The sequence below is a fragment of the Megalobrama amblycephala genome, linkage group LG12 (genome assembly GCF_018812025.1).
Source record: "Megalobrama amblycephala isolate DHTTF-2021 linkage group LG12, ASM1881202v1, whole genome shotgun sequence".
Classification (NCBI taxonomy): domain Eukaryota; kingdom Metazoa; phylum Chordata; class Actinopteri; order Cypriniformes; family Xenocyprididae; genus Megalobrama; species Megalobrama amblycephala.
In genome coordinates, this window is record NC_063055.1 from 14,913,451 (window position 1) to 14,985,539 (window position 72,089).

The 72,089-nt window shown below is 42.4% G+C and overlaps 3 protein-coding genes across 10 annotated transcripts in view; 1 reads left to right on the top strand and 2 right to left on the bottom strand.

Annotated features, from left to right (window-relative positions):
• LOC125279408 overlaps positions 1-6,520 on the bottom strand; it is a 17,890-nt gene extending 11,370 nt beyond the window's left edge. Inside the window, exons 1-7 of one of the 6 annotated variants that reach the window (XM_048209067.1) lie at positions 5,840-6,520; positions 5,504-5,589; positions 5,183-5,275; positions 4,862-4,932; positions 3,750-3,842; positions 872-1,013; positions 1-331 (exon numbers count right to left, since the gene is read on the bottom strand). The exon at positions 1-331 is cut by the window's left edge and continues 363 nt beyond it. In XM_048209067.1, the coding sequence (XP_048065024.1) occupies positions 1-282 (282 nt within the window). In that variant the 5' untranslated portion in view covers positions 283-331; positions 872-1,013; positions 3,750-3,842; ... (2 more) ...; positions 5,504-5,589; positions 5,840-6,520. Of the gene's footprint in view, positions 332-871; positions 1,014-3,749; positions 3,843-4,861; positions 4,933-5,182; positions 5,276-5,503 lie in introns of all 6 variants that reach the window. The other 5 variants (XM_048209068.1, XM_048209070.1, XM_048209072.1 and 2 more) reach the window with 5 other exon arrangements.
• Positions 6,521-8,585: 2,065 nt separating this feature from the next.
• On the bottom strand, positions 8,586-44,908 carry LOC125279410 (HLA class II histocompatibility antigen, DP alpha 1 chain-like). Of its 2 annotated transcripts, XM_048209077.1 has the most exons (5): positions 44,810-44,908; positions 20,732-20,818; positions 18,240-18,482; positions 10,154-10,438; positions 8,586-10,023 (listed from the first exon to the last, which is right to left on the bottom strand). In XM_048209077.1, exons 2-5 carry the CDS (start codon positions 20,766-20,768, stop codon positions 9,902-9,904), a joined length of 687 nt encoding a protein of 228 aa, XP_048065034.1. In that variant the 5' UTR covers positions 20,769-20,818; positions 44,810-44,908; the 3' UTR covers positions 8,586-9,901. The 2 variants fall into 2 exon arrangements, with proteins under 2 accessions (XP_048065034.1, XP_048065033.1); XM_048209076.1 differs by lacking the exon at positions 20,732-20,818 and having other exon boundaries at positions 44,810-44,897.
• A 3,142-nt stretch (positions 44,909-48,050) lies between these two features.
• Positions 48,051-52,097, top strand: LOC125279409 (rano class II histocompatibility antigen, A beta chain-like). Of its 2 annotated transcripts, none has more exons than XM_048209075.1 (5): positions 48,051-48,180; positions 48,470-48,739; positions 49,119-49,400; positions 49,482-49,595; positions 52,076-52,097. In XM_048209075.1, exons 1-5 carry the CDS (start codon positions 48,111-48,113, stop codon positions 52,078-52,080), a joined length of 741 nt encoding a protein of 246 aa, XP_048065032.1. In that variant the 5' UTR covers positions 48,051-48,110; the 3' UTR covers positions 52,081-52,097. The 2 variants fall into 2 exon arrangements, with proteins under 2 accessions (XP_048065032.1, XP_048065031.1); XM_048209074.1 differs by lacking the exon at positions 52,076-52,097 and adding an exon at positions 49,742-50,331.
• Positions 52,098-72,089: the final 19,992 nt, after the last annotated feature.

Genomic DNA, 72,089 nt, shown 5'->3' on the forward strand with positions numbered 1-72,089 from the left:
CCACCCATCAAATCCTTTGCCCGTACCTGGCTCTGTAAGGCAGGGATGCTTCAACACAAGTGCAGAAGCAACAGTTTCAATTTCCTCTGGGTGTGGGTATGCTTTAAGAGCAAATATTGCCTCTGCAATTTTCTCCAAGATGTGTGACTTCATTTCTCTTGGTACACTTAAAGTCTTGTTTGTTTGTTCATAAACCTCATTTGCTTTGCGAAGCCTCAACTCAACATCATAAGAGAAAGTAGGAATTGGAAAAGGTGACGGCCACTGCAATGTACTTCTCATATGGCTCTGAACGATGGTTGAGGGGCTCTGGGAGGAAGACGTTGACAAACTGGCAGTATCCAGAGAGGAAACAGATTGGGTATCAGACAGCTGAAGCACAGATAAATCTTTTTCCCAAACAATTTTTAACACAGCCCTCTCAGCAGGCAGCTCAGAAATGTCTGTTAAATTGCACAGTTCATTTCCAAATTCAGGGTCCTCATCTTGTATCAGAAATCTTCCTGAATCTCCAAATTAAATCGCCATCACCTGCTTTCAAATGGAGCGGCATTTAATAGACAGAACCGTAGATCACTGACAAGCCACGCAATATCACGTTCATATCGCAGATGAATCGCCTTCGATAATGAACGCGATATTGCGTGGCTTTTCAGTGATCTACGGCTCTATTAAATGCCGCTCCATTTGAAAGCAGGTGATGGCGATTTAGCGGTAATCAGGGAACCGGCTTTACTGACGAAATGCGCGTGACAATCTCATGCGATATATCGTGCAGCCCTAATTATAACTTTGCAAGTTATGCAAAAAAATGACCACATCCAAGTAACTTTTGAATTGTTTACAAGAATGGTTTACAAAACTTGCTTACCTTTTAATGTAGAAGAAAGACTTTGAGAGATACCAGGAGCTTTCCTGCTACTTGATATGCTTGCAATGGATTGAGATCATTCAAAGATTCAGGATCCAGAATCACTACATCTGGATGTATGTTTTCCACAAGCTCGAAGGACCTGTAATGTTCCAAATACCAAGATGAAAGTTTGTCAGAAATAAATGACACACTGTTGTCAACAACCATAATGCTGACAATCCTATAAAATTCTGGCAAACCACTGCACTGCCCAGCCGAAATGATCATGTCCTTAACATATCGAACTCCTTGTAGGCATATATCAGAGCTTAAAGAAACGGTTTTCTGTTGAGGATACTTTTTTGTGACTGCTGCCCTCAGTGTTGCATCAAATGAACATGTCTCAACCACTTTAAGTTTCTCAACATATAACTGTGGCTTGAAGAGAGAGTGTCCATCTAGAAAATAAGCAAACATTTGCTGATGCTTTGTTGCAAGTGATAGAAGCACATTGTTGAAATTGTGTATATCGTGCACAACTTTTAAAAAAAAGCTGTGCTTTGCCTCGAATCTAATCGTCCACAATTCCACTAACGGCCCAAAGCAGTGGATCAGGTGTGGATAATGATCGACAAAGTGATGTTTTGGTCGTATGCTGAAATCAGGAAAAGTCTCTGTAAGTAATTTACGATGTTCTGCTATTTTACTCTCCAAATAGCACAATGTCTCATCTGAGAACTTTGTAGATACAACCAATTCTACAATGTCTTTGAGGTCCATCAAAATCTCCCATGCAGGGTCATTTTCTGGGATATGGCTGCCAATCATGAGAGGGAGTAATCGCAACAGTGTCCAATTTTCGTGTCCGTTGCCACCGATTGTTCCTTTTGCAAAGCTTGATTTGGGAATTTTCTGTGGTTTATTCACACGATCTGCATACTTGTAAGGAAATGACTTGATACAACCGTTTAGTTCGTCAAATGATATAAATCCTTTTGAAATCAAGTCCTTCAGACAGAGAGATAATTCAAGAGGGAAGATCCCTTCAAAAAAGTCATGTAAAACATCTGCAGGAAATCCTGTAATTGGGTGAAAGTATGATAAGTGCTTGCTCAGAGCACACTCCTTTTTCACACCATTCAAACTACGTAGCTGGATATCATTCTGAAGTTCCTTCAGCAGAGAGTCGTGTTGTTCTGGAGTTCTTAACTGGAAATCTTCAGGCTCAGTGCTGGCAATTTGTTTGTGACTTATTAGGCAGAATCGGCAAAAGTTGTCAACAATGAAGCTTTCTTGAAAGCCTGCAAGGCCGTGCGCTCCAAGGTTATCGGCACAGACACAAAAAACAGTTCCTTTCACATACTGCTGTAGAGCTGGAACAAATATCCCCACCTGTTCCAGTGTCTTTATATCCTTAACCAATGGATCAAGTAACCTCTCATAACCAAACAATCGCACATCATTAGTCTTTCCAAGAACTGCTAGATTAATTAAATTTAGACTTGAACGACATTTTGAAGCCAAATTCAGAATGACCCAATATACAGCTGTAACTTTATGAATCTTTCTTGAGGTGCCGAGAGGGTTGCAGACTTCAAAGTCATCTATGTATAAACCTAATGCTATGCCACTTTCTTTTTCACCTAAAAGTTTGTTCTCACAACCTGATTGTTATCTGTTAAAATGTTATGCTTGGCAAGTATCTCCCTAACTGTATCAAGAGCACAACACTTAGAAAAATCTAAAATATCATGTAACTGTTCCACTATTTTCTGTATTGCACTTTTAGAAATATGCAACTGTTTGCATAGAAAGAAAAAGTTGTGCAACTTTACGCTCAAGTACATCAACATCAACACTTTCTGAGTCCTCTTCTCTCCTTTCTACAGGCTCTTGTGATGAGGTTGCAGGTGCAATATCATCGTTTAACTCTGTCTCGTTGTCATCCAAGTGTTCTCCAGAGTCCCTGTTTACTAATCTAAAATCTTTTGTGGTGTGATTTTTATGTTTTCTTGTTCTGTGACTGCTAAAGCTAGAACGATTGTTGGTTTTAAATGTGCATCTCTGGAAGGGGCAAAGGACAGTTTCCTTATTTTGTAGATGTCTTCCAAGGTAAGCATAGAATTGGGTTTCAGTACAAATCTCATTAAAATCACACAAGTCACACAAAAATGTCAAATTTTCTCTATGTTTCTTGCTTCTGTTGTGTATTCTTGTAAGATGTGATTTAAGTGAACTTCGGGTTTTAAAGGTGCAAAAACAGTTGTCATAAAAACAATTCCAATTTACTCCTCCTCCATGTTGCAGTCTTGTGTGTTTTAGAAGGACATCTTGAGAAGAGTGGGCAAATTTTACATTGCATGTGTTGAGCTCTAAAACCTGAAACCCAAAAACATGGCCACTAAATAAGCTGTATGTGTGTTTGTGGCTATTGCTGACCAATGTATGTTATGCTATGGTGTACAGGCAATGTATGATGTACACCAACAATCTAAAACTTATTTCCAAGAAAGAATACAAAAATTATAAATAGTATCGCACCCGTTGTAAAAGAAGAGTTTAGCGACACGACAAAAGGCAATAAACCATCAAGAACAAGACATTTGTAGCTTTGTGCCACATATACTGATTATTTCCGTGATCTAATAAACAACACAATTATATTTTGAGTTAAGTATATATGACAAATCTACACATTATTTCTGATAACTATGATAAATATAGCCAGGATTGCAAAACATGAAGTTAGATGTGCAAGATATAAAACCGAGATTGCGACATTATTCTTTTTGATGAAGACGTTCGTGCAAACTTGATTTAAAATAAGCATGCCCAGTGACACTACATTACTTATGACTTTAGTTTCAATACCAGACCAAACAATAAAGATACTTACTTTAAAAGATGAAGTTTGTCGTGGTCTCGTGCTGCACATCTGACTGATGATCAAAATGGTGCTATCATTCCTCGTGAGCTCCAGCTGCGTTTTCTGTGATGCAATAAACACAATTATATTTTGAGTTAAAGGGATAGTTCACCCAAAAATGAAAATTGTAATTTGTTTATCTGCTTACCCCCAGCGCATACAAGATGTAGGTGACTTTGTATCTTCAGTAGAACACAAATGATGATTTTTAACTCCAACCGTTGCCGTCTGTCAGTCAAATAATGCTAGTGAATGGGAACTTCTACTATAAGAGTAAATAAAACTTGCATAGACAAGTCCAAATTAAACCCTGTGTCTCGTGACGACACATTGATGTCTTGAGACACGAAACACTCGGTTTGTGTGAGAAACCGAACAGTATTTATTATTTTTTTTTTCACCTCTTATTCACTACTATGTCCAACTGCGTTCAGCACTCGGTTCGTAAGGTCTGATCGCGCTCTGACAGCGGCAGTGATGTCTCGCGCATATACTTCAATGAGTGCTAGACATCACTGCTGCTGTCAGAGCGCGATCAGACATCACTAAAGAAGTGCTGAATGCAGTTGGACATAGTGGTGTACTAGAGGTAAAAAAATGATATAAATACTGTTCGGTTTCTCGCACAAACCGATTGTTTCGTGTCTTAGGACATCAATGTGTCGTCACGAGCCACAGGGTTTAATTTGTATTTGTCAAAGCAAGTTTAATTTACTCTTATAGAAGATGTTCCCATCTACTCCCATTATTTGACTGACAGACGGCAGCGGTTGCTGTTAAAAATCATCATTTGTGTTCTACTGAAGAAACAAAGTCACCTACATCTTGGATGCCCTGGGGGTAAGCAGATAAACATCAAATTTTCATTTTTGGGTGAACTATCCCTTTAAGTCTATATGACAAATCTACACATTATTTCTGATAACTGATAAAAAAAAAAAAAACAGAATTGCAAAACATTAAGTTAGATTTGCTAGATTGAATGTTAGATTACATGTCGCAAACAATGCTTGATGATCAAACTGATGTTTTACAAACATTAACAATCAAATGAATATAATAAAATGAATAAAGATACTTACTTTAAAAGATGAAGTTTGTAGTGATCTCGTACTGTGGCGCTATCATTCCACGTGAGCTCCAACTGCGTTTTCTGTGATGTAATACGATTATATTATAAGTCAAGTCTTTGAAAAATTGCACATTATTTCCAACAACTAATAAATATAGCTAGGATTGCAAAACATGAAGTTAGATATGCAAGATATAAAACCGAGATTGCGACACATTTTCTTCTTGATGAGTTCGTGCAAACTTGACTTAAAATAAGCATGCCCAGTGACACTACATTACTTAATTATGACTTTAGTTTCAATACCAGACCAAACAATAAAGATACTTACTTTAAAAGATGAAGTTTGTCGTGGTATCGTGCTGCGTGTTTGACAGACGATCAAAATGGTGCTATCATTCCTCGTGAGCTCCAACGGCGTTTTCTGTGATGCAATAAGCACAATTATATTTTGAGTTACGTTAAGTCTATAGCCTATGACAAATCGCACATTATTTCTTATAAGTGATAAAAATAGCCAGGATTGCAATACATGAAGTTAGATTTGCTAGACTGCATGTTAGATTACATGTCGCAAACAATGCTTAATGATCAAACTGATGTTTTACAAACATTTTAAAAATCTAATGAATATAATAAAATTGATACTTACTTTAAAAGATGAATTTTAAAAAGATAAAGTTTGTAGTGATCTCGTACTGTGGCGCTATCATTCCACGTGAGCTCCAACAGCGTTTTCTGTGATGTAATAAGATTATATTTTAAGTCAAGTCTTTGAAAAATCGCACATTATTTCCAATAACTGATAAATATAGCCAGGACTGCAAAACATGAAGTTAGATGTGCAAGATATAAAACCGAGATTGCGACACATTTTCTCCTTGATGAGTTTGTGCAAACTTGACTTAAAATAAGCATGCCCAGTGACACTACATTACTTAATTATGACTTTAGTTTCAATACCAGACCAAACAATAAAGATACTTACATTAAAAGATGAAGTTTGTCATGGTATCGTGCTGCGTGTTTGACTGACGATCAAAATGGCGCTATCATTCCACGTGAGCTCCAACGTCTGCATGTTACAGCGCGCATGCTCCAACCACCAAACCAACAAGTGTGCTTGTAAACTTGCATATGTATGTCCAATCAACAATTCAAATTAAGTTGATCAGACAATTTTTGAACCAACTTATTTCCACTTGTTAAGTCAACTTTTTTAGTTTTATTGTCCAGTTAACTAATAGATGATAGTTTTTGCAACAACTTTTTGCAAGTTGGTTTTTTTACAGTGTGCCTATAATGTCCATTTATAGTCTTTACACATCAGCTTGGCACCTTACATGGTTAAAAACCAGTTAATTTCAAGACGCTGGCGTCACGTCAGGTCGTCACGTGGGTCAACACGCTGAGTTAGTACTTCAAAGTACAAGACGTTCAGATAGACGTTAGGTTTGACGTTCGATTGATTGGTCGGTCGTTCGGAAGCTTGATTTTGGCACAGAGTCCACGCCATAGTAGAGAGCTCATGCAGTTAGATCAGCACCAAGCGGCAACCTCCCCCAGTCTCTCGTGAAGCCAATACGGAAGTGACTTAAACTGCGATTCATCGACTTTGATTTGACTTCCCATTTGATTTTCCATGTTGTTATTTGCACACCCAACACTACTGGTGTTGGAGCATCTATATCTGAAAAAAAAAAACCACAGTAGATTGACAGTAAACCTTTAGAACTTTCTGATGATAAAACTTATCTTCATTAATATTTTAGATCATATCTAAGATATATAGATAGCTCCTTTGCCTGCTAACATGGTCACGTCAAGCTAGGCGGGCGTGGTTTCAGCAACCAGTCACATCAGCTCAAACCACCTCCCGCCTCTTTGCCCATTTTCAGTTATCCAGGAGTGACGTGCGTGACGCGCAGCTAAGATGGCAGCGGCCTCATTTTCGCTTCAAAACTGCTGTTCAGAACTCTGTTGGGTGACATCACGGACGCTACGTCCATATTTTTTTACAGTCTATGATCAGCACGTTACACTTCAAATGTGACAGGACAGGACAGCAGTCCTGAATGGATATCTTCCCAAATCGTCCCTCTCTTTCATTTTCGTTTCATTTTTATATGTTGATGAAAATTAGAGTAGATTTTAGTCATAATTTTAGTCATTCAAAACACATTTTTATTTAGTCATCGTCTCGTTTTCGTCCGTGAAAAAAGTCGTTGACGAAAATGATGACAAAAATTATTCATCAACGAAATTAACACTGTTCCGGGCATGCTCAACTGGGCTGATGAGCTATCACGAGCTGCGTGTCCGGGAGAATGGAGACTCCATCCCCAGGTGGTCCAGCTGATTGTGTGCTGATAATAATGATAGATATTAGGAAAAATCTGGCTTTACGATATTCCAAGAGATGACAATCAATGAACATGTTCAGTATAAGAAAATTTTAAGTAAAAATAATTTTAAGTAAAAAAAAAATTAAGGCAAAAAAAAAGTTCCCATTGCACTTTGTAAACAAGTGATAGGCTATTACTTTATTGCAGTTATGTTATCAACTGACTTTGCATGTGTGGACCATTTTGCAAAAATAAACAAACAAACAAACAAACAAACAAACAAACAAACAAATAAACAAACAAACCTCACAAGGTTGCATGATAGAATGCATTTAGAATTCATTTATACCTCATTTTCAAATAAATGTTTAATTTAATTTGTATATATTTTTTGCATGAAATATTTAAATCCACCCAGAAAGAAACTAGTAAGATAGTATACATTAATAATCTCAGAATTTTTCAAAAGAATAATTTGAATTGCAAATGTAATACATTTTTAAGTTTTCTTTTAGATCTTTTGTTATGAGCAGAGTTATTTATTCATTTATCCCATCCTGTTGTCCTGTGTTTGTCTTGTGTATTTTCTCTCTCTGTGTATGTGCCTGCATGTTTGTATTACAGATGGGCGTGGCTTGTGATAACCTGTTGGAGGCTGCAATTGGTTCTCCTCCTCACCTGATCTGGATATAAAGACCACCCCAAACACACTGAAGGGGCCATCATTGTGCCATCGTGTCGTTGATCGTAGCCTCATCTCATCATTACTTCCTATCGTTTGTTAGTCTAGAGTGTTGTGCCAGAGAGATTGATTGTGAGTGATTATTTGGAGTTTGTATTTGTGAGCGTGACTGACTGTAGTATTCTGTTTGTTGTTATTTCTTGTTTATTTGACCCACGCCTGTTTGACTATCGATTACTGGATTCTGATTCTGCTTTGTTTGCTACGGACTTCTGTAAATATTACCTGTAAATACTTTTGTATATATCTTTGCCCATTCGAGGGATGTAGGGGGTTTGACACCATTTTATTTTGTTCACATTTTCATATTGTTTTTGGTTAGGGAGATAGTTTAAACTGTATTTTGTTTTTTTTTAATCTTCAATTAGGAATTGTAGAGGTTTAACAAAAGGATTCTTTTGTTTATTGTTTTGGCCTTGTCTGCCCCTGACGCTAAACCCTCTGCAAGAAATAAAATCTTTTCTTTTTGGAATCTCTCTGGTAGTGAGACTCATTTCTTCCTCTTCCTGTTGCGGCCGACCCCTAGACGGTCGTAACATCTTTCTTTAAGAAAGGCTTAACATGCATGTTTAGTATTACATAGAAAGCAAAGTTGGTCATGCTTCTTGAAGTATTAAAGAGACAATAAAATGCTAGGACACATTTAATCCAGATTTATGCCTCTATGTATTTATATCTTTAACATCAAGAATGTTACCTGTTTGGTAAAATGACACACTAGTGAAATATAGCATTGTTTTCAGACTGCTCAGTTAATTACACAATGAATAGATTGTAAACACTTTACAATAAGGTCTCATTTGTAAACATGCTGTAAATGCTATAACTTACAATTAAAAATATTCTTACAGCATTTATTAACTTTTCTTAACGTTCATGTCCACGTTAGCTCACAGTCAATTAACTAATGTTAACAGATACAACTTTTGATCTTTAAATGGTATTAGTAAATGCTGAGATTGACATTAACTAAGAATAATAAATGCTGTAGAAGTATTGTTCATTGTTAGTCCATGTTAACAAATGTAGTTGGCATCTCAGGTTATGTATGTAACCTCTGTTCCCTGTTCTAATCAAATTACGGCAATCATATTGGCTGGTGACAGCCTATGACATCATACTGGTGCGACCTGAAAGTATATAAGGGTCGGCTAGAGAACATGTCATCCACTTATCGTCTGAAGGGACTATTCAGCAGGTAGCCTCAAGGCATGGCAGGGAGATGCAGTGTCTCGTTCCCTGTTCTAAGGGAACAGCGGTTACATACATAACCTGAGACATTCACTTTCTAAAGGATATAAATGACAACACATCCTCTCCCAGCAGCTCGTGCTCATGAGCCGCCGAAGGGCGGGAGAGGCTCACACCCCTCTCAAGCTCATTGACGAGCACCATCTGGGAACTCCATGATCTGAGTCTCTACTCTGCTTCAGCACGAGCGGAACCCGAGCCACCGGGACCAGATGTTTGTCCCTCTTCCCTCAAGAAGAGAGCCAAATGAGAGCGGAGCTTCCTCAGAGGGAAATGCTCACAATTGGCACAGACACATCCCTCGAGAACTGCCCGTGCGTGCTCTTCACCCAGACAATAAAAGTCGTGTGTGGCATCTGATGTCAAATATCTAGGACACGGATCTACACACTTCTTGAAACATCTAGTTTTCTCTGTGCATTTCATTATGATTGCGCTTCAAACAAACAGTCCCTGAAGATGATAAGAGGATGGCATGTTCTCTAGGCACTCCTTATATACTTTTGGGTCGCACTAGTATGATGTCATAGGCTGTTGCCGGCAAATACAATTGCCGTGATTTGATAAGCATTTCAGACACCGGTTCACATGGAGGCGTTCGCCAATAGCGTCAACGCAGTGCGAGTTCCCTTTCGAAAGGGAATTAATGTTAACTAATGAAACCTTATTGTAAACTGTTACCATTGGATCTTTTCAAAGTGTGCTTCCATAGTCAGTTGCAGCTGTTTCCTTTAATGAGGAACAATGTTCCAGCAGCGACTCCCAACAGTCCAAGAGTCAGACCAATTCCACAGAACACAGCTGGACCAACACCTGGCAGGGCAACTTCAACATCTGGACAACACATGCATAGGATATTGGAGGGCGCATGAATATGATAAAAGCTTTATTATTATTATTATTATTATTATTGGACTGTACTGAAATATAATGTCTGTTGATTCTATTTGAAAATCACACTCACCCCATGTTTTGGTCTGAGGTTGACCCTGGAGGGCTCTGTGGTTCACCGTGCAGCTGTAAATATCTCCTTCAGCAGGTGTAAACTTAAGAGTGGAGAATATGTTAAATGTACCATCTGTCCTTGGACGGTACTGACTTAAACTCATACCCCCGGTCACATTAACATTATTCTTCATCCATAATACTCTGACAGATGGAGGGTAGAAGCCAGTCACATGACAGACAAGGGTGTTCAGAATACCCAGCTGTACATTATCCTTTGGAAAGATGGAAGTCTGAGGTGCATCTAGAAACGGATAGAACTTTATTAATTCAGAAAAATCTAGAAACTTTATTAATTTATTCTTCAGTTAATTCAAATAAAAGTAGATATCTTTACACACATTAGGCTAAATTGTTAAAGTGTTATAAAGGAATTCATTCATTAGTCCCTTTCACACATACAGTATAGTCTTTTTACCATTAAAAGATCATGTGTGAATAGGACCTTTTCAAAAATACCAGTAAATTGTAAATTACTTGTATGATGCTGTGCGAACAAAACAATGAAGATTACCGATATAAGCATGTACAAGTCAGAATGTGTTGATGTAAAAGTTTGCTTTGGGTAAAAACATAAAGTTCTTATGGGGGTGATGTGAATACTGTGCACTGTTTACAGTAAGTGCCACTGCTTTTTAATAGATTTTCTTTAAAAATTTACATTACGTTGTAATGGACCATTACACTTTAACTGCAATTCTGATTTTTCTATCATGACTATCACCTTCAAATGAACGAATAAGCAGAGTATATAACAAATTTTTAAACCAATTCATTATGATCTTAATTATTTATCTGACCAAAAAAATCATAAGATGATGAAAAAAGGGGTGTGGTCTGCTAAAGGAGACATGCGTAGAGGTGAGGAAGTAGAGACAAGTCAATGAAGTGAGAGCCTGGCGGAAATGGCGGACCTGAGTTGCTGAGCGTTTGCATGGAATATTGCATGGAAGATCGCGTTGGGATCTTTCGATGTATCATACTCTGCACAAGGAAGAGTTGAGACTATTGAAACGTAATATACCGAAGTTCAACGGCGCGCTGAACAGGTTTGGGGATTTTATTTCCACTCCTTTTAAACTTGAATGCTGGCATAATTATTCTTGAACAAAATCCCTCTTTGAATTCCAAAAAAATTAGAGATCAAACAGCACTATTTCTACGCTTTTAAAGCCTTATTCAGTTTCTCATTCCTTTACAAAGATCATAGGCCCTAGCCTATAGAAACCAAAAGAAACCAACCTTATAAAAAACTGATACTTTTTTTTTTTTTTTTTTTTGAGAAACTTTGTTTTTAGTATTTTTATTTATTTTCATTATGGAAACTGTGATTTAAAGTATTTTTGCACATGTGTATTATGAATGCCCTAAAAGAGTTCTTTTGTTATCTGTATGCATGAACGAATCTAATAAATGAAATAATAACTCTTATTTTTGGAAATTTTTGAGAGATGCCTCTTCAAGATGACCCAGAGGGATTCCTCCAACTTATTGAGCGTACGGTAGAGGCTTGCAAGTGGCCCAAGGAGCACTGTGTTAGATTTTGCTGTATTTGGCCGTGCAGTTGTTTGGGTGGCTCACCAATGTGTTAGATTTCTCTAATACATAAAATAAGTAAGCTTGACCAGAGTTCTTGTGGGGAGAAGAATTTATTGAAGGTAGTAGTGTAGCACAGTTCTTCAGCAGCGATGTCAGCATGTCGGGCTTCAAAACATCTTAACCCAAAGTTCTATCTGTGGGACAGAACTTTATACATGACATCAAAAGGGCTACAAACAATAGAACACTGTTAGGACCTCCCACAGGAGATCGATCTACCCTGCGATCTACTCTGAGCAGTGCTGTTTGTTTGTCATTTACACCCATCAGTTTCTGTGGGCCATACGCCTATAGGCCATTTGGTTCACACCTTTACACATACAGACAGTTGATTGCATCTGAAGCACAGTCACAATGTAAATGCATCTAACTAAAGATAATGAAAATACACAATCTTTCAACTGGGCATGTTATATGACTGCAGAAGACCCAGAGGCAAAAGGAGCAAGTTAACAGAATTTATTCAGAGTCCCAAACAAAATAGAACATAAACAGTCTGCCAGGCGTCATCACACAGCACGCTGCAGCTGGAGAACAAAAGAGATAGCAACAGTTCATTCCCTGAAGGAAGCCCCAGTTCACAAAGGCTCGGTGGTCGATCTGGAGAGTCTCAGGAGGTAGATGGAGAACTCAGAGGCTGGTGGATGGACGGTACCAGGGCTGCAGACAGAAGTCTCAGACAGATGGACCACGAGAACATGTACAGGAACAGGTGCTGGAACTGGGACTCAGACTGATAACACACACACAAGTAAAGTTATAACGGTAGCCGTGAGATACTGCAAGAACGCCACACTAACAGTAAGTTAATTACCTGACACAGACACGAACAGACAGCAGGGAGAAATAACCAGAACAATCAACACAGACACAGAACAGATGCGGACGCGAAAGAGCAAACGCAGGCAGAAATGATGAACAGCTGAAACGAATCAGCAAAGATGAACAGAAAAGGGAAAAAGACAGAAAACAAAGAAACAAAGAAACAATCAAACCTGGCTCATGACAATACCCCTCCCCCGAGGAGTGCCCCCTGGCACTCCCGAGGAAGAGGACTGGCGAGAGCAAAGGAAATCATCAATAAGTGAGCGGTCCAGGACGTCCCGGGCTGGAATCCAGCTACTCTCCTTGGGACCGTAACCCTCCCAATCAACTAGGCGGCCCGTACAGCAGTTTCCTAACCCTGTAGACAGGGAAACCCTCGACCAGAACCGGACAATGGGTGGGTCGGGCGGGTTGTGCGAACAACGGGCTTAAGACAAGAAACGTGGAAGACCAGGTGGACGCACCACAAGTTGGGAAGCAATTTGATTTTGACGATCGCAGGACTAATGACTTTGATAATGGAAAAGGGACCGATAAAGCGTGGAGCCAACTTGCGAGACTGGACAACTGAGTGGACAACCACAATTGACCGCAAATGTATCTGGGAGCTTTTCAGCTCTGTTGAGACATAAATCAGATCTCACTGTCCTCCAGGTGCGTTGGCAACGTGTAATAAATGCCTGGACCAAAGGAACAGAGGCTTCAGTCTCCTGGGAGGGAAACAGAGGAGGCTGATAGCCGAGAGATGACTGAAACTGTGATAACCCGGTGGCTGAAAAGGGGAGAGAATTATGGGCGTACTCGACCCATGGTAACTGCTCGCTCCAGGGGTTCGAACTGACGAGAAAGTGCGCCAGGCTTCGTGTTCTTTGAGCCAGGCCGGTATGAAATACGATTGCCAATATCATAATTACGTTCGGCCGGTGAAAGATGATGAGAAAAGTAAGCACAAGGATGGACCTTTTCATCAACGGGGGAATGCTGAGAAAGTACCGCGTCAACAGCTACATCAGAGGCATCAACTCCGACTATGAATTGTCTCCTGGGGTCCGGCGTTATGAGAATAGGTGCTGTGGTGAATAGGTGCTGTGGTTTTTTAATGGACAGACTGCGACCAGATGACCCGAACGCCCACAGTACATACAGAGATGATGCAGGATACGGCGCTGGCATTCAGCGGGGGAGATGCGGATGCTCGATGTCTGAATAGGTTCAGGGAATTGGGCAGCTTCAAAAGACACTGCAGTAGAAGCAAGTGGAGGAGAGGATGGTGGCAGTTGCGCACCTCAGGCACAACGCCGAAGATCAGCTTGTTTCTCCAGTCGGATTGCTAATTCCACAAGCTGGTCGAAAACAGCGGGGACTTCACGCGCATAAACTTCATCCTTTATCTCGGGACACAATCCCTCCAGGAAACGTGCCGTCAGAGCCAGTTCGTTCCATTCACGTTACAGAGAGAGTGCAAAACACGATGGAGTAATCTGAGACAGAACGCCTACCCTAACGCAGCATAGCAAGCTGACGGGAAGCCTCACACCCACTAACGGATCGATCAAACACTTTAGTCATTTCTTCTTTAAAAGAGGAAAAAAACGGGCAGCATTCCGCCTCCGCCTCCCAGACCGCCGTTGCCCAGTCCCGCACTCTTCCCGTCAATAATAAAATCACAAAAGCAATCCTGGAATGGTCAAGGGTCAAGAAGGCTTTACATTCAGTTGGCTCACCCGAATATCATGGCGGGTTGTTGACTCTTGGTTCGGTGATAGGACTGGGAGATGGAGAATCAGACAGCTCGTGGCGGAGGAATTGGAAGCGGTGATTTAAATCCATCACCTGGCCCGCAAGGTTTTCCACAGCATGTCACGCAGCCGAAAGCTGCTCCTCATGCCTGCCGAGCATAGCACCCTGCATTTTCACAGCAGAACGGATAGGTCCCTCTTTCGCCGGGTCCATGAACAAACAAAATAGAACATAAACAGGCTGCCAGGCGTCGTCACACAGCACGCTGCAGCTGGAGAACAGAAGAGATAGCAACAGTTCATTCCCTGAAGGAAGCCCCAGTTCACAAAGGCTTGGTGGTTGATCTGGAGAGTCTCAGGAGGTAGATGGAGAACTCCGAGGCTGGTGGATGGACAGTACCAGGCCTGCAGACAGAAGTCTCAGACAGACGGATCACGAGAATAATACTTACCACAAGTAACACACACACAAGTAGAGTTATAACGGTAGTAGAGAGATACTGCAAGAACGCCACACTAACAGTGAGATAATTACCTGACACAGGCACGAACAGACAGCAGGGAGAAATAACCAGAACAATCAACACAGACACGGAACAGGTGCAGACGCGACCAGGTGTGTGAGCTGGCAACAATATGTATCTCTGTGGGACTGCTTGTGGAGTACAAGGTCATGAAGGAAAGCCCAGCCCACACTCCAGTTGCTGAGAGTGAGCTGTAGCTGGCCTTTGTATATTACTTTGAGGAAATGGAAGATGATATTTCCCTGATTCTCCCATCTCCACTGGTTCCGCCCAGCTCGAAGTCTCCTGTGTCATCATAATGCATGAGTCAACTCTGACAAGAAAGACTGAGCAAGACAATGACTCGTAGCATGAGCCTCATGTGTCTGACCAGGTGTGCAAGCCGGCTGCATCATCCGTCATAATGGGAGTTCGTTAGGAGTTAGAGGGTGCAGACTGGAGTCCCACTGACATTCCCTCCACTGAGAGTATGTTTCTGGAAACCACCATGAACAGTTATCACTGATCCCGCTCAGCCTCCCTCTCCCTCCTCCAATTCCAAAGTCAGCCAGTCCGTTGGCCCCACCTTCGCTGGTTCCCATCAGTTCTTCAGTTGCTCCATTGTTTACCTCACTTTGCTGTGTGGATACACTTTGGATCTTCCTGTCACCAGCTCGACCTTGGCAAGAGAATCCCCTAGCTCTGCCTCCAGCCTCCAAGCCCATCACTCCACCTTGGCTTGGCGATCTGTCAGCTCCACCTTGGTTCCTCCCTCCTCGGCTGTGCCTGGGACCATTGTCCTGGTGTCTCCATCAGGCTCTAACCGCTGAAATTCAAATACTTTTTTTACCAATGGAGGAAAAATTATCTGGTTATGGATTTGTATAAATCGCACAACATTCTCTCACACAGACTTGCTTAAGCACCATTTTCCAAATTATTGTAATTACATCAGCAGATTTGACACGCTCAAGGGAAAGAGCAACAATGGAACTGATTTCAGTAATATTTTTTGGTGTTACATGAGCAGGGAGATCGCTCCCTCAAGAACATTTGGAGGAATTCCTCCACCTCTCTTACCAGTCGCATTTCCTGGATGACTTCCTTTGCTCATTCCTCCTTGTGGGAATCAAAAACCTCTACAAAGACAACTCAGTTGTCTGGGGAGGGACCTTGAGATAGCTTTGCCACATTTGCGGAGTGGGTGCAAGTATCATTTGGATCGCAATTCACTGTTGGACCCAACGATGACAACACCAGCCCCACTTCCAACCCAGTGCACAGCCAAAAACAATCAGGCAGTGAGGAGCTGCACCATGTGCTCGCTGCAGACAGAGAGCCAGCCGGCTCATCCACCATTGGCACCGCTGCCTCCATTTATCCCCATTGAGATGCTGAGACCCTCACCACCATGGCTCCCCCCTCCATCAACACAGCCATGGGACGCCATCCTGGCTGTGGTCTGAATCGCCAGCTGGCCACTCCTGATTAAGGCCATTCCTTGGATGACACCACCATCTGCACCACCCTGGATTTTCTTTTGTTCTACCCCTTTCCCATATTCCCGTCCTCCACCTGAGCCTCCTCTTCCACCATTTCCCTGCCTGTGTTAGTCACTATGGTTACTAATTTGATTTGCCATCACGTTCAGCTTTGTCAACTCGTTTGCCTGTGTATTTAAGTTCCTGTGTTTTCAGTTCAAGTTGTCTGGCCTCGTCTGTGTTTCACTGAAGCTACCCTGTGTTTGAACTGCCTGTATGTTAAATTTAAGACATTTGGAATCTTCATCCTCATCTTCCTGCGTTTATATACAGCGATCATGACACAAAGGTTTAATGGTTTGATTTTCTTATGTGTTTACTTGTTACTAATAAGATGTCCTTTTCTTGCATGGGAATAGGACCTGGAAAGTATGGTCTGTGTTCATGTGTTGTAAATGTTATCACAATGATCTGGGTTCCCCCCTGATTGAGTTGGAAAATACTACATTCCATTGAGTTTCAAGGGGAGTACATATCTGGCTCTGGTGGACTCAGGCTGTAACCAAACCTTGATCCATCAAAGCCTGATTCATCCAGGGGTGTTGGATACAAGCCACAAGGTTAAGCTTTAGTGTGTGTATAGGGATGTTGCTAATAGCTACCCACTTGCAGCAATCACCATTCAATTCAGGGGAAAAAAGCACAGTGGCACTAATGCTGTCTTCACATGCTATCAGAAAATTTCCTAGTTCCCACTTCTGAAGTTGTGATTACGACCTTGTCACATTTAAGTACTTTGTTGTCAGGAAGAACAGGAATCATGGAGGACACCAGGTTCATTCTTGCCTATTTATTGGGAACTTTTTTTTTTAAACCATACTGGCTTAAAAACTAGTAAAGAATACCAGTCACAGCAGCAATCTGCCATGTTTAAAGTTTATGGTTTTCCCAACTCTGGAACTTGGGTCTCAAAATTTTTCCAGAGCTTCCTAGTGGTAAATATGATTTGAGAGAGTGTTCATGCCCTTTTTTTAAACTAGGAAACTCGTATTTATGATAATTCTGAGAATGTGAAGGCAGCATTAAACCTCACCTCAACTGAAAGCTACTGAGTGACACCAGGTTGGGAAGGCAGAGTCAGGGTCACCTGGGCTTGCCCCACAGGCAGATGATGTGGGGTAGGTACAAACTTTCCATAACTTCCCCTTAGGAGCAGTTCCAGGACACAACTTGAAGCATAAATTTGAACAAGTGCAATCCACTGATTTTGTGTAGTCTTTTGATTATTTTGTTTGGAAAATGCCTTTACCCTAGTCATGCATTTCACTGCACAGGTGCTTCTTCATCATTGGCAAATTACAAGACATGTCGCTAGTAAATGATAGGAAGCATTTAAGGTTAGTTTTCAATAAACTATAGGTAATATTTCACTTTTACAAGCCTTTATTTATACTTTGTGCTCGTATCGTATTATAGTTTTAAGATTCCAAAGATTCACTGCATACATGGATTGTCCAAATGAATCGCAAACTAATTTAGACTTTTAGACCGATTAATTGAATATAACAGACTAAAATGAGTAAATCATTCACCAGTTGGAGATTGTTAGTTCAGATTCCAATTTGCCAATAGAAAATACGAAACACCTGACATGATCACTAAAATATATATAAATAAAAAAATTGAGTGCTGAGTAAAAAAATAAAAAATAAAAAATAAAAAAAAAAGTCATGGGGCAACATTTTCCCCTGTCCTCAATGGCTGCATATCAGAACTGGTCTTGCACATGGTTAGCATATTGCTTACGGGAACTCTTTATAAACCCCTAATAAATGGAACATTATAGTGAAATGGTAATGTAAAATGGTAGAAGTTAATAGCACATTAAAATGTCTTACCCAGTTGTGGTGGTGGGATCTTGAGGCCTTTGGCATATTGTAAGTTAATTTTGCATTTTGCCATATTAGAAACACCGAGGTCATACAATCCAGGAAATGTCATAGGTCCTGTAAAGTCAGGGGATGTCACTACTCCATTCTTCTGATCAAAGTCGATGTGCCACAACTCCTCCTCATCATATCCAATCAAAAACTCTTCTTCTGTATCAGAGCATGCTTCAAATTGGTAAGCTTCATGTTCAACTGAAATAGATTGAGCATCATAAAACATAAATAAATCAACAAACTTTATTTTTGAGGTTAACAATTTAGTTACGTTGAATAGCTGAGAAAATTTCATGTAAATATAATTTTACAATATATTGCGATATGAAATACATCTGCACAACATTCAATGGGTAGGACTTTTTAAAGTTATTGAAAAGTTTTTGTGACAAAGAAACATGGATAAAGGAGAAAATGTATCCATTATACTTACATTGGTTAGCCTAGTATTAGTTTTTAGTCTGGTATCGAGAATTTCACTGGTAGACCTATCTAAAATTTTTATTTCCTAACAACCCTATGTTTCCAGCTACACTGTGACATATATCATGAGGTAAAATTACTAATATTGTGATTTAATATTTTGCTCTTATAGCCCACCCATACATATCATGTAAAAATTAGAGAAAGTAAGACATTTTTAAGCTATGGTACCTTTTATACTTAGCCATAAACCAAATACAGTTCCTAGACCTATTCTGATACACTAGTTTTCTAAACAATGCACTAAACAATGCACGAGTAACTCTAATGTAACTCAAATGTAATTATGTAATTCTTCAGGGAGTGTAAAAAGTAGTTAAGGACACAAAAATTAAATTCCTTTTAAATGTTATTTTTGTCCTAAAAATATATTTGATACAATAAGTCATTTTGATCATTTATATAATTTTTTGTAATAATATTAAACATTTTGCACATGTCCATGAAAGTACTGTCCACCCTGTCATTATGGGTATGTACTGTCATAAACCAGGTGATGTACTCAGTGGCATCCTAATCCCCATTTTGTCTTTCTTCGGTGGAGGTTTAAACATCTGCTGCAAGTACAGTAAATATCTACAAATAAATATCTACAAATAAATATATTTTTTGATGAAGCTCTCCTACATGTGAGCAGGGGTGCCCCCAAGGGGGGCTGCATTTAGAGAGCACGCTTTCACTGTGTGACTTTAATATAGTTAATAAATATCACATGTGCCGTTTTTCTCCAGATATCAGCATGATAACAAATGTTATATACATTTTATTCATGTTTACATTTTAGACACCATTGCCTGTTTTTGCACAATTTCGCCAACAAATATACTTCAAATCAAATCCAGAGCACTAACTGCGTCCTTGAGCAACAAACGGCGCTGAATCAATGAAAATGAGAAAAGATAGGCTAAAAGTGACGACGAGGGAGCTTCAGTTGAACAACAGTGCACTGCGGTCAGATGAGATGTTGTCAGACTATGTAAGTAAAATTCAGAAAAATGAACATGATTGTCCCATCAGCCGTTATACTGTGCTCTTGGCGCGCACTCAAGAATTGCATGCGCAAATGCGCCGGCACGCTCTGCATAATTACTTTATTATAGCTTAAATGAAGCGTAAAAGAAACAATGACCGTCATTGTTCTGTTGTAAGTAAAGTCATGAAATTACCAACATGCGATTAAAGCTGCCTCAAAACTGTGCATGCATGTATTTGTTGACATGGTTTTAAAGCTATTGTTATCCAAGTTGTTGGCCTTAAGACGTCTTAAAAAATGCACATGTGCTACAATTAGTACAAAATGCAGCTGCTAGAGTTCTTACCAGGTCAAGAAAATATGATCATATAACACCAATTTTATCATCTCTACACTGGTTACCCATTAAGTTCCGTATCGATTATAAAGTATTGCTAATGACCTATAAGGCTCTAAATAAGTGGTCTCAAACTCAATTCCTGGAGGGCCACAGCTCTGCACAGTTTAGCTCCAACCAGCTCCAACTCACACCTGCTTGGAAGTTTCTAGTAATCCTGAAGACCTTGATTAGCTGGATCAGGTGTGTTTGATTAGGGTTGGAGGAAAACTGTGCAGAGCTGTGGCCCTCCAGGAATTGAGTTTGAGACCACTGCTCTAAATGGTTTAGCTCCTGTGTACTTAACTGATCTTCTATCACCCTACAATCCTTCACGCTCCTTAAGATCACAAAACTCTGGACTTCTGGTTGTACCTAGGATAGTTAAGTCCACTAAAGGAGGGAGAGCGTTTTCACATTTGGCTCCTAAACTCTGGAATAGCCTTTTTGATAATGTTCGGGGCTCAGACTCACTCACCCAGTTTAAATCTAGATTAAAGACGCATCTCTTTAGCCAAGCACTCACATAATGCATTTCATGTCAGATCAATTGCACGTATCTTTACTTAATGTTATGAACAGCAGCTACGCTAATTATTCTCCATTTTGTTTTACCTCGGGACACCCGTCCCAAGGCGACTAGAGAGGACATCAGCTTCAGTTTGGATCCAGCCTCTTAAGAAGACCTCAGATGACCAACACCTGTGAAGAGACAGCGCCAACTCCAGTGAGGACTTCAGAAGTTTTCTATATATCCTAATTATTGTTAATATGTAATTCATTTTTCCAGGAGCTCATTGCTTCTACCTTAAAGTTAAATGCTAACAGTGTTTATAATTAATTGCCCAAATTATTACATTATTTGCTAACTGCATTCTTCTTTAAATTGTAATTTTGACATGCATTCTCTTTAAAGCTGCTTTGAAACGATATGTATTGTGAAAAGCGCTACACAAATAAATGTGAATTGAATTTAATTGAATATGTACACCTGAGAAATATATGTATATATATATATATATATATATATATATATATATATATATATATATATATATATATATATATGAGCAATATCACACTCGTAGCCGTGCGATATGGCTGTATATCAGCACGGCTGTGATTCGTCCGTAGGCACGAGGCCGCAGGCCGAGTGCCGTAGGTAATCACAGCGTGCTGATATATAGCCATATCGCACGGCTACGAGTGTGATATTGCGTTTATACAACAGTTCGACGGCACGAGTGTGTAAATAAATAAGAAGAACAAAGGAGTGTCTTTAAAACCCTCTTTTGTGCAGCACAACTTCCTTCCACCACGGATTCAAATCTCAAGTTGACAGTTGGACCAAGCCTCCATTACTAATTCTAAAACGTCACTTTAGAACTAGTAACGAAGGAATGTTCAGTCGCTTCATTGAAACTCATTGAATTTTGTACAGTATTAGAGAGAGAGAGAGAGAGAGAGAGAGAGAGAGAGAGAGTAGGCTATTACCTGTCTGATATATTGCATAACATTCATTCAAGTCGACGTCCATACTATTATATCCAGTATAAAAATCCGTTTGAATGTCCGTTGAGGAAAGCGATCTTGTATTTGTCATTTGTCCATTTGACCACAGCGCTAAAACAACTTCCTTTGCAAAAGTTCCTTTCAATTTAAAAGTCTCTTGTGCCTCACTGACTCATTCACCTGTAAAGTGTTGCCACCATCTAATGGCGTATTAATGTAACTTTCATTCAATCCATATCACGCACTAATGGACATATTTATATAAAATAATATTTATTGAACAACAAATAAACACAATTGTTCAGTCAAACATAAAGCACTACTGTGCCCGTGACGGTTGTCAAGTGTGCCGTGGATAATTACCAAAATGCCAAAAAAATAAATAAATAAATAAATGCTACACCTTGTAGCCTATCTCTATATTTCCTCATTTTTGTTTTTATATTTAAAAAAAAACAAAAAACAAAACAATGATAGGTCACCCTTTACGATAGTATGTGGGTTTTTACAAATATTTAACGAATGAAAAGGATTTTAAAGAGCTTGTGCCAAAACTTTGTAACTCCATTGGATCCTCAAACTGTCAGTCAAACCTCATAAATCCGCCTCACCTCGTGAATGAAGTGCGCACACAGTTTGGACATCTCGTCTATGCAATGCAAAGGTAAATAAAGATCTGATGTTTGAAAAAAAAAAAATTGTAAAGTGTTTTCTTTACTCAAAACAACACTATGTCTATAAAGGGTATGTATTTAAAGGGAGCAAGAAGAGGAAGCGGAGAAGAGTCTTCGTCTGATATGTCTCATTGCAGCCAATATGCTATATGCTAAGTTATATAAATGACAAGGTAATTATTATCAAATTAAACATAGCACAATTCGACTTGCTCTGGAACAAATAATAGATTAATAAGACCAAAGATTGCCCGTTCTATGTACTCAAATTGAATTATGTCTCGTGTTTAACCACTATAAGAGCCAGCGGTAAGTCCCTGAAGCACTGGCCGAGATTAAGCTGTTCTCGGCGCGTGCACAAGCACTGAACGGCCGCTGACGCTCTGGAACTCGCATCTCCGAAACCGTCAAACAAATTGTAAAATAGGCGCTATTATTAAATATAAGTCACATAATTCATGTCTAAACAACTACATTCTCGCCTAAAAAAACTATTAAAACTACAGTTCGTGGTACAACAAGTAGTATTTGTAAAAATTACGGTTGATTTGATCGGCCGCTATGACATATATATGATATATATATATATATATATATATATATATATATATATATATATAAACAACAAAGGCCTCGTCTGGCCACCCCTATTAAAATTTTCTGGGGGCGCCACTGCATGTGAGCTGCATCTGGATCAAATTTTGTGGCATAAATTAACCAAAAGTTACAGCATATGGAACCAAGGTAGCCTTTTTGTTTAGCCCTTGACACCTCCTAATACAAATAAAATAAAATCGTTCCTCTATGAGCAATATCTCGTGATCGACGCAAGGGATTATGTTGATTTTTGTCACGGTTCATGAATTCATTTACTCGCCCTTGTGTGTTTGTTGTGTGTGTGTGTATGTGTGTGAGTGAATGATTGTGTGGGCGTCACCCATTAATGGTCTGATTGCGATCTGTTGCCAGCCGTGTCTTGTTAGTGTTTGTTATAAAATGTGCGTGTCTTCATGTCGTCTTTGTCAGTTCGTTGCAGGCTGTCCCGGTGTCGTGTTCTCTGTTTTGTCTCTTCCTGGTTCTCGGATTCTGGACTATCGTCGTGTGCCCTGTTCCCTTTCGAAAGGGAATTTCTACTCTGCGCTGACTGCGCTATGGGGAACGTCCTCCGTGACCCGTGCTCGAAATGGAGGTGGAGCTCGCTGAAGAATTTGAGAGGGGTGTCAATCTCTCTCAAGCTGAAGCGACTGACGAGGACGCGCTTCTGGCGGATGACAACGATGTTTTATCCTTAACATCCTCAGACCCAGGAGCGAGTGCTCTCTTGGCCCAAGGCCCCGGAGAGCAGGAGATGGCCGAGGTGGGAGAAGCGGGCGAGCCCGCGGCTCCCGCTAGGCCTCCCTGCGCTGCGTTTTCGGAGTTGCTGGAGGTTATGGAACGCGCCTCGAGCAGACTGCAGCTGCCCTGGGAGCGCGTGAGGAGGGAACCCGCTCGCAGCAGGTTAGACGATCGTTTTCTCTCTACTCATAACCCGGCAACTCCAGCGAGCCTTCCATTCCTTCCCGATCTTCATGCTGAGATCGAGAAGGCATGGAAGAACCCGTACTCGGCCCGAATCCATCAGCATCAGTATCAGCGAGCTGCCTTCGCTGATGTTGAGGGATTGGGCCAGCATGGGTATGTGTCGATGCCTCCTGTGGAAGAGACGTTTGCGAATCTCGCTACAGGGAGTGCACCGACACTGAAAGCTCCAGCCCTGCCATCCAAAGCGTTGAAGGTGACATCACGTTTGAATGGCAGGGCTTACGCTGCTGCAGGTCAGGCTGGTGCGGCGTTGCACACTATGTCAGTGCTTCTGGTGTATCAGGCTGATCTACTTATGGATTTTGATCAGGGTCAAGGTCTTTCCGCTGAGGCGGTCGCGGAGTTGCTTCGGACCACGGATCTCACTCTGAGGGCCACCAAACAAACTGCCACCTCGATCAGTCGATCTATGGCGGGCATGGTGGCCACTGAGCGGCATCTGTGGCTCAACTGTGCGGACATCGGGGAGAAAGAGAAACATTTTCTCCTCGATGCCCCGGTTTCGCCCACTGAACTTTTTGGCACCTCCGTGCAGGCAGTGGTTGAGAAGTTCAGGGAGGCGAAGACGCGCTCCGCGGTGTATAGATCTTGCATCCCGCTCAGATCCAGCTCTGGGCCCAGACAGCCGGGAGGTCCCGGGCCGTCTCGAGCCGAGGATCAGAGGCAGGCCCAGAGGGAAAGTGTCGCCGCTCATGCGCCTCCTCCTCCTCGGAGTAAGTCGCAGAGACGGCGAGACGCTAGAAGGAAGAAGCAAGATCTGAGGGGGGTGATCGAGGAGCGGCGCCAGCAGCGCCGGTAATTGATCCCCGCTCTCGCGAGGGTTTTTTCTCGGCCTCGCTCTTCCTTCGCCTCCCGGTAGCGTTTTGTGACATCTATATGCTGCGGGCTTTACAGTCGGGCTGATGTGGTGGGCCTATGATGAATATATTTCTGACGGCCCGCCGTCTGGCTTGATAGTGAAAGTGCTTTTGGGCTTTGGAACTTTGGATTTTCCCCTCCGTGTGACGAATTGGGGAGGAATCTGCGTTCTACGAGGACGCAGGAGGTAAGCCAGGTCCATTTTTCTTTTTCTATATAGACCTTGCTTTGCCTGTATAGCTTCCCGTGCATATAGTTGTCATCCGTTCATGTTTTATGGGGTTATTTGGGCAAATAACTGTATGTTAGGCTGACTGTTACAGGCAGGCCATTTATGGCCGCTTTGTTGTTTAGCGTTGATGTAGTTTCTCGGCTGATACTGTGTATAGCTAGAACTAGCTTTCGCTATTGTCAGTTATGTGTTGGCCGTTTTTTCAGCCACCTAATGCTGTCGCTCGCGCTGCTTTCTCCGTGTGTTTGGGAATTTGTAGCCCGAGTGTAGCGTGGTCTACATACAGTCCTTAGCTAGCGGCTAGGCTAGAACTAGGTTAGGTGTATGTTTGTTTACATGCCCCTGTCATGACTATTCCCCTGTGGTTGTATAGTTCCTAGTTCTGGCCTCATTCTGAGGAAGTTGCTGGCCGTTTTTTGCCCATATTTCCCCTTCATATGTTTATGCAGGCGTGTTATGTGAGCGTGTTTGTGCTGCCACAGGTTACACCTGTTCTCTATGTTAGCAGGCTTTTCCAGCCTCTATATATGAATATGGTGTTATTGTTGTACTCCCCGGTTAGGGTTTGTGTTTCACTGAGTGCATCACCTGTTGGATCGCACACTCAGGATGAGTGTTGGGAATTTTGTTTACCCGACTTCTCCCGGTCGTTTGCACCACAGCATCTGGGGTTCGTTGCTGTTTGATTGTTGGCTATTTGTTTTTAGCCTCTCTGTATGCAGCTTGTTTGGATACAGCGCTGTTGGGCTACGATGCTGGTTACGCTCACGTTGTTTAGCATGATTAACATTGCCTGCTGGAATGTGTATGCCTAGGCTCAGGTTGTGTAGCTAGTTCCCTTAAAATTGTCATTTTAAGTTATACTGGCCCTTCCTTGTAGCTAGGGCCCTGTCATGACCATGGGCTGGTGCCACATGGTTCTTTAAGTAGCAGGCCTTTCCAGGCTTCTCTTATAGCTTCCTGTTGGCCCAGCTACGCTGGTCGTGTACGGGCATCATTCCATGATGAAGTCATACGTTACTGTTGTTGCCAGATGTTTATGGAAGCCATTGGCCCCCGTTGAGGCCTCCTTTCATGTCTTATCTAGCATGTTGGCACAGCTTGTATGGGTTTCTGTATGTCTCATACCCCTTGGGTGTTGTATAAACGCACTAGCTATTGCCGCGCGCTGTTAACACTCTGAGGTCTGAAAACGCGCCGGCGCGTTTTGCAGGTTTTTTTTCACATTGCAGCAAAACAGACTTAAAATACTCTGTCATTTTTTGTCATAGAGACATAAGTAATATATCAATTGAAACTATAGAATATCTTCTTTTATTTGTATACACTCAGAGTAAAAACACAATGTTGTGCTTTTTGTAAAATAAAGAAAACTAACATGATGCGTGATTTCTCCTCTCCCTCTGAACGAAGTCCAATCTGATAGTTCTCAGAAAATGAACTGTAACTTAGTGAATACTAATCACAGAAAAATTAAACTTATGTCTAAAAAAACGTTAAGATGTCAGGTTTTAAATCATGTAAGTCAAATCGAAAACAAACCTTCTGTGTTTATGTAATCTGTATGAAAAGAGAGCCATGTCAGAAGTCCGTGATTCAGCTCATTATCCGCTAATGCGGCCACGCCCACGGAGCCAGCGCTATTCAGACGCAAATTCAGAGGCAATACATGCATTCATCGTCTCAATCGTGTATTTATTGTCTTGAAAAGTGTTTATCTGGATGTAAAAGTCATGGTTAGGGAGCTCTAGAAGACATGCAGTTAGTTCCTGTTTTCTTTTCTTCTATAGATGAATTTTAGATGAGTTTTTGTTTCTTTAGCGCCCTCCGGCTGCAGTATGAATTGGAAACTCAATTCATGGAATAGCCTCTTCTTCTTTTAGATGAATTTGTGGACTAAAAATGCACAGAGCGCCCTCCAACTTCAAGGATGAATTGAAAACACCAGCGCTCATAGTAATGACAATGAATATTAAATAAATATAACTCCTCTGTATAGAAAATTGACATAAGCATATGAGAATCCAATATTTCTCCAAATGTGCATGCTTTTAAACTAAAAGCCTATATTCAGACTCTTTGCATCACAGAAATACATTATATTTTAAAGTATAATATAAAACCATTACTTTATATTGTAATAATATTTTTCTGTATGTTTCATATATCATGATGAGCTTGAGACATCACAGAAGGTTTTTTTCACAGCCTACCTGACTGAAATGCCTCATCAATATGCAAGTCATTTCAGCTCATTACTATCCAATTCTTTTGTCTTCTCAGGTGAGAATGGCCCAATATTCAGTGGTGATTCACGCCTCCTCGCATACTGTGTTTCTTGGCAAAAAGTGTCTTACAAAAACTAAATCTCTCTATTGTTTTATATGAAGGAGTAGGCAGCATAATTTTTACATAATTTTGAAGCAAAAACTCTAGTTTACAACCTCCAATACCCAGAAGTCTTGTAAACACAGATTTATTATACTTTTTTTGGCCTTATTTCAGTGACTTAAGTTTTTTGTTTTTTCAATAACCACGCATAAATGTTATTCCTTCAAAAACACAAACATGTACATACATGTTCCTCACATATTATTGTAGCCTAGTTTGTGCTGAATACAGTGTAATGACACTTTTTCCATAAATATGTTTATGAACAACTGAAAAAAGCACAAATGTCAGGGCATGTCAAAACTTCTCCAGGCCCCAAATCAGCCTCAGACTCCAGAGGGTTAAGGTTACAGGCCATCTCAGGTCTTCCTTTGTTAGCATGTCGGAGTTTAGCTTGGTACTCCTCTCGCTGAGAGTAAAAGATGTTGTTACTGAGTATTTTGTGTGTTTATTCCCTTTAGCTCTAGTCGAGCTAAAATATTTTCTCTGTCTATTTAACAGGTTCTATTTTTGCTCCTAGAACTTTAGTGGCCGCTGCCTGATGTCGCGTGTGACGGGTAGGCCGTAAAGGCCTCCTGTGGAGCATGCTGACCTTTGACAGCAAATAACACTGCCACGAGCTGATGCCACGTGCCTGCTGGGATTATAGGCCCACATGGCCTTTCCTTAGCGCATGATGGCGTATGTTGTACTCCTCTTGCTTAAAGAGTAGAAAGGTACTTCACCGAGTGCACTGCTCGTTGGTTTGTGTTGGACGGGCTGTCTCGTGGGCACTTGCAGCTGTTATGTTCTGGCGTTTGCTCCTCCTTGATATGCAATAGGGTGTGGCCCTACAGGCCATCCTGGGCTACCGCCGTCTGCATTCAGTTCTAGTTCTCTGGTGAACTCTGGTTATGTTGTAGGCCCTTTCCCGGCCTCCATGACTATGTGCCCGCTTTACGGTCTGTCTGTTAGGTTGAGCTTTGTTTTGCTTATCTCCCTAAGCTGGTATGGTTGTAGACTTCTATGAAGTCTCCCGTTAGACTGGCCCCCCAGGCTGGTTTGTGCTCCCCTTGGTCAGGGGTCTTTAGCGCACAGCCTCCTCAGCACCTTGTTAACGGCTGAGTAGATCCTTGGTTGAGTGGTTGTACTCCCCTCATACGAGGGTCCATAGCGTTTAGCTGAGTTCCGCTCTCCAGGATGCCCATCTCTGCGTGTGGGTTTGAGTTGCTTACTGCCTTTTCGCAGTCGCTCTTTCCTGCTCTCCTCTCTGGAGTTTGCGCTTGGAGATTCTGTATATAAGACAAGGTTGGCTAGGCCAGATTTAGCTTCGCTGGATCTGGCTAGGCCTCCTTGGTGGCAGCGGGATGGATTTTTCCCCCCGAGTGACTGGCCGAGGTTCCTTTGGTTCCTTGGCCACATTCCCTTAAAGGGACCACCCCCTCTCGGGCTGTTGGTTCCAGATGCTCGAGCAGCCTTGGTAGGCTTTTTTCGGAAGGCCTCTTTTAGGCTCAGCTTGGGTTGTTGGCTGTAGGGAATGCTGTCACTGACAGCCTTGGAGTTCTGCCCCCGGTTTTTCCCTGGAACTGCCGGATGTGTGTCCAGACATTTGGACTGGCATTCTCCTCTAGCATGGCGGCGTGGGTATATCGTTCCCCATAGCGCAGTCAGCGCAGAGTAGAAGTTCCCTTTCGAAAGGGAACGTCTCAGGTTACGTATGTAACCATGGTTCCCTGAGAACAGGGAACGAGACTCTGCGCTTTCATGCCATGCTGCGGGATGCCTGCTACAGTCGCTCAAAGACAAGAAGATGTCGGCTGTTTCCCCAGGCGCTCCCTTTATATGTCACGGTTCGCCGTTTGACGTGATAGGCTGTCGCCGGCCAATAGGATTGGAGTGTGGTGATTTTTGGCATTTCGAGCACGGGTTACGGAGGACGTTCCCCATAGCGCAGTCAGCGCAGAGTCTCATTCCCTGTTATCAGGGAACCATGGTTACATACGTAACCTGAGAGGTTTTCTGGGTTGGATTATCCTTGGTCTCTGATACCCGCTGCAGCCCTGTGCCACCCTGCTCGTCACCACTCTGCACGCCACCATCTCTGCATGTCACAGTCTCTGCCTCGACTGTCCATTTGGCGTGAGGTTATTGTACAGCGAATTCTGTCAGTAAATATTGTTAAACTTGCACTTGGATCCTCTGTCTGTGTTCATTTCTGAGCAGCAACACTTTCCAGAGCTCTTCAATCGATCAATCAAATTATTTCCAAAAGCAAGTTAAGTCTCATTTATTTACTTTAAAATAAATGGAGTTTCAACAGAAGTAGACAGACATTTATGGCGTTATTATACTGTCAAATGTCGAGAGCACATTATTGTGACGCGAGAGCACATCAATGTAATGCGTGAGCGCAAATTTCCTTTGCTCTCACACAAAACTGGATGCGCGCTCTCAAACATACAGTGCTTTTGTAAGCTTCTGCGCACTTCACACTACAACGAACTATAATTAAGTGCAAGTGCCTAGGAACTTTCCCAAGAAGGAGTAATAACACACACAAAAATAAAATATCCGAAGCGCTAAATCACTTCACTTTAAAACACGTATATGTATATAGCCGGCATTTATTTAACAATAAACCAAAATCCAAAAATTACTTTTTTTCTTCCGTTACAATGTATTTAGTTGAAACCACAGTATCCCTTGCAACTCAGAAATCAATGTCCTTTTAGTATAGAAGCAAATGTCCTTTTAGTATAGAACCAAATGTCCTTTTAGTATAGAACCAAATGTCCTTTTAAAAGTAGAATCAGATGTCCTTTTAAAAGTAGAATCAGAGCTCTGATGAAAATAATAAACCCCAAAAATATTAAATAAAATGTTCTACCCGGGTAGTGTGTTTTTTTTCAAGTGTAATGAGATCTCAAGCGCTTATCTGTGAGATGAAATGAAAACACGTCGAATGGAAATGGAAGTTCCTGCTGATAGAGACTTCTTGCACACTATACTCCTTCGCTGCACCTATGGGATTCACCGCCGTCTGTCCGATGGCGGTGAATCCAATGGCGAATCATATCAAATCATGCATACAAAAAACCAACCTGCATAACAGGGCAACATTCAATTACTCTATCAAAATCATTTCCAATTTCTTCCAGATCTGGAAACAACATTACTAAAAAACATATTCATAATTGTACAGCTGTTTACAATTTGAAAAGGTTACATATTTCTCTCTGTCATTACACGTTAACTCAGACTAGTTTATTACATCGTAACCTAGATTACATGGCTCGTAATAGCATCTCAGATTCATGTGACTCAAATTACTCTCCAGTTGGTTTTTACTCGAATAAAACACATCAAAATATTGAAATATCAAGATCATAGTATTACCACAAAATAGTATTTTGCAAAAGCAATACTTAACTGCGTCACGCTAGCAGAGTGAACACTCTGCAAACTCACCGGAGAAAACAGAAAACAATCCACAAATCCTCGCCAGCAGTAAAACGCCTCTTCCCTCGTGACACCGTTCAAAAGATGATTTCTGTGTAGAAACTAGAGCTCTAAAACTTTATGTTTTTAAAATTAACTCAGTGTGTTTTTTTTGTTTAGAACTCTGTTCACTCCCATTCGGTCGCGTTCTTTTTCCCTTCTCCCTACTGAGAACTATATTGGTTTCACCTCTCTGCAGTGCCACTACTGCCATCTGCTGGGCAATAATGATATGCAGTTAAAAGACATAACTGAAAATAACCTAATTATTAGATAAAACCTACTCTGCTTTTAGGTTCATTTTAAGTAGGTTACACTTTCTTATGAACTGCCTCTCCTCTCGCACAGATTTTGCGTGTGCATACTCAAACTGTGTCCTGCGCGTTTGCGAATCTCTCCGTGCTCTTGCAGAAATTAATTTACTTCTGGATTAAACGCTGTCAAAAGTTATCAACCAATCAGAAGAGGTGACTGATCCATGAAAATGCTACATGTACTCTTATTGGCTGAGAGTGAACTGCACCTGGAATTCTTTTGACAAAGATGGATATTTAATTTCTTTACAATTTAATAATATTAATCAAATGTAACCTAGTCTAACTGCATCACATTACTGTCACGGATCCCTTGTCTTCCTGAACTCCAATTCCCAAGATCCTCCTGTTCTCCACACCTGCACACCTGCACTCACTTCCCTCGTCATGTTAAGTGTTCCTCTCGTCCAGTCCTTCCAAAAACACGGGCAGCCTGGCCAGTCTGCCAAGCTCCGTCCTCCTCCTCATACCCCTCCAGCGAACTTCCTGCCTGTTCCACACTGGACCCACACTCCTCCGCTGGGTCCAGAAGGCGGAGGAAAAGAAAGCCCAAAAACTCTCCAGTCTCCGCTGAGCCCTCTCCAGTCTCCGCTGAGCCCGCTCCCGTCCCTACGGGAATTCTAATTGTATTTGAGGGAATGGCCGAGCCCTCTGCTCCAGCCGCCGCCGCCGAGCCCTCAGCTCCAGCCGCCGCCACTCCAACCACAAACTTTGAACTGTTTTTCTCCTCTCCTCCAAAGACTGTGTTCCTTCCCTGCCTCCCTCTCCCGCCTCCTCCCACTAATGTCCACACTGCACCTCCTCCTCAAGCCACCTCACCCAGGACTCCACCTCGGCCCGTTGGTCCAGATGCTCCCCCTTGGCTCCAACCTCCCTCATCTCCACCGTGGCCCATCAGTCCACCAGTTCCGCCAGGCTCCATCCTCCCCCCGGTTCCGCATTAGTCGTTCGTCGGCCTTCCCTCACATCAGGACTGCACTCCTCGGTTTTCACCTCGTCCCTTCGTCCCTCACGCTCCGTTGGCTTCCTCACTCCCTCCTGCGTCCCTTTGGTCGGCTGTCGCTCTGGCTCCTCTGCGGCCTTCTGGAGCCCCGCCTGCGCCTCGGTCGGCCGAGCCTGCGGCATCGCCCTGTCCCGCCGGATCCTCACCGCCACCTGGGCTCGTCGGCAATTCGGCTTCGGCTCCTGACCCGCCATGGCCGCCTTCGGCTCCTGACCCGCCATGGCTTTTGAGCCCACCCTGGAGACCTTCGGCTCCTGACCCGCCATGGCTTTTGAGCCCGCCCTGGAGACCTCCACTCCAGTCTGCTCATCCCCCTGCTCCGGCTTGAGGTCTCCAGGGCTCCCACCCCCCTCCCGGTTGTTCCATCTACGGCGCGAGGACGCGCCTACCGGGAGGGGGAGGTACTGTCACGGATCCCTTGTCTTCCTGAACTCCAATTCCCAAGATCCTCCTGTTCTCCACACCTGCACTCACTTCCCTCGTCATCTCCCCATCATCACGGATCACCTGCACCTGGACTCTATTGTTAGCACTCCCTTTATATGGCACTCACTCCCATCACTCCTTGTCTGTTCTTAATGTTGTAATGTGCGTTTATGCTTCGGCTCTGTGTTGTTTCATTAAAATACCCATCATTGTGGATTTCCGTATCTGCCTCATCTCTATTGCATACAGCACCGTGACAATTACAGGTCAAACTCCAATTTAATCTAAACAAATAAACAAAAAAAGTTTCTTAAAGTTATTGTGGTCGTACGTTTTGTGTAGGCTACTTGTTGAAATTTATATAAAAAAGAGGTAACATTTTAAAATAAGGTTTTTATTTGTTAACATTATTAATGTATTATCTAACATGAACTAACAATATTACTGTAATTATTTATTTTTGTTAACGTTAGTTAAAATGCAGCTGTTTGTTGTTTTTTTACTTCACAGTGCATTAACTAATGTTAACAAATACAACTTTTGATTTTAATAATGTATTAGTAAATTATAAATCATCATTACCTAAATATTTAAAATGTGGAGATCAAATATACCACCTATAGTGAATTTCTTTTGAGGTCTGGTAAAACATGACATACAACAATACTTTAGCTATAAGCTATTAGGTATGCACGGTTAATCAAAAGAACGCAATCTTATTCCTAAATGACGATTCGGCTATGTCTATTAAACCTTTGAAATGATGTTCATACTGGAATATTTAAACCTGCATTTGCATTGCTGCTGAAAGCAGTGGTCATGTAAGCTATATGTTTTAAACAGCTTCACAAAGTGTTTTCAACAACACACTATTGCTTCTTCTGTGTTGCAAACATTAAATAATAATGCAAGTATCGCAATAACAATTTATAGTCTGAATATACACTGATTTCAGCAATTAAAATGAGTAAATAACCTTTGAAACTAGTGTTATCTCTGTATTTAAAAAAAAAAAATTTAGATACTACTTATAGTACATTTGAACCCATAGTCTACTACAAGTGGTAATTAAATATATTTTTTAAACACAGAGATAGTATATTAAAAGCACATTTTAGTTCATATTTCATGCTGTCTCAAAATAGCACAGTTGAGTACACTTAAATGTTCTTAAGATGATCTTAAGAAGTACTAAAGATGAATTTTTAGTATATTAAGTACAAAATTAGTGCATGAAAATAGAGCACTTTAAGTATATTATCGAAATGTACTTTTTTTCACCTAGGCCCCCTCCCCTCTCCCCCCGCTGGCCTGCACACATATGCTCTTAAAACCCGGCCGATGCACTCTTACGTCATATGCGATGCAACTTTTTGAACGAAAGAAAACAGGAAGAAATGCACAGATACTGCCTAATATATTTATCATTTATGCGGTGCATCGATGCACTTGCACGTATCAGAGGATTATTACAGCAGCTGACGTTAATTGAGGAATTTAAAGCTTTACTCGCACTACAATTTCTGTTCATCAATAAGGTGAGAATCAGACCTGTTATAAACCCAAATACGCTCGAATAAAAGGGTTAGTTCACCCAAAAATGAAAATTCTGTCGTTAATTACTCACCCTCGTGCCGTTTTATACCCGTAAGACCTTCACTGATCGGAACACAAAAATCTGATGGCTCGAGGCCTGCATAGCTAGCAGTGACATTTCCTCTCTCAAGAGGAAATCAAATCAGTTTATGTGAGTACAGTGGTTCAATATTAATATTATAAAGCGACAAGAATATTTTTGGTGCGCCAAAAAAATAAATAAATAACAACTTATTTATTGATGGCCGATTTCAAAACACTGCTTCATGAAGCTTCGGAGCATAATGAATCAGTGTGTCGAATCATGATTCGGATCGCGTGTCAAACCGCCAAACTGCTGAAATCACGTGACTTTTGCGCTCCAAACCGCTGTTTCGATACGCTGATTCATAATGCTCCGAAGCTTCCTGAAGCAGTGTTTTGAAATCGGCCATCATTAATTCGTTATTTTGGTTTTTTTTGGTGCACCAAAAATATTCTTGTCGCTTTATAATATTAAAGGTGCCATAGAATTGAAAATTGAATTTACCTTGGCATAATTGAATAACAAGAGTTCAGTACATGGAAATGACATACAGTGAGTCTCAAACACCATTGTTTCCTCCTACTTATGTAAATCTCATTTGTTTAAAAGACCTCCGAAGAACAGGCGAATCTCAACATAAAGCAACAGTCGGGATCATTAATATGTACGCCCCCAATATTTGCGTATGCCAGCCCATGTTCAAGGCATTACACAAGGGCAGGACATCTGGATGTGCACAGCAGAATCATCAGACTAAGCAAGCAAGCAAGGACAATAGCGAAAAATGGCAGATGGAGCAACATTAACTGACATGATCCATGATAACATGATATTTTTAGTGATATTTGTAAGTTGTCTTTCTAAATGTTTCGTTAGCATGTTGCTAATGTACTGTTAAATGTGGTTAAAGTTACCATTGTTTCTTACTGTATTCATGGAGACAAGAGCCATTGTTACTTTCATTATTAAACACTTGCATTTTCATTCTTTATAAATCTCTCCAACAGTGTGTAATGTTAGCTTTAGCCACGGAGCACTATCAAACTCACTCAGAATCAAATGTAAACATCCAAATAAATACTAAACTCACATGATACCGATGCATGCATGCAGCATGCATGATCAACATTTTGTAAAGATCCATTTGAGAGCTCGGGGGCAGGGAGCGCAAGGATTTAAAGGGGCAGCAGCCTGAATCAGCGCATTTATAATGATGCCACAAAATAGGCAGTTAAAAAATTTATTTAAAAAAATCTATGGGGTATTTTGAGCTGAAACTTCACAGACACGATATCTGGCGATATCCCAATTCGTTGGTCACTACTGACGTACGTCTCCGTTCCCTCCTTCAGGGAATGAGGGTTACATACATAACCGAGACGTTTCTAAGCTTTAAAATTATACCTATTTTGTGTTATTCCACGTTAGAAAACAAGCATGGATGGTTCAGGTGAAGCAGTTGATTCTGTTGCCTTCCGGAATTCTAGTTCCCTCGAGCGTGTCTGCTGACAGTGCATGTGATCATGCAGATGCACCGAAACACAGCTGGGTGTAGGGAAACCAAAAGTTTCTAAAAGGCCGATAAAGGCCAAAAGTGTTGGCACTACATTTAAATGTCTTGCTACATTGCAACATAATAAAATGATTCTCATACTGCAGTTATATTTCTGTGAATTGAATTAATCTTATTCACTTGTTCATAGTTTATGTATTATGTTTGAATTTATTTCGTTGAATTTTATGTATACAAATTAGCCTAATCTGTCCGTGTTGACTTCCAAACTCAATGCCTCATATTATTATTATCTTTTTATTATTATCATTATTATTATTACTGCAAAATAAAGATATAAAATGTTTATGATATACAGCTTTGTATACAGTATACAAAACAGTATGTTCAATGTCACCAAAATACACAAGCAAAAAATAATTCCTCAAATTATTGTCACAAGGGAAACATATTCGGGTGACACCTGTTATGTTCCCTATATGAAAAATAATTAAATAAATAAATATGAATAAAACCATATATTGCTATTATTACCTTCTTTAATATTTTTCACATGCAAGATGCAAGGGTGAAATATAACATTCTTATCATAATGATCATATAATTTCAGAAAGCACTAATGTAATCAATCAGTCAATTAAGTTAATAAATGGTGTTATAAATTGGGGAGATAATGACATAATGTTGTCACCTGAATTTCTATTCTTGCTGCCACATTCCAACAATGGATCCAAAAATATCCTAGGGATATTTGCTCATACAGTATGTGCTCATAAAGTGTATATGCACTATAAATAACTAAGGGTAGGTTTAGGGATGGGGTAGGTGTTGTGGTTAATAAAAAATGAGTTTTGCTAAATGGAAATAGGACAAATGGTGTAAAAAGTCCACACATTGCATTTAAATGAACACACATTTTTATTGGTAATGACAGTCATACATAATTTCATGACGACAGATGTAACACGACACTCATTATTTTTACGCCAACTAGAGGGCACGGCACATGACTTTAAAACGTAAATATAGGTCGTAATAAGGTGCTTAAAAATCAACCTATAGGGTCTGGGTTTTTTGGAGGACAGTCTGGAATTTAAATGTATTTGTTGTGGTATTTTAATCTTAAGGTGGACAAGCCTCTGGAACTACTGGGCTTGAATTTAGTGGGGAAAGTCACCAAGGACCAACCACGGAAATTATTATATTTGTGTCCTTGTTGACTATTACACAAAATGGTCCGAGGCCTATGCAATTCCCAATAAATCTGTAGCAGTTGTCTCGCGTTGCATCATTCATTTTTTCTACCGTTTGGGGCACCAAAGAGAATACTTACTGACCAAGGCACTGAGTTTGTGATTTATTTATTTTTGTATGGGCGGACATGCAGTAGTTTAACCTAATTTATGTCCTCATTTGCCCAAACTAATTTAAATGCTATTACAACAGCTGTGAATGATGAATGCAGACTATTTTGAAAAACACACAGAACATGAACAAAAATCCCAAATAAAAATAATAAAATACACCCAAACTATAAATAAAAACATAGAGCCTACAGCGAAAAATAAAATAAAAGCATTCAAGACATTTACACGAAGTATTATTAAAAAAATATGCTATACTAGCATAACATTTTGCTAACATATATTTCAGACGATCAAAGAAAGATACCATATAATCACAGAGGTAAAAATATTAACAAAAGCACTTAAAGTAGACTGTAGTTAATGTTACTTAACCAATCTGATGCAGCTGTTGAACCTTATTGCTATAAAACTGATGAGAAACACAGAGAAATGTCGACGCTGTCCTCTCCAGCAGCTTGAATGTTTTCCCGGTTGCCATGGCAAGCTTAATATCAAAGCACAGGCCTAAAGTGTAAGCAGACGTTTAGTTGTTTAGTTCTCTCCTCCATCGTTACCATTAAACAGGGCTTTCATGTGAGCGGCTGCGGGCGCTGTAGCTCCTCTGCGTTAGCGCGATCTCTACTGGATTGCAAAAGCAAAAATGCATCATAGACAAATGTCCTAATATTATTGTATACAGACACAGCCGGCGACTCTGGTGAGATAGAATGTGCAAGATAATGTCTATATAGCAATAATAAATGTATGTGTATTTTCTTCATAATTTCTCCAGTACCGATAGCAGAACCGTTAACATCAAAGCTTACTGATACACCGGTCTTTCAAAATTTAGCCCCGGGGTCAATTTAATACCGGGTTTCGGTACCCATCCCTACTAATAAACTCCCCCTTTCCGCCCCTTTACGTTTCCGCCCCCACAAACCTCCCACTCCTCTAACACACCATGTGTCGTTGAGTTGCCGCGGGACCCTCTACGGAGGTTCCCCACGTCACTTTCGGTGCTCCGGATGAGGATTAGATGTTGATCGCTGCATCTGAGAGTGGGCTTTTGGACTGAGGATGAGGAAGCCGAATTTCCGCCCTTTGGGGTGGTCGTTCAGGCTGAATCGGATTCAGAGTTGACAGCCATGCTTGCCCGGGCCACCACCGGCAATGGGCTCTAGTGGAACCCTCCACCCTGTTCCGAGCACTCGCGGTTGGATGATTGGTTTCTAGGTGTGGGCCGTGGTTCTCAGCCACGTGCCGCCCCAGTGCCATTCTTCCCAGAGGTGTAAGAGGAGTTTCAGAAGACCTGGACGGCAACTTTTACTGCCAGAAACCATTCTTCTGCCTCCTCCACTCTCACTACCCTTGATGGTGAGGCTGCCAAGGGTTATGTGGACATTCCACAGGTGGAGCGTGCGATTCCTGGTGGAATCATCCGCGCCTCCCGTCCAAGGCAAGTAAGACAATGGCAGCTTTGGCTGCTAAGGCTTACTCTGCCGCTGGACAGGCGGCCTCCACCCTGCATGCCATGGGCATCTTGCAGGTCCATCAGGCAAAAACTCTGAAAGAGCTGCACGAGTGTAGTTCTGACCCAGGGCTACTGCAAGAACTGTGCACAGCAACTGACCTCACTCTCCGGGCGACGAAAGTCACGGTGCGTGCCCTGGTTCAGACGATGTCCACCCTGGTGGTCTATGAACAACATCTCTGGTTGGACCTGGCTGAAATGAAGGACGGCATCAAAGTTTGCTTTCTCGACTCCCCATTTCCCAGGCCGGCCTCTTCGGCAACACTGTCGAGGACTTTGCCCAGCAGTTCTCGGCAGTGCAGAAGCAGACGGAGGCCATAAAACACCCGATGTGATGTTGCCAACGTTCGGCCGCTGGCTGTACTTGTCATCTCGCGTCAAAATCATAGATGGTGCCCTTGCCCCGCTCAGGGAAGTTTGCATGATGACTGATGACTTGATGACTGGCTCATACTGGCCCAGTCGTGAGATCAGTTGTGCAAACTTGGACTTGGTGCTCAGGCAACTCAGCCAGTTGTGGCTTCAGGTCAACTGGGAAAAAAGCAAACTCTCCCCTGTGCAGAGCATCTCTTTTCTTGGTGTGGAGCTGGACTCGATCAATATGACGGCGCATCTCACCAACGAGTGCGCACAGTCAGTGCTGAACTGCCTGAATACGTTCTTGCAGAAAACAGCAGTCCCAGTGAAGCAATTTCAGAGGCTCCTGGGGTATATGGCATCTGCAGCCATGGTCCCGAGGTGGGCATGGCACTACGGCACACTCCATGTGATCATCACAACGTGTTGTCGCTGTACATTCAGCCCGTGGTCTGACCTTGTTTTTATATGGGCCGGAGTGCCCCTAGTACAAGTGTCTAGGCATGTTGTTGTCACAACAGATGCCTCCACCACCGGCTGGGGTGCCATATGCAGTGGGCATGCTGTGTCAGGCTCCTGGACAGGACCCCAATGACAGTGGCATATCAACTGCCTCGAGTTGCTAGCAGTACTCCTTGCCCTGCGCTGGATTCGACCATTGGTGCATGACAAGCATATACTCATCCGGATGGACATCACATCGACCGTAACGTACATCAACCACCAGGGTGGTCTACGCTCCCGTCGCATGTCGCAACTCGGCCACCATCTCCTCCTCTGGAGTCAGTGCCGACTCAGGTCACTGCGCGCCATTTATATCCCGGGTGAGCTCAATCATGCAGCCAACACGCTCTCACGACAGCTCACATTCCCGGGGGAATGGAGACTCCACCCCCAGGTGGTCCAGCTGATTTGGAGCCAATTCAGGGATGCACAGGTAGACCTCTTTGCCTCCCACGAATCCGCTCAGTGCCAGTTGTTTTACTCCCTGACCGAGTGGACCCTCGGCACGGATGCACTGGCACACAGCTGGCCCTGGGGCCTACGCAAATATGCGTTTCCCCCAGTGAACCTTGTCGCACAGACACTGTGGAAGGTCAGGGAGGACGAGGAGCAGGTCTTGCTAGTTGTGCTGTACTGGCCCAACCGGACCTGGTTCCCAGAGGTGATGCTCCTCGCGACAGCCCCTCCCTGGCGGATTTCCCTGAGGACTGACCTGCTTTCTCAGGGATGGGGAACCATATGGGACCCACATCCCTACCTCTGAAACCTCCACGTGTGGATTTAAGTGGCCTTCCGCTAGTGGTAGTTGACACTACCACTTTGGCTAGAGCCTCCTCTACGAGATGCGATTATGCCATGAAGTGGAGTCTGTTCGTTGAGTGGTGTTCTTCCCGCCGGGAAGACCCCTGAAAATGCCTGGTCAGTTCTGTGCTTTCCTTTCTTCAAGATGGCTTTGAGCGGAGGCTGTCCCCCTCCACCTCCACCATTGCAGCACATCACAATGTGTTCAGTGCCAGGTCAATGGGGAAGCACGCCCTGACCATCAGGTTCCTCAGAGGTGCCAGAAGGTTAGGAACGAGGGAACGAGGCCTCGCCTCGTTCCCTCTTGGGACCTCTCTGTTGCCCTGGCGGGCCTACAGAGAGCTCCCTTCGAGCCCCTTGAGGCAGTCGAGCTGAAACATCTGTCGTTAAAGACAGTGCTCCTGACTGCGCTCACTTCTTTCTAGAGGGTCGGGGACCTGCAAGCATTTTCAGTCAGCGAATCATGCCTAGAATTCGGGCCGGCTTCTTCTCACATTATTCTGAGACCCCGGCTTGGATATGTGCCCAAAGTTCCCACCACTCCCTTCCAGGACCAGGTGGTGAACTTGCAAGCGCTGCCCCTGGAGGAGGCAGACCCAGCCCTAGCATTGCTGTGTCCCGTTTGCACCCTGCGTGTTTATGTGGACTGCACGCAGAGCTTCAGAAGCTCTAAGCAGCTCTTTGTTTGCTTTGGAGGTCAGCAAAAGGGAAAGGCTGTATCCAAACAGAAGTTGGCCCACTGGATAGTGGATACCATCACCTTGGCATACCAGTCCCAAGGCGAGCCGTGCCCTCTCGGGTTGAGAGCTCACTCCACTCAGGGTGTTGCTTCCTCCTGGGCGTTGGCGCACGGCACCTCTGTGGCAAACATCTGCAGAGCTGCAGGCTGGGTGACACCAAACACATTTGCGAGATTTTATAATCTCTGAGTGGACCGGTGTCCTCCCGTGTGCCACGGGTCTTTGCTTGCTTGTGCCATTTCCCTCAGACGAGGGAATGTGAGCACTTTTCCTGCTCCTCAGTTCAGTTCCCCAGATGGTGAACCCTGTGGAGCTCCTCCTGCATCTTGTGGCAGTCAGAGCAAACGTGGGAGTTGAGTCCCAAAGTACTCTTCCCCTGGAATAAGGAACAGCAGCTTTGACCATCCCCTGAGTAATGACCTGTTCAATCCATCCCTCTGGTATGGAAGACTTCCTCGGGCCTACTCCGGACGCTGGAAGGTTACATCATCTCCGGTAGCACTTGCATTGGGCTTGCCAGCATCTGCTTCCCCAACATTCGTAATGTGGTTCAGTTGCTATGGTGTTTTCCATTGGGACTCCATAACGTCAGTATCGACGTAACATTGAACGTGACTCATTGAATGGGAACGTCTAGGTTACTATTGTAACCCCCTTTCCCTGAAGGAGGGAACAGAGACGTTACGTCCCCTTGCCATAGCCTTGAGTCACCTCTGAATGGCCGGGGCCATTTTCTTGGCTCCTCAGCAAAATATGAATAGAAGTGAGTATGCCAGTCCTGGCCAATTCCCATTGGTTTGTTTTGTACCACTTGAAGGTGATTGGGCTCCCAAGCGAGACCCCATTACATCAGTATCGACATAACATCTCCGTTCCCTCCTATCCTACAATAGTAACCTAGACAATGCTAAGGGAGTATTGTGAATTATTGTGAATAAAACACAGCTACTGACCAATCAGAATTAAGGACAGGAACTAACCATTTTACAAAATGTTATAAAGGTGTTATTTTATTAACATACGGTGTTGTCTCCAGGCAACATGCTCTATTTTAGTTTGTTTTTAATAAAATAAGGCACCAATTGATTGATCAAATGTATCTCAGGACAGAATAACTCAAATACTAATCAATAAAAGTGCAAAAAAGACCAAAACATGACCAACAGGGGTCCATTTTGTGTCCTGTTTAAGCACATGTGCACATGTCACATGACTCCATATTTTCTCCAATGAAAAGTGCTTTTTTCTTTTTTTTTCTAAGTGGGTGTAATTTATAGCTTATGGTGCGATTTATTATTTGTTCAAAATAGCCTGTATGGGCAGATCACATGATGTAGTATTGTTTACAGGATGTCTTTTTTTCTGTTAACATGTTGGGCTGTGTGTCTATTAATTTTTCTTAAATGCATCAACTGAATGCCTAATGTTAGTTTGATATCTTGTATTACATGAGAATATAAATGATTTTTCTCTAGGCTACCTGATGTAGTAGATTTAATGTTGGTGCAGTTTGGGTCACGGTGTTTGTCAAACGTGTCAGGTTGAGTCCGAATTAAATTAGTGTTGCTGTTGAATGACAGGTCAGGCGTTCTGTTAATTACTGTGGGAGCGGGGCGAGTCAGTTAGGGTGGTTATATGTCTTACACTGTGATTTTATCTCTAAGTCATTCATTCACTGTGTAACTTGCACACTAGTGATGCGCGGGTCGGCTTTTTTTCCAACTCGCGGGTCCCGCTTTTATGACATTATTTGGCCCGCCCCAGCCCGCCCCGCACCACTGTATCTATTTTTACAACCCGCCCCGCCCCGCACCTGCACCCGCGCCCATTTAATAGACATACTAGGCATTGTAATATAAATTAAAACAGCCTTTATTTCAGTCTGAAAGTGCTTGGAAACATCGCCCTGTAAACTGGCAACAACATACGATTATGAATATGAACCACAAATCAGTAATAACAAGATAGGCCTAATGATAAACATTGATAAACAAGTGATATAAACAGACCAAACTTCATACTACTAAACATCATACTAATAAAGTATACTACAGAAAAGCAGTTGAGCCCAGAATATGAACACAGTTCGTTTAATTTCACGTTGTGTTTTCCTCCCATATAAAACCGCTATAAAGAAAAAGCTTAATGTCGTTTAATGTAGCCTAAGTCAGAGATCAAAGATCAAATTCTGCACAAAACAATTATTCTGTATAGTATGCTTTATTTGTATGGTATTTAGTAAGTTTGGTTTGTTAATAACACTGCCTTAGTAAATTAAGCCACATTAAGCTCTTTCACATTAAGCATTTTATATATCCCTTTCAGATTTGTAGGACAACCGTTTACAGCCTACGCTACACAACCACTGAACTTTTGTTTTATTTAACACACGGAAATGATCATTTACCGTTTTTATGTTCACTGTGCAAAAAAAGAATGGCATCCACTGTACCGGGGTTTATTTCGCCTAGACTCCAGCACTTGGCCAGCAGAGCTGAATGTGCGCTCGCGGCCGGGATACAGAGAATCATTTTTGACACATTGGCAAGCACAGGAAAGGCGATTGACTGCGACTACAGGAAGCTTAGAATGTCCTCTCCGTCCCAGAAGAACTGGTCCTCAATGTAGCATTTTATTTTGTTTTATTTCTCCGTTTTTGTTGTCGTGGCTGGCGGCGGGAGCTGCTTGGCGCATCGCTTTCGTGACGCCAAAGGTTTGGGGACATCACGCAAGTTATGTTAGGGCCTTCGTATTGTAACCTTATAAAAAATAAAATGTAAAAAAAAATGTAAATAGATATTCCCAAATATTTAATATATGCTATAGGGAATTGCTCGCAACATACATGATTTTTTTTAATGACCCGCCCCAACCCGCCCCGCAAATAAAGTGACAATTTCTTAACCCGCCCCAACCCGACCCGTGGGTTATCCGTGGGTTATGAGACGACCCGCGCATCACTACCGCACACCTCTTGCATTTCGTTTAGTCACACCACAAGGTGTCACTGTGGCCTCAAAGCTTTGTCAATGCCACTCTGAGCTCAATTATTATATCTGAGGTAAAAGACATCACCCCTCATCACCATATGGACAAAGAAATTGAATTGTTGATATAAATAAATGTGAAAATAAATAAATTTAGACATACATGTAGAATACATGTACAAATAAATAAATGAAAAATAAATGTGGAAAAAAAAACAATTATACATAAAGAAATAAAAGTATGAAAAAATATATATATATTTTTTACATTTCTTTGTATATTTATTTATCTATTTATTTATTTATTTATAATTTAGGCACACCTGGCATTACATAATTAAGGCCATGACTTCACATCACATTCCCACAAGTTAATATGTCATGGCCACAACAAAACTAAGTGGATCGAACTTCTCTTACTGGGCACCATAGATTTAAAATGTATATCTTGCACTGGTATTACATTGCTTTTGAATTAACAGATTGTTGTAATTGTTAAACTAAAGGAATATCATTCCCTATTGCATTTTACTGATTGAGTCTAATGTTCTCATTACATATTTATACTGAGAGTTTTGAAAAGTACCACTTCCTTGTGGATAATACCAAAGTGATTAAAAAATAAACAAACCAAATATTCTGATTACATTAGCCTACATATTAATCTGTCTTTAAACAATGACTGCCTGAAGGAAACATTCAAATCCACAAGCATTTTATAAATGGCTGACTGATCATTTTTAACAACACAAGTTTGCAATTTTACCACTTTAATAATACAATAATACAAATTAATACAAGCAATTAATTTTAAAAACTTACATGCAGCACCATTTGTGAGAACAATGGTAAGGGTGAGAATGGTTCTGTGTAGCTCCATCTTGATAGATGAGAGATGAACAAACATCAGAGAAATATTTAACTGAGGTGAAAAAAAGTGTATATTTTTCCTCTCAGGGTGTTTATCCACTCAGAGATTGACTAGACACTGTGACGCTGCTGTATCTAGGAAGAATAAAAGTTTTTCCTCTTTTTCCAGCAGTCAAGCTGCTGGCTAATCTTATCTTATGATTCTTTAAATCTGCAAGGGTAAGTACAAAACTATGGAAGTAAATTAATGCCAAATGTTTTTGAAATAAAAAGCTTGTTGAATTGCACTAATTGAAACTAATTATTTTTAAGGCTTGCATTTTTATGGGCTGAAATTCAACATGGTCGTAGGTCAGTCAAGCTTGCATCAGCTGACTCTCAGGTGAGTTACGTCTGCCTATAGGAATACGACGGCTATCACAGCATCTATATATAAGCTCCTCAGTATTATCAGCAGCTATTGCATTTCTCAGGAGCAAATTACCCTCCTCCATCCCCAGCTCCTCCTCTCTTCAGTCAGTATTGTCCTTATTATTCCCCCTGAATCAGACTAATTCTCGAAATATGTGTACGTTAAATAATGACATTTAATGATATCAGCATATGCTGGTCCTGTTCTGTTTACCCTAGGGGGTTTATTGCTGCTCTCCCTGCTCTTATCCATGCTAGGCTGCATGGATGCACAGGAAGTTCTTGCCCAGAACAGAACCATACCGCCAATACAAACTCTTTGCATTATCTATCATATTTGACGATAGTGGATTACTAAGTAAAGACTTGTTTGTAAAGTATCTTCTTTTTTGCGTGTTCCTGCGCAAGCAACCCGTTACAGAGATTCATGTCGCAGTGTCATCAGCTTCCGTATAATTTAACAGGAGTGTCTGTGAGAGTGCTTAAACTTGCGGTACACCCAAGTTATGGACGGCTTCACAGTTGGTCCCGTTCTCTGCTCCCTCTGTATAAAGTTTATTCCAGTTAATATAATTTATTCATCATGCTAGTAAGATCAAATTAAGTCATCATTTTCTAATGTGTAAAAAGCATTAAAATAATTAATAAAAGGTTCTAAGATTGTTTTATCTTTGTAGCCAGTATGACGTTTAGTTTCCCCAAACACAAAAACATTTTATGTATCTATTAATCGACATTAATAATCATTATTACAATATCAAGAGAATTAATTGAAAAAATGACTCTGTAAAGAGTTCATGTTAATTGTATAATTTGAGTAACATTAAAGGGCACCTATTATGCAAAATTCACTTTTACATGGTGTTTGACCATAAATGTGTGTTGGCAGTGTGTGAGCAAAACCACCCTAGAATGAGAAAAATCCACCCAGTGGTTTTTTTACAATCTCAATAATTCATAAGCACTGTCTCAGAACGCCCTGTTCTAAGATTGCTCTCACTGTGACGTAGAATTGTGCTAAGCCCCACCCACGTGGTTTGATTGACAATCTGGTTTTGGCATAGACCCCGCCGTCGGTGATCTGTCAACCATCCTCCATTGTTTCAACGACAGCCGGTAATGTCTCCTAAGAAACATAAGTGTTCTGTTGTGGGATGTAATAATGAACATAGTAGTTTTCACTTACTTCCGACATCAGAGCCACTGAAAACGCAGTGGATGGATTTTATTTACGAAGGAAAGGCGCCACTCAAAATTCCAAAATACGTTTATGTTTGCGCAAATAATTTTTTGACTGACTGTTTTGAGAACGAGGGTCAATTCAAAGCAGGTCTTGCTTCAAAGTTAATCCTCAAGTGTGGATCGTTGCTACTGTTCGCGATCCAACGTCACCTCCAGAAGAAGTAAGTGTATTTAATGTTTTTTGAGCAAATAGTCATTTCAGTCGATGTCAGCCAATTCAATAACAAATGCGTCTAAAGTTGTTGTCGTCGTCGTAGAATGTCTGTGTATATAATTTAAACCTTGTTTGTATAGTGTGTATCTAACGTACTTAGCAAACGTTATCACAGTATTTGTGTTTGTAGTTTCAAAAAATTGCGCGAACGTTATCACAGTGTGTGTGTGTGTGTGTGTGTGTGTGTGTGTGTGTGTGTAGGTGTTGCACATCCATAATTGCAAAGGGGACGCGATTAAAACTCTATAAGTACATAACTGTATCAAATAACCATTCAGAGACGTCCTGCTCCATTCTCAATTGTGTTTCTTCTGCCAGAGTCTCTTCATCATCTGGGTCTGATTCCGGTTCAAACAAGTACGGCTGAATGCCATACAAAACAGCGGGTCTCTCATTCTCAGCCATTCTGCTTCTACCGACTGTTTATTGCCATAGGTATGCAAGTTACGCCCTCATCCAAAGGCAGGGCGGGGATATGCAGCTCATTTATATTTAAGGTGGTACACACCAAAACAGCTCTTTTTAAAACAGGCCCCAAAAATGACATTTTCAAATGGTTATAATAAATTAACTGTGGGGTATTTTGTGCTGAAACTTCACAAATACATTCTGGGGACACCCAAGACCAATATTACATCTTGTAAAAAGGGGCATAATTGGTGCCCTTTAAACAGTCTGTGTAAATAAACATTTATGCTATTTCAGGTGCAGCATCTGTTCCACCTTTACATTGTAAAGATGGCTTTTGTTAATGCCAAAATTTTATTGGTAACAGTCTATATAGTGTTCTGATGGACTTAAGTAATTGGTTAAAATTAAGTATTTGACAAACGACAACACAGATAATCATAAAAAATGCACTTAATGGTACATAGGACTAGGAGGCAAAGCTGTTTTTAAATCTTCTTAGTTACCAAATTTTGTATTCCAAAAGTTTGTCTCTTGCCCTGCAACCTAGTTTTTTTTTTTGTTTGTTTTTTTTTTGTAACATCATTACCATTGATGCATGTTAATCTGTTGCTAGGGTCAGACAGTATTTTATCTAACTGTCTTACTGGTGTGTCATAATTTATTTTGTATTAAACTACATAGCTTGTAGTTAATTAGTTAAGATATGCTGTGATTTGACATTTGAAAATTGATTTTTATTCTTATTTTACATGTATACACAGATGTTTCATGGAATGTTAAGTCATGAATATTTATTTTAGTAAAGGGATATTGCTAAAACTGTTAGCTGGGCAGTGTGTGTTGAATAATGAAAGCAGGAGACTGCCTAGCAACACTTGACACTGTAGTAACTGGTTTGACAGTCCTCTTAGATTTCTACCTCATGGACATGAACAAAGCACTGGCAGCATTCAGCTAGGATTCAGAGAAGAGAAAATGTCACTGCTAAAGCACTTGAGTTGTCATCTCATATTTACACTACCTGTATTCATTGGAGCAGAAAGTGGTAAGCAAAATGAGACATACTGAAGTAATATAATTAAATATAAACAAAACTTGCTTTATTAACAGTAGTAGTAGTAGAAGTTAAATTATTTAAATTTTGCTGCAACATTTTCTTAAGATGTGTGACTTGCTCTGATGGTCCTTTGAGGGTTATCTATAGTATTTATTACTTTAAAAGAAAAAAAAAAACAGTAATGCATTTGGCTGATGCATCAATGTTCTCGTTTTTCTTTCTTGTTGACATTTATCTGACAAAACTGTGATATTTCTGCCTCTACATTCTTTTTCAGCTAATGAATATTACTTAACCCGTTGGGCCAGATGCATGTACAGTTCCCCTGATCTCAGTGACATGGTGTATATTGACAACTTTTATTTCAATAAATATCTATACACACAGTTCAACAGCACTCTGGGAAGGTTTGTGGGGTTTAGTGAGTATGGAATGAAAAATGCAGAGTTCTGGAACAATAGCACCTTTCTGCAACACGAGAGAGCTAATGTTGATATATGGAGATTCAATATTAGAACCAAGGAGTCAGCTGTCCGTGTTAAAGCAGGTAAGTGGCTTAAGACTCTTTTCTGATCTTCACTGTTATTTGTGGAATTTAATATTTATGTTATTTTTACATTAGCATATATTTTAATTATTTACGGGAAAAGGTTGTAATGCCACCATGAATTGTATAAGTTTTAAACTCTAGCATTTTGAAATGTAAGAACTGAATCTGAAAAACTTATTGTGAGAAAAACAAAACACACACACACACACACACCTACACACACACACACACACACACACACACACACACACACACACATTTCTAGGGTTTTGTAAAATCACCCCTCACCCCCACTTGTCATACACATTCACATACATTCACAATGCATTGATGCATTAAAAACTATGTATTTAGGATGTTTCTCTCCTTGATTCAGTGAAACCGAAGGTCATTCTCAGTTTAGTGAACCAGGCTGGTGGCAGACATCCATCCATGTTGATGTGTAGTGCATATGAATTTTATCCTCAACACATCAAAGTGTCCTGGCTGAGAGATGGTAAACTGATGACCTCTGAAGTGACTGCCACAATGGAGATGGCTGATGGAGACTGGTACTACCAGATTCACTCTGAGCTGGAGTACACCCCCAAATCTGGAGAAAAAATCTCCTGTATGGTGGAGCATGCCAGTTCAACTCAACCAATGATCTATGACTGGGGTAAGAGTAGATACACACCTAGTGTCATATTATAACAACGCTTGTGCACAACTTAATTTGACACACTAGTTCAACCTACAGATCCCTCTATTCCTGAATCTGAGAAGAATAAAATCGCCATTGGTGCTTCTGGTCTGGTGCTGGGAATTATCATAGCAGCTGCTGGTCTTGTTTACTACAAGAAGAAATTAGCAGGTCAGTGGAGATAAGAATAATTCAGAAGGCTCTTAATCTATTTACATCATTCCTGTACATACATGTAACTAGGCAATTTTCTTCATCTTTTTTTTTTCTTCTTTCTTTTTTTTTTTTTTTTTTTTTTTTTTTTTTTTTTTTGACAGGGAGGATCCTGGTACCTAATTAATGATGTTAAGTTTCTCATTAAAGTTTGATAACTCGGCTGTCAAACTCAGTAACTTGAATAAGAGTTATACAAATTAAAGAATTTATCCTTTATAACATCACTATCACATAATCCTAATGTCTACAATTCTTTAACTGTTTTATTTCTAAATTTAAAACATGAAAAACAAACATGATATATCAAATCCAATACTTTTCCCACATGTGAACATTGTATGAATATTAAGTCATATTTGAGCAACTTTTTTTATTTTTTATTTTTTTAACCTTCATTCAGAGACTCTTATTTTGATATTCATTTCATTAGGTTGTTCCAGTTTTCTTGTTTGCTGCATTTAGTTCCTGTTTCCTTGGTTTTATTGTTTTTTGAAATTTGTTTTATAGTAACTGATTGTTAACTGATTAACACCTGTTCCTTGTTTAGTTCTTCATTTAGTCTGTGTATTTATAGGTCTCTGTTTCAGTTGTTATTTTTCTGTTATTGTCTATGGTTAGTGTTGGTTTGCTTTTTTTCTGTGTGCTCCAGAGTTCCTTGTTTTGTTTAATAAAGACCAACTGTAACAGGCAATGATGTAAATAATGTTAAATACAGAGATGGAGATTATTGTATAATAGAGATAATTGTTCTTGCTCTATATACTATAATATACTTAGAAGCAAAGAGTTTGATGAAATGGAAACAAGACAAAGACCTAACTAAAACATATCTGATGAGCATATTTTACTCTTATTTTACTTTATATTTTACATATATATATATATATATATATATTTTTTTTTTTTTTTTTTTTTAAATAGTCACACTGTGACTGACATAGGAAATGAATGGGAAAAATGATAAAAAATATGACAACTCAGAAAATCTTTTGTTGGTACAAACTACAAATCAGACACTGTGCAGAAAAAAAAGTGCACAGCAATGAAGGGGTGACACTCTAAAATGCCAAGAGTGCAAAATAGACACACCAACCCCACCTCCCTCCCCCCACACACATCTATATGAACTAGCACGACTATAACACAAAGCAAGTTTATGCAAATGTGTAAAATAAAATCAGTAATTCAGCCACAATGCAGTAAAAAAAAATGAACAGAAAGAAAGAGGTTACACACAAAAACAAAAACAAAGTACAAAACAGAAACACACATTCATTCACTTACAGACACACACACACACACACAAATGGTAACACACCATTATACACACACAAATGAACCGGTTTGGCTATAACAATAGGGTAAAATTGAGCCGAAACTCAAATAAAAGGTTGATATCAGATCAGACCCAGATTTATTAACCTGTAATAAAACATACCCATTCATTTTTGTTATTTTTTTAATTGACTTTTGATGTTATGTGTGACAAAATGCCCTCCTCTGTGTTCAGGTTTGACTATAGTAAAATTAATGCAAAAACCTAACCCTAACCCACCAAATGGCACTAATCTACCTTCAAAAAAATTTATTTTAAATGTCTTGTCTCTATTTTAACATGGAATACCGCTTTAATTGAAAAATAATAATAAAAATATATTAGATTTTTTTTTTTTTTTTTTTTATTAGTTTCAATGGGGGAAAATTTTATAAATGTTTCATAGTATCATAAAATACCCTCAAAATTTTATATAATAATCAAAACATATTATTGAACAAAAATATATTACATTGGTTTTTCTGAAAAACAAAAAAGTTACTTTTAAAGGCTTTGGTCACTTTTGACCGTAAAGAAGGCAAGTGTGACTCCTAAACGAAGAGGGCCAGAACATTGTGCAAGTTTACTGCAACAATGGAGCCGCAAACTTCACATACTTTTGAAAATACAGCGTTTAGATGATCCTGGTAAGCGCTCATTGTCACAGTTGTAAATATGACAGTGTTCTTCTTCTGCGAGGAAGTTTGGCGTCACAGCATTTGATTCAAAACAATGCTTCATGAAGCATCAGAGCACAGTGAATCAGTGTATTGAATCTGCTGTTTGGAGCGCCAAAGTCACATGATTTCAGCCGTTGGCAGTTTGACACGCGATCTGAATCATGATTCAACACACTGATTCATTTGTGCTCCGATGCTTCATGAAGCATTGTTTTGAAATCGGCCATCACTGAATAAGTCGTTATTTTGTTATTTTTGGCGCTCCAAAAATATTCTTGTCGCTTTATATTATTAATATTGAACCACTGTACTCACATGAACCGATTTAAATATGTTTTTAGTACCTTTAGGAACTTGAGAAAGGAAGTGACATTGCTTCCTATGGAAGCCTCACGGAGCCATCGGATTTCAATTAAAATATCTTAATTTGTGTTCCGAAGATTAACGAAGGTCTTACGGGTGTGGAACGGCATGAGGGTAAGTAATAAATGACAGAATTTTCATTTTTGGGTGAACTAACCCTTTAAATTATCATTAGCTGTGTCTTTTTAAATAGAGGAGGACAGTTATAGTGTAATTGTAATTGTAATGTTATATAATTGCAAAAACATTGGTCAAAAGAACAAATGAAGTGGTAAACCTTGTGATTTGTAATGTTATTTTTTTATTTTATTTTATTTTTTTTTTATTGCATTTTTTCATTTTTTACAACAGACAAAAGTATGAAAACATACCAATTCACCCACCCTCCCCCCTCCCCTTCCACCCAACGTAGCCCAGCGGTCTCTGTACAATGGGGTACATAATGCATGGAAATATTAACAGAAGAACAAAGCCACAGGAATCATAAAACTGGAATGAAAAGAAAGAGAAAAGGAAAAAAAACAAAACAAAAAAAAACAAAACAAAAAAACCCCGGAAAAATAGGGGAAAATACAATATTAAGGTATTCATTCTGAGTCCTGATCGTTACTTTGTGCAATATACTTGGTTCCCTTTCGATACTTCACTCGTACTGCGTATGGGGAAAGGTCTCCTTTTTCCCCGTTACTGAAGCCTTTTTCAATAACGCAGTGTAACTGCATCGTCATTGGTTCACTCATAGACAAGTTGTTGAACCAATGACGGCGCGGCATAGCCGCGTGGCCTATGGCGACAAAGCCCGCGAATATTCCCGCCGAAATGGGCGGGGTAGCTATATAAGCAGGCGCGTCGCCATAGGATTTCAGTTCTCTCTCCTTCAGCGACGACTTCATATCACTCTTCGCTGATCTCCGGCTGAAGCCTTCGCTGCCTGGAAGAAGCTCGCCTGGGAGAAGTTCTCGCCGCCGTCGAAGAGGCTCCCGCAGCGGACTGAGCTGAGACCGCCGAACGAAGACAGCGCCCGCTTCCCGCTTCCGGCCGCCTCTCAGCGCGTCTCCTGCCGCCATCCGGCGCCGTTCAAAGAGCTTTTCCCGCGGCTTAACGCCGCTTTCTAAAAGAGCTTTCCCAGCGGCTCTCGCACAATCGCCGTTTTCCCACAACTGTGGCACATGCAGAGCCTCGCTCCGCGGATCTTCGCTCTCTAGCAGCTGTTCACCGCGCCGCCCTCGTGCCGCCTTCAGCATCTGAGAGCATTCAGCTTATTCCCTGCCGTCTTCCGTCAGGTGAGTACAGAGCTTATTTTTCTACTTTCTCGCTGGCGTTTGCTTCAAATGCTGTCTCCGAACGCATTATTTGCCGGGTCCTCCCCCGCAAACCGCGCTCGTTGAGGATGCGAGCTCTCGCTCTCTCAGCTGAATTTGACATGATGCTCTCCCCTGACTTAGGCGAGACTCATGATACATTTTCTATCTGAGTGAGTTTATTTCTCCTTATCTCTATGTGCGTCGCTCGCCGGTCCCTCCCCCCCCACGCCGCGTTAATTCAGATATATGACATCTTTCTTCCCTAGCTTGGGTGAGAAACATGTTATATGCTTAATTTAATGGAGCATCTTTCTGCTGTTTGCACTGAGTCTTCTCTATGCGTTGTTCGCCGGTTCTGCCCGCGAGCCGCGTTTATTGAGAAATATAACATGTCACTCTCCCCCCCTCTTGGGTGACACCCATGTTATAAACATTCAGTTTATATAGCAGATTTTTGCAGAAGTTAACAATCTCTCAGCTGAATTTGACATGATGCTCTTGACTTAGGTGAGACTCATGATACATTTTCTATTTGTGTGAGTGTATTTTTCCTTATCTCAATGCGCGTCGTTCGCCGGTTCCGCCCCGCAAGCCGCGTCGATTGAGAAATATAACGTGACCTTCTCCCCCGACTCGGGCGAGAAACATGTTTTTATACTCTATTAATGGAGCTGATTCTGCTGTTTGCGCTGAGTTTCTCTATGCGTTGCTTGCCGGTTCCGCCCCGCAAGCCGCATTCATTGAGAAATATAACATGTCGCTCTCCCCCTGTCTCGGGTGAGACACATGTTATATATATGTATATATATACAGTTGATACAGTGTATTTCTGCCGAGTTTGCTGAATTTCTCAGCGCGTTGCTTGCCGGTTCTGCCCTGCAAGCGTCCTTTGAGAAATATAACGACACTCTCACCTGTCTTAGGTGAGACCTATGTTATTTATATTCAGCACATCAGTTGATGTAGCATATTTATTCCAGTCTCTCTGCGTGTCGTTTGCCGGCCCTGCCCCTGCAAGCCACGTTCATGAGGATGTATGCGCTCACTGAAAGCGAGCTCAATGCTCACTCGTGCTTGGTGGAACTAACATGCTCATTATGCTGGACCTCTGTTCATGTGACTTGCTGGCTCTGCCCTGCAAGCCATGTTCATTGAGGTAGAGCGGTCTCACTTCCGACACCGCTCTGTGGAATATATCTTGATGCTCTCCCCTGACTCAGGTGGGACACATGTATATTTTCCAAGAAGCATATATCTGTTTACTGAGTTTCTCAGTGTGTCGTTTGCCGGTTTCACCCCGCAAGCCACGTTCATGAGGATGCATGAGCATTTCTAAAAACTAGCCGTGTGCAGGCCCCCCTTCCAGCGGCCCGCCAACCGGCACCATTCAACCCCTTGTCACGCGGACCTGGCAGGCCATCCCCGGAGTATCAAGTGGGTTCTGGGGATAATATCTCAAGGCTACTCGCTCCAGTTTGCTCGCAGACCCCTGCTTTTTGCAGGGTGCTTCCCACTTCAGTAAACACGGACGATGCTCACGTCCTCCGAGCTGAAGTGATGTCTCTGTTCGAGAAGGGGCCTATAGAAATGGTCTCCCCTCAGAGAGCGATTTACAGCCATTACTTCCTCATTCCCTAGAGTGATGGCGGTCTTAGATCCATCTTAGACCTCAGACTCCTGAACCTTTCCCTCATGAGATGGAAGTTCAAGATGTTAACGCTGAAGCAGATCCTCGCGCAGGTTTGCCCCGGGGACTGGTTCTGCTTGCTGGACCTGAAAAATGCATACTTTCACATCCAGATAGCCCCCCATCTCAGGCGATTCTTGAGATTCGCATTCGAAGGCGTGGCTTGCCAATATATGGTCCTTCCATTCGGGCTGTCCCTAGCTCCTCGCACTTTTACCAAGTGCATGAACGTGGCGCTTTCCCCACTGAGACAGTTGGGAATCCGGGTTCTCAATTTTCTCAACGACTGGCTCATCCTAGCCCAGTCACGAGCTGAGCTGGAGCATCACAGATCCGTGCTACTCAGCCACATGGAGTGTCTGGGTCTCAGGGTCAACTTTGCCAAGAGCTCACTGCTCCCCAGCTAACGTATAATGTTCCTGGGTGCAGTCTTCGACTCAGCCCGTATGACGGGTGTAGTATCGCCAGAGCACGCTCTGGCCATTCAGCAGCTCGCAGCATTGGTCAGGAACAGAGCCTATCTCCCTCTGAAGTACTTCCAGAGGATGCTAGGGCTGATGGCTTCCGCCTTCCCGGTTCTGCAGCTCGGCCTTCTTCGGATGCGGCCTTTGCAATACTGGTTGAAGTTCCAGGTCCCTCCTCATGCCTGGCGGCACGGCCGCCTGTGTCTCGGGGTCAATCAGACCTGTTAGACAGCTCTGAAACCCTGGATGAACCCTGTGTGGTTCAGTCAAGGTGTACCCCTATAGGCGGTGTTCAGAAGAACGGTGCTCTCAACAGATGCACCCAACACAGGTTGGGGTGCTCTTTGCAAGGGCAGACCGGCCTTCGGCTCGTGGTCTCATGAAGCCATCTGCACATCAACTGCCTCGATGTTGGCAGTGATTCGAGCCCTTCGCGCCTTTTAGACACACCTGATGGGACGCAACGTCTTAAGTCCAGTCGGACAGCATGACAATGGTGTCATACATAAATCACCAGGGTGGTCTTTCGTCCAGCTGCTTATGCGCTCTGGCGAAGCGTCTTCTGGAATGGGCATTACCGAGGTTTCAGTCGCTCAGAGTGACTCACACAACCGGGAGAACAAACTTGGCAGCAGATATGCTATCCCGGAGCAATGTCCCCTCAGACGAGTGGATGCTCCACCCCCAGACGGTTCTCACGATCTGGGAGTTCTTCGGGAAGGCAGAGGTAGACCTCTTCGCCTCAGAAGACAACTCTCACTGCCCAATTTATTTCTCGAAGGAGGACATTGCGCTGGCTCACGTCTGGCCCAGCACCCTCCTTTACGCTTTCCCCCCGATTGCTCTGATCTTGCAGATCATCAGATGAATCAGGGAAGACAAGCACAGAGTCCTCCTGGTGGACCTGCTCTAGAGGAGCCAAGTTTGCTCCTCAGAGCTGTTCAGGCTTTCCACGAAAGCCCCGTGGCCGATCCCCCTGAGACGGGACCTCCTCTCTCAGGCGAACAGGACGATTTGGCATCCCCAGCCAGAACTCTGGGCTCTGCACCTCTGGTCCCTCGATGGGAGCCTGCTAACCTCCCCAGGGACGTGCTGAATACCATTTCTCAGGCGAGAGCTCCGTCCACGAGACGCCTCTACGCCCAGAAATGGTCGGTCTTTGTTGACTGGTGTTCTACACGCAACATAGACCCAGTGGAGTGTGACGTATCTCCGATACTGTTTTTTCTCCAGGAGCGTTTGAGTCTGGGTCGCACACCTTCAACGCTCAAAGTTTACGTAGCAGCCATTGCAGCATTTCACGCTCCTATTGCTGGCCAGTCAGTGGGACGAAACAACCTCCTGGTGCGTTTGAGAGGTTCTAGGCGATTAAATCCTCCTCGTCCTCTCACTGTTCCCACCTGGGACCTCTCTTTGGTCCTCAGAGCTCTTAAAGGGCCTCCCTTTGAGCCACTGCATTCAGCTGACCTCAGGCCCCTGACGCTCAAAACCGCTCTGCTACTTGCACTAGCATCGGTTAAGCGAGTTGGTGACTTGCAGGCCCTCTCCGTGAGCCCTGCATGCCTTGAGTTTGGGCCCAATGACTCCAAAGTCGTTTTGAAACCTAGGCATGGCTACGTCCCTAAGGTGCTCTTGACTCCATTCAGAGCACGGGTCATTTCCCTCTCAGTGCTTCCTCCCTCGTCGGACAAGCGAGAGCTGGAATTGCTCTGCCCCGTCAGGGCATTAAGGACCTACGTTGAACGATCACAGCCTTTCCGGCAATCCGATCAGCTCTTTATCTGCTTTGGTGGCCGCACCAAAGGGTCTTCAGTCTCAAAGCAACGTCTTGCGTGTCGGATAGTCGATGCTATTACTCTATTCCTCTATGGGCCTCAACTGCCCCATAGGAGTTAGAGCCCACTCCACTAGAGGAATGGCTTCCTCTTGGGCCTGGTCTAGTGGAGTTTTGATTAAAGACATCTGTGAGGCAGCCGGCTGGTCCTCGCCGTCCACTTTTGTCAGATTTTATCATTTGGATGTCCCGACCTTACAAGCTCGGTCATCTCTGTATGATCCAGCGGCCTCTATTGAGCTCCGCTTCATGCCACTCTGGGAGTTCACTCCCCTCTTGGTAGTGTAACAAGGGTTCGACGGCTCCAGCCTTCTCACTTGTCCTCTGGTTCCCTCGCGGTGTCCAAGACAAGTCCAGTCGTTCCCTGCCGTGGCACGGCGCGGTTGAATTCGTTCCCCATACGCAGTACAAGTGAAGTATCGAAAGGGAACGTACTCGGTTACTAGCGTAACCTCGGTTCCCTGAGATACGGAATGAGTACTGCGTTACATGCCGTGCCACGAGGCTGCGGCTTCAGTGTTGTCGCTTACACTGCGTTATTGAAAAAGGCTTCAGTAACGGGGAAAAAGGAGACCTTTCCCCATACGCAGTACTCGTTCCGTATCTCAGGGAACCGAGGTTACGTTAGTAACCGAGTACGATATCTTTTCAGCAGCTATAGTCCAAATCTTTAATGTAGAGATTTGTGCCAAGTTCACCCGAGCCGTGGATAATTCCAACATTATGATGTCCCGAAGTTGAAACAACCACTTGTATACATCCAGGGAATGAGGCGGAAGCCAATGTTGTGCTAGCAGTTTTTTCACAGATGTTAAACCGGCCAGCCAGATAATTTTTTGCAGCTTAGAGAAATTCAACTGAGAGTCGTCATTCAGTAATAATACAGAGGGGTTCATCGGTATAGGACGTGATTTGTAATGTTATAATAAGGATTTATATAGTTTAAAAGGAATTTTTAATGACAAAACCTTGAAACCTTGAATTATATTAGTGGCCTTCTACTGCCATCTGGTGGCACAAAATTACAGTTTCAGGCAATTTACTAAGGAAAAACATGGTTTTGAAAGTTTTTTGACAGTGATATCGCCACCTATTGCCTGATCTCCACCAATTTTTTTTTTGGGTGTCCTCAGAGTGTGCCCATACATATGCGTGTTAATTTTGGTGAAAATATCTAATTTTGTTTTGAAGTTTTAGATGCTTATATATATGAGAGGATAAAAAAAAAAAATGACCCAAGAATGTGTTTGATTGGATTTTTTTGCCACTTCCTATCAAAATTTTGACATTTGGGCTCTAACATGTAGTTAATCAACTTAGGTTCTGTGTTTCCTTCGCTGGTTTCGTCTTGATCGGACTAACAGTTTCGTTATAAGATATAAGATATTTTTTAAGCGCTAAATCACAACGTTGCACAAACCATAAGCTGAAACCTGGCAAGTCTGGAATCATCTGGTAAGTCTGGTGTGAGGTTTCAGCAGTGTAAGCACGTGACTCCCATGAAAATAAGTTGACAACACCCAAATTTATACACATTTTAATCCAAAAACATTAAAAACATGTTTTTTTATAGGTTTTTAACAGTTATAGCGCCACCTATGGTTCGATCTCTATAAAAATTGGCATGCTTCTTTAGAGTCATATGCTGCACATGCTCACCTATTTTCGTGAATTTCTGAGTTTTCCTTTAGGCTTTATAGGCTTTTGGGTATATTTAGCCACACCCACTTTCTAAATTACCCTGTTATAGTGACCCAAAGGGTAAAGTTCAACTTTTTTAAAATAATTATTGATCTAGAGCAGTGGTTCTCAAACCTGTCCTGGGGACCCCCCCACCACTGCACATTTTGTTATCAGTTTGTGCATCTAGCTCATGTATTCTATCCCTTTGCTAGATCCTGTGTTGGAGGAATATTTTAGCACCAACTAACTGCTGACGTAGACGTACGTTTAGTTTACCAGTTGTTGCTGCTGCTGTTGTTGTATGCATAGCACCTACTTTTCTGCCGGTACAGTTTAAGCAGTATATATATATATGTATATTATTATTATTATTTTATTTTTTTTCATACTCCCTCATACTCACCTCTGAATGTACTTGCAGCAAGCATGTTAACAGCCAAGTGAAGGTTGTTTTTTTATTGTGTAAAATGGTGGTGTTTAATGTGGTTGTTGATTATTAAATGTTGAAATGTGGGCAGTGATTAAATGTTATAAAAAGCTGAATATTATGAAGGTATATCCTTACCATGAAAGTAACTTTCACATGATTAAAAGATCTTCCTTTTCACTCCACGAGCATCACAAACTTAAATATATGGTGCAGGTTTGGCTGTGTTTGTGAAAGTCATGCATCTCTAGTATTTAAAAACTGGTTTACCATGATTGTTGTAAACATACAAACAGGTTCTTTTACATCTTTTGCATACAGAAGCACTGAAGCTTGCAATCATGGGAAAGATTTGGGGGAACTATAGGGAAGTTTTGATCAGATTTTCACAAACTTCCCTATAGTTTCATAATACAGCATTCAACAATGGACCCTTTTCACAGACTGAGCGTCGCTCTCTTTCCATACATGAATAGAGAATATTTGTTTTCGTTTTGAATTAGATCATTTAAAAGTAGATGCTTAAATGTTTCTTTATTGCGCATGTCTGTGTAACAAATATTCACTGAGTTTGATTTCATTTTTCTGATGCACTCCAGAAAAAAGTTCATGGAGACCGTGATGGAAGAAAGCACACCCTGTTTGATTTCTGTATTTTACAAAGGCACAATATTTTGTTTTGATCATTGACATAAATAAAAGTAAATTCTTTTCAGTTTTGAATGATGTATTGCTTTTATCTGAATGACCATAAATGACAGAGTATTTAAGTTGATTTTGCTGCTATGTGAAAAAAAAATCTACCACAATGCCCTGATGTGTTTGTTGACCCCAGAGGGATAAACAATGTTCCCAGCAGTTCTACCGCTCTAAAAGAGCTTCCCGCGGCCCTCGCCGCTCTAAAAGAGCCCCACAATTGCCGTTATAACGGCGGCGGCGTTGATCCAAATGCCGTACCACGCTTGTGGCACATGCAGAGCCCCTCTGCACGACAACGACGGTCACGGCGAGTGCGTCGCATGCCTGGGAAAGTCCCAAGCTGAAGGCGTGCTCGCTGGAGCCTCATGCCCGCACTGCGAGTGCATGAGTTTGGCTTCTCTGCGCTCACAGAACTCGCGCCCTCCCGTCTCCTTCCTCCCGCGAGCCGGCCAGGAAGAGACAGCGGGGTAGAAGGGTCCAGTGCCCAGAGATGTGCGAGCTCACGTTGGCTCAGCCCCCGCGTGCCTCGCCCTCTCCCACCAGAGAACACTCACCCGTCTTGTTCTCGATGCGAGCAACCTCGTCTGCAGATGCGAGCGACCCAAACAGAAGGATGGGTTGGCGAGTCGGACGACCCCGCCCCCCCGCCTCCTCTGGAGCCCATTGACCACGGCCCGGGTATGGATGCCGAACTCTTCCGCATCCTATCCAAAGCAGTGGAGGAGCTTTACCTCCAGTGTGCCCTGCTGCAGGAGCCGTCGCCTAGCTGCTTGGATGAGTGGTTTCTGCCAGGTCGTCGCCAGGCCCCTCGCCAGCGCTCCGCCCTGTTTTTTCCCGAGGTGCACGAGGAGCTTACTAAGTCGTGGCGCGCCCCTACTCTGCCCGCCTTCACACGACTCACTGTTCAGCCCTCACGACTGTGGACGGCTCGGAAGAAAAGGGCTATGAGCATCTACTGCCCCTGGATGAAGCAGTGGCAGCTCACCTCTGTCATCCCGCGGCTGTGGGCTGGAAAACTAAGAGGTCATCCAACACCATTCAACCCCTTGTCACTCGGGCCGAGGCCTGGCAGGCCATCCCCGGGGTGTCAAGTTGGATCCTAGGGACCATAAGTCGGGGCTACTTGCTCCAGTTTACCCGAAGGCCCCCACGCTTCGGGGGGGTACTTCAAACCTCAGTAAATTCGGACGACGCACACGTCCTCCGAGCCGAGGTCATGGCTTTGCTGAGGAAAGGAGCTATAAAGATAGTCTCCCCTTCAGAGAGCGAGTCGTTACTTTCTGGTCCCCAAGAAGGATGGCGGTCTCAGACCCATCCTAGATCTCAGACTTTTGAACCTCTCCCTCATGAGATGGAAGTTCAAAATGTTAACGCTGAAGCAGATCCTCGCACAGATTTGTCACGAGGACTGGTTCTGCTCACTGGATCTGAAAGATGCATACTTTCACATCCAGATAGCCCCCCACCACAGGCGATTCTTGAGATTCGCATTCGAGGGCATGGCTTACCAATATACAGTCCTACCCTTCGGGCTGTCTCTGGCTCCTCGCACTTTTACCAAGTGCATGAACGCGGCGCTTTCCCCACTGAGACAGTTGGGAATCCGAGTTCTGAATTATCTCGACGATTGGCTCATCCTGGCCCATTCGCGAGCCGAGCTGGAGCACCACAGATCTGTGCTCCTCAGCCATCTAGAGTGCCTGGGTCTCAGGGTCAACCTAGCCAAGAGCTCGCTGCTTCCCAGCCAAAGTATATCGTTCCTGGGGGTAGTTTTCGACTTGGTCCTCATGACGGCAGTGGTCTCGCCAGAGTGTGCTCTGGCCATTCAGCAGCTCGCGGCTTCCGTCAAGAACAAAGCCTACCTCCCTCTGAAGCTTTTCCAGAAGCTGTAAGGGCTGATGGCTTCCGCTTCCCCAGTTCTGCAGCTCGGCCTTCTTCGGATGCGGCCTCTACAGTACTGGTGGGAGTTTCGGGTCCCTCCTCACGCCTGGCGGCATGGCCACCTGTGTCTCAAGGTCAATCAGGCCTGTCTTTCAGCCCTGAAACCCTGGATGAACCCTGCTTGGTTCAGTCTTGGAGTACCCCTACAGGCGGTGTCACGAAGGACAGTGCTCTCGACAGACGCATCCAACTCGGATTGGGGTGCTCTTTGCGAGGGCAGACCGGCTTTCGGCTCGTGGTCCCACGAGGAGAGCCATCTGCACATCAACTGCCTCGAGATGTTGGCAGTGATGCGAGCCCTTCAATCTGACGGGACGCCACATCTTAGTCCAGTCGGACAGTATGACAGTGTGTCATACATAAATCACCAGGGTGGTCTTTCGTCCAGCCGCTTATGCGCTCTGGTGAAACGTCTTCTGGAATGGGCACTGCCGAGGTTTCGGTCGCTCAGGGCGACTCACATACCTGGCAAGACCAATCTGGGTGCGGATATGCTATCCCGGAGCAACGTCCCCTCAGACGAGTGGATGCTCCATCCCCAGACGGTTCTCAAGATATGGGAGTTCTTCGGGAAGGCAGAGGTAGACCTCTTCGCCTAAGAAGACAACTCTCACTGCCCAACCTATTTTTTGAAGGAGGTCAATGCTCTGGCCCACACCTGGCCCAGCACCCGGCCCAGCACCCTCCTTTACGCATTTCCCCCAATCGCTCTGATTCTGCAGGTCATCAGACGAGTCAGGGAAGACAAAAACAGAGTCCTCCTAGTGGCCCCGCTCTGGAGGAGCCAAGTTTGGTCCTCAGAGCTGTTCAGGCTTTCCACGAAAGCGCCGTGGCCCATCCCCCTGAGACGGGACCTCCTCTCTCAGGCAAACAGAACGATCTGGCACCCACAGCCAGAGCTCTGGGCTCTGCACCACTTGTCCCTTGATGGGAGCCAGCTGACCTCCCCAGGGACGTGCTAAATACCATCTCTCAGGCAAGAGCTCCGTCCACAAGACGCCTCTACGCCCAGAAATGGTCAGTCTTTGTTGATTGGTGCTCTGCACACAACATAGACCCTGTGGAGTGTGACGTATCTCCGATACTGTCTTTCCTCCAGGAGCGTTTGGATTTAGGGCGCGCCCCTTCAACGCTTAAAGTATACGTAGCAGCCATCACAGCGTTTCATGCTCCTGTCGCTGGCCAGTCAGTGGGACGAAACAGCCTTGTGGTGCGTTTCCTGAGGGGTTCCAGGCGTTTGAATCCACCTCGTCCCCTCACTGTTCCCACTTGGGACCTCTCACTGGTCCTCAGAGCTCTTAAAGGGTCTCCCTTTGAGCCACTGCGTTCAGCTGACCTCAGGCCCCTGATGCTTAAAACCGTTCTGCTACTCGCACTAGCATCGGTCAAGCGTGTTGGCGACTTGCAGGCCCTTTCTGTAAGCCCTGCTTGCCTTGAATTTGGGCCTAACGACTCCAAGGTTGTGTTGAAACCCAGGCATGACTACATTCCTAAGGTGCTCTCGACCCCTTTCAGAGCACAGGTCATCTCGCTCTCTGCACTCCCTCCTTCTTCGGATGAGCAAGAGCTGGAGTTGCTCTGCCCTGTCAGGGCATTGAGGACCTATGTTGAGCGATCACAGCCCTTCAGGCAGTCAGGTCAGCTCTTTGTTTGTTTTGGTGGCCGCACCAAAGGGTCTTCGGTCTCAAAGCAAAATCTCTCGCGTTGGATAGTCGACGCTATTGCTCTCTGTTACTCCTCTATGGGCACCAATTGTCCCATAGGAGTTAGAGCCCACTCCACTAGAGGAATGGCTTCCTCCTGGGCCTGGTCCAGTGGAGTTTCTATTAAAGACATCTGTGAGGCGGCCGGCTGGTCTTCACCGTCCACTTTTGTCAGGTTTTATCAGTTGGACGTCCCGACCTTACAAGCTCGGGTCCTTTCGGTGTGACCTGGCAGCCTCTGTCGAGCTCCGCCTCATGCCAATACGGGAGTTATCTCCTCTTGTAGTGTAACAAGGGTTCGGTGGCTTCGGCCTTCTTACTTGTCCTCTGGTCCCCCCTCGGTGTCCAAAGCAAGTTCAGTCGTTCCCTGCCGTGGCACGGCATGGTTGAATTCATTCCCCATACGCAGTAAGAGTGAAGTATCGAAAGGGAACATACTCGGTTACTAACGTAACCTTGGTTCCCTGAGATACGGAACGAGTACTGCGTTACTTGCCATGCCACGAGGCTGCAACTTCAGTGTTGTCGCTTCAGTCGATATGGCCTGAAATCCTATGGCGAAACGCCTGCTTATATAGCCCTTAACCCCAACAACTTGTCTATGAGTGAACCAATGACGGTGCAGTTACACTGCGTTATTGAAAAAGGCTTCAGTAACGGGGAAAAAGGGAGACTTTTCCCCATATGCAGTACTCGTTCCGTATCTCAGGGAACCAAGGTTACGTTAGTAACCGAGTACGTTTTGTGTATGTTGTATATGTATAATGTTTCATGTAAAATTATTTCATGTAAAATTAAGTTGCATAAAAGAAATTAACAATGAACAGAACAATTCTCTTTTATTTACATGTGAACATATGTAAAAAAAAAAAATGTTTTACCAGAAATTACTCCGGCTCATTTACAAATAAATTACATTACAAATATAATATATACAACTTATGCATTTCATTTTTAACTTACATCACAAAACTAAGCTGTACAGAAATTAGGCTGTTTCATTGACAAAAGGTGACATTTAAATAATATTTATATCGACACATTTTAATGTACCCATTTTATGCATTCTGTTCTTGAGAAAACTGGGGAAAAAAGCGGCCTTTGAAGTGCAATTGCGTCACTGCGGCGCGAGGAGGGCTGACGTAATTAGAGAGCGACTTCAAATGCACCCTCTCCATTTCCCCATGGAATGAAGCATCCATATCAAGACACTTCGCGGTCTACACTATCCCACAATTATTCTCCAAAAATTTTACACTGTATGTCCTATGCCTTCCCTATTCAACTTACTGAACGAAAGCAGCATCAGTTCCATTTTTTCCGTAAGTAGAATAGGGAAGGTGTAGGACATACAACGTAAACTTTTTGGAGAATACAGAAATGCGGTTTTGGCAGAGGCACTTAGAAGGTGAACGTTTGTTTATATTAAACATATACAGAAAATGACGATCATTTTGCTAGATAAGACCCTTATTCCTCGTCTGGTATCGTTTAAAGCCCTTTGAAGCTGCACTGAAACTGTAATTTTGACCTTCAACTGTTTGGAGGCCAATGAAGTCCACTATAAGGATAATAATCCTGGAATGTTTTCATCAAAAACCTTAATTTCTTTTTGACTGAAGAAAGAAAGACATGAACATCTTGGATGACATGGGGGTGAGTAAATTATCAGGAAAAGTTTATTTGAAAGTGGACTATTCCTTTAAATCTCCAGTTTTCCGCTTTTTCTTGTTGAATTTAACTGTCGTTTCATCCCTCAGGCTTATATAAAAAAATAAATAAATAATTAAAATATATTTTTTTTGAAGCCTTATGATGAATTATTCAGATATTTAACCTTGTCATTGTGCTTTTTTCTGTGTATATAATCTCATACTATGATGTACACAAACCCATGATATTTGATTTTTTTTGTCATTATGATTGTTCATTGTTAAAGATACAACCATTTGTATGATTTTGTAGTTCTACAATTATAAGCTCTGCAATAATAATAATAATAATAATAAAAAGATATGAGTGACAGGTGCAATAAAACCTCATTGCACCAGTTATCAACAACCCTACCTAGAACGGTTTTCCTCAGCATTTGCAATGACTGCACAAAGGAGACGTTTGGCAGCTGCTCGACGATCTCGCCTTTGGAGAAGACTGTTGATTTTGTATTCAGAAAATGTAAGTAGTACTATTAAAGATAAGATTACCCCAGAATGAATTGCATTACTAGCACACCATAACACTTACACAATAATAATGATAAATGCTGACCAATACTTAATTATATTACTTATTTTACTGAAAATGTTTTAGTAAAACAAGCAAAATGTAATTTGTTTTGTCATTTGACATAGTTATGCGTAAATACACACTAGACAAATACAGCTGATGTGAATACATCTCAAAATACAGTCAAGCAATGAATTAATGCATGAATTAATAAAATAAATACATTTTATTTACTGACAACAATAGGAAACATAAATGAGTTATAGAATGAATAAAAGTAACCATCACAATTAATAAATACAAGTCAACAACACATGAAACAAAGCTTTATTCAAACTTATTGTTCTAACAATCATGTATTTACAGTCCTACTGCCATCTCAACAAAGCTGTGCCATTTCTGCAGCTTTATTTTGATAAAGCAGCTGACCACCATGAACACCTTCGCCTGTCTTTGCCATCCATCATGTCCCTCATTGCTGCTCCTCTCAATGGGGACATTCTTGATTAAGAGGAAGACCATGATGATGGACCCCTGAACCCCACAACCTTGAATCAAGAGTGGGAGAAGATGTGCAGGACAATCTGGCTGCCACTGTCTGCTCCAAACATTCGTGTGCTCTCCATGAACATGACTACCTGTAAAAAATTTAAACAGATTAAAAAGTTTTACAATTCATTTCAGCATTCTGTTTCTTGCCATATTTCATTTAATATTTTTTACAATTACATGCTAATTTTTATTGTAGCTTTATTACTTCTGTGGTGTAGTGGGCTGAACTGATGAGCTGGTAAGTAGAAGGTTGTTGGTTCGATCTCCGCAGCCGTCACCTCCAGTGTGTCCTTGAGCAAGACACTTTACTCCAGGTTGCTCCACGGGGATCGTCCCTGTAATAAGAGCACTGTTTGTCGCTTTGGATAAAAGCATCTGCCAAAAGCATAACTAAATAAATGTAAATGTGATTTTTGTAAATCCTTTTTTGTAACAGTCTCGGGCACAAACACTCAATAAAGCTGCTTATTTCTTAAAATGTACTTTTTCAAGGTAATACTATAATATAAATACATACATATATTTCATACAGTTTCTATTTGGGGGCATAAAGGCTTAGTTCACCCAAACATATAAATTCAGTCATTATTTACTCGCCTTCATGCTGTTCAATCCCTGCTGGTTTCTTTTTCTCTTTTTTTCCTCACAAATGCCGCCGTCACCTTGCCTTGCAGGTCCTGCTCCACCACAAAAGCTCTGCAGCAAACATACAGACATCAAGAATCAGAAAAGTGCTGTAAGTATGTTTGAAATTACAATAATTAAAATAAACTAGAACTTAAGATTTAAATAGATTTTTTTATTAATTTCTGTAGTATACTCACTCAAAGCCTTTGATGGCAGCATTCCTTCATCAGCCTCTCTCCACCGGATAAACACACGTGTGCTCATCTGTCCCTGTAACATCCAGACAAGATTCAAGTTTCCTCTTTGATTTATGTGCTCAATACTACATTTACATGTTGAGTTAGTTGATGATGTGTTAACTCACTTTTTTTTTATTCTACACAAATATTCCTTAAACAATCAACAGTAGTAACGGACAAATAAAATAGATAACTTATGTCTAGTTACTTGTACATTTGTGTATTTACATTACTGTACATTCATGTAATGTAAGCAGTGTTGACAACAGTGAATTCTACATAATAGTACACACACATCACTCAGATGTTTATTTCATGTTGTGATGTGCTCATTATCTGCAATACTTATTGAATATTTTCCTGTCAGATGTTAAATAAACATTTAGTAATCGATTTTATGATGTATATGGTTTAGAATTCATGTAAATCCATGTAAAGGGAGAAGACAAGACAGGTTTTAGTAATGAGACATGAAATAAACAATAAGAAACAGGGTTAACTTTCCTTGATATGCGAAAAGGGCCAATGTATTTCTGGGAAAGTTTCTTGAATTCGACCCCAGAGGGACAGGTTCTTCGTAGCTAGCCAAACTCTTTGACCGGCTCGGAAATTAGGGGCCATCCGGTGGAGGCGAGTAGCCTGATTTTGGTATCTCTGGGAGGTTCGAAGGAGGGTATGCCTGACCTTCCTCCATGTTAGCCGACAGAGTTGGACAAAGCACTGGGCCAAGGGAACACCAACTTGCGCCTCTTCCTCTGGGAATTATGGGGGGGGGGATATCTGAACTGGCATTCAAAGGGGGATAGTCCAGTGGCAGAGGACTGGAAGGTGTTGTGGGCATATTCAGCCCACATGATATAGGTGGCCCAAGACATGGGATTACTGGCTGCCATACACCGCAGGGTGGTCTCCAGATCCTGATTAATCCGTTCTGTCTGGCCATTAGACTCTGGATGGAACCCAGATGATAGGCTGGCTGTGGCCCCAATAAGCCTGCAGAAGGCTCGCCTGAACCGGGATGAGAACTGGGGACCTCGGTCAGAGATAATGTCCAGGGGAATACCAAATATCCGGAAGACATGGTTCATGAGGAGCCCTGCAGTCTCCTTGGCCGAAGGCAGCTTGAGCAGGGGAATGAACTGGGCAGCCTTAGAGAACTGGTGTACAACCACCAGGATGACTGTGTTGCCCTGGGATGGCGGAAGTCTTGTAACAAAGTTCAGAGAAAGGTGCGACCATGGCCTGCAGGTAAGGGACAGGTAAGGGACAGAGCAGGCCCTGAGGTCGCTGACGTGTAGACTTTCCTTGGTTGCACATGGGACAGGCCTCCACATAGACCTTAACATCCTTCTTGATGGATGGCCACCAAAACCGCCGCTGGAGGAAGTCAAGTGTGCGAGCACTTCCTGGATGGCAAGTCAAGGGAGACTCATGACCCCACTGCAAGACCCGGGCCTGGGCAGATTGAGGAACGAACAGGCATCCAGTGGGACCACCACCTGGATTGGGCTCATGGGCAAGGGCCTCTCACACCACCCTTTCCAGTTCCCACTGAAGGGGTGTGACGATCCTAGACATTGGAATTATCGATGTCAAAGGCTTTTCTTGTGTCTCGGGAGAGTAGGCTCGAGACAGGGCATCCAGCTTGACATTTTTGGTGCCGGGTCTGTAAGATAGGAGAAACTGGAATCGATTAAAAAAAAGTGACCATCGAGCTTGCCGAGGGTTCAACCGCTTAGCCTGCTGGAGATATTCTAGGTTCTTGTGGTCCATGAGAACCTGGAAAGGCTGCTGAGCCCCCTCAAACCAGTGGCGCCACTCCTCCAAGGCAAATTTTACCGTGAGCAACTCACGATCCCCCACGTGGTAGTTGCGCTCTGCATCCGACAGGCGAGGAGACATGAAGGAGCAAGGGTGTAATTTTCCATCCTCACCTCTCTGTGACAGGATGGCCCCTACCCCCACATCTGAGGTGTCCACCTCCACCATGAAAGGTCTTTCTGGGTCAGGGATCAAAAGAATAGGAGCGGAAGTGAAGCGGCGCTTGAGATCCTCAAAGGCCCCCGCTGGCTCCGGACCCCAGTGACTCTTGGTTCCTCCTCCCTTGGTAAGCACCGTCAAGGGGGCCACCACAGAGCTGAAATTCTTAATGAACCTCCTATAGAACCCGAGAAACACTTCTCTGGCTTTACGTAGAGATGATTCAATCAATCAATCAATCAATCAATCATTTTTTATTTATAGAGCACCTTACAACAGCCAAAAGGAGCACAAGGTGCTTTCCAGTAAAACAAGACAATAAAAAATATAAGAAGACAATAAAAAAAAGAAAATATAAGAACAAAATGAACATCAAATAGCAATTAAAACAGGGACTATGTATTGAAAGCTTGTATGAATAAATAAGTTTTCAACTGCGCTTTAAAAACACTCAGCACAGTGATGGAACGTAAGTGTGCTGGAAGTGCATTCCACAGCTTTGGTCCCTGGATGGAAAATGACCGGCCTCCGAACTTCTTGTAGTTGTATTTGGGAGTGACCAGAGAGGTATGTCCAGAGGAACGGAGAGCTCTGGCTGGTTGGTAGACCTTTATTAATTCGGCAAGGTAGGCCGGGGCCAGACCATTGATGGCCTTAAACACAAAAAGAAGGACCTTATACTCCACCCTAAACCGCACCGGAAGCCAGTGAAGTGAGTGGAGGACAGGGGTGATGTGTGAGCGTTTGGAGGTATTAGAGAGAAGTCGTGCTGCAGCGTTCTGTACCATTTGGAGCCTATTGAAAAGTGAATGATTAAGTCCAGTGTAGAGAGCATTACAGTTGTGATTGTCAAGGAGTCTCTGGAGAACCCTGCTATCATGCCCCTCATGCTCCTCCAGTGACCTTGAGAAAATGAGAATATCGTCAAGGTATACAAAGACAAATTGATTAAGCAGGTCCCGGAGAATGCCATTAATCAGCGCTTGGAATACTGCAGGGGCATTGGTGAGCCCGAACGGCATCACAAGATACTCATAGTGGCCCGTGGGGGTGTTGAAGGCAGTCTTCTATTCGTCCCCCTGCTTGATCCGCACAAGATGGTAAGGATTGCTTAGATCCAGTTTAGTAAAAATGGAAGCCCCTTGAAGCAGCTCAAAAGCCGTGGCCATGAGAGGTAGGGGGTATCGATTCTGAACCGTGATCTTGTTGAGGCCCTGGTAATCAATACAAGGCCTAAGACCCCATCTTTCTTCTCAACAAAAAAGAAACCCACCCCAGCTGGGGAGGTAGAGGCATGGATGATGCCGGCTGCCAAGGACTCCCTAATGTAGGTATCCATAGCTGAGCGCTCGGGGGGAGATAAGGAGAAGATCTGACCCCTGGGAGGCCAGGAGCCAGGGAGTAGATCAATAGCACAGTCGTAAGTGCGGTAAGGTGGTAAGGAGGTAGCCCAGGACTTGCTGAACAATGCCTTGAACTGATGATAAACACTGGGGACTCAGGACAGGTCGACAGACTCTTGAAACTCAGAACTAGGGGCTGGGGATCTCTGAAGTAGGCAGGTGAGTTGGCAAGTGGAACCCCAGCTTAGAATGGTGCCAGTGGGCCAGTCGATATGAGGATTATGTCTGCACAGCCAAGGGTGACACAGGATAATAGGGTACTCGGGGGAGTCAATAAGATAGAAGGTCTCCTCTCCTCCTGCTGGTGTTGAAAGATAGTAAGTCCCAGGAACTGAGTGGCCTCTGTTACTTTGCCCAGTTCCAGAGGTCTGCCATCCAAAGTGGTAACTGCCTGGGGGTGAGGAAGAACTTGGGTAGGGATCTTAAGTTCCTTAGACGGTGACGGTCCTCTAGGCCTGTTTTGCTTTGCCAGCTGTGGGACGGGACTTATGAGGTAATCATCATCTGAAACACCTGCAGAGTAGGATATAATAGTTTTTGGTTCTCTGATTTGCCCCCCTTCTGTTACCCTCTGGTTTTTCGTTAGTTTTGGGTTGTTTTGTTGGATTATACGTTTGCTTTATGTTTTAGTTTAGTTTGGGGCTTTAGGTTTTGGCAGGCCTGTTTGGTATGTTGGTTTATTATTTTTCATTACTTAATTATTTATTTTTCCTTAGCAGGGCTTTCAATGTTAATTATTATGCTTTTGTAAATTTAATTTTGTTAATAAACATTTTTTGATTTATTGTCGTTCTTGTTGCCTCCCTCATTTGTCGCGGCACTGAGCCGGCACTGTCCACAGGCACTTTTTCCAGATTTCCTTGTGGTTTCTCAGTTTGATCGATTAGAGCAACCATAAACAAAGCAAAACCTAGGCATTTCATAGTGCTTCCCTATGTAGAAAACCACTTCCTGCCCTCCACCTGTATTTCGCACCACCCCCGTGACGTCATGTGCAAACAACCTATTAGGCCTACTACAATCAATGAAGAAATAGCCGGTGAACTTTCATACTTTTTTCTTGTATGAAATTCGATTTTTGTTTATTGCAAATTATATAATTCTAAAGGATGTTATTTAGACATTATTGGTTTGTTTTATTATATTTATTTATTTTGTTGGGACATTAATGGGCTGAATTATTGGTAGTGGAGGGTTTAGTCTATGTGGCTATGTGGAGGGTTTAGTCACAGTTTATTTATTAGAAATATGGTATTTGCTGTAGGGCTTAATTTTAGCACTTTTTGTATTAGTTTTGGGTTGTGGATAAAGGTCTAGTTTTG

Excerpts from the sequence above, each read along its gene's own strand:
- LOC125279409 (XM_048209074.1), top strand. The coding sequence starts at position 48,111 with ATGTCACTGCTAAAGCACTTGAGTTGTCATCTCATATTTACACTACCT. Across the intron at positions 48,740-49,118 it reads AGCTGTCCGTGTTAAAGCAG|TGAAACCGAAGGTCATTCTC; the intron begins GTAAGTGGCTTA and ends TCCTTGATTCAG. Across the intron at positions 49,596-49,741 it reads CTACAAGAAGAAATTAGCAG|GGAGGATCCTGGTACCTAAT; the intron begins GTCAGTGGAGAT and ends TTTTTTTGACAG.
- LOC125279410 (XM_048209076.1), bottom strand. The coding sequence starts at position 44,894 with ATGTTTGTTCATCTCTCATCTATCAAGATGGAGCTACACAGAACCATT. Across the intron at positions 10,439-18,239 it reads GATCCCACCACCACAACTGG|ATGCACCTCAGACTTCCATC; the intron begins GTAAGACATTTT and ends ATCCGTTTCTAG. Across the intron at positions 10,024-10,153 it reads ACCTCAGACCAAAACATGGG|ATGTTGAAGTTGCCCTGCCA; the intron begins GTGAGTGTGATT and ends TGTGTTGTCCAG.